General features: G+C 38.4%; 1 protein-coding gene across 1 annotated transcript; it reads left to right on the forward strand.

Annotated features, from left to right (window-relative positions):
* Positions 1–36,244: 36,244 nt before the first annotated feature.
* LHX8 (LIM homeobox 8) lies at positions 36,245–58,905 on the forward strand. Its single transcript, XM_039219400.1, has 8 exons — positions 36,245–36,328; positions 36,742–36,903; positions 40,793–40,914; positions 42,991–43,211; positions 43,724–43,827; positions 48,582–48,677; positions 54,828–55,011; positions 58,829–58,905. The coding sequence occupies exons 1-8, from the start codon at positions 36,254–36,256 to the stop codon at positions 58,903–58,905; spliced, it is 1,041 nt and encodes a 346-aa protein (XP_039075331.1). The 5' UTR covers positions 36,245–36,253.
* The last annotated feature ends 13,184 nt before the right edge of the window (positions 58,906–72,089 follow it).

A 72,089-nucleotide genomic window follows, 5' to 3' on the forward strand; every position in this document is an offset into this window, starting at 1 on the left:
GCCTCACCTGGGAGCAAAGTTTCTTTGGTTGATCCAGACTTGGAGTTTTTGCATGCTGGTTTGATGTGAATATATTTAAATAGTGTTCTTACACCAATTTCATGTTTAATAGGTATATGTGATGCCTAATTTAAGAAGTTCTAGAGGTAAAAGACTCCAATTCAATTACTATTCTATAAGCTTTGGGTTGTCTGTAATATTTATGGATGGTTATAAGCACAGTGCTTAGGGGTAGGAAAGCTCTGGAGTAATCCATATTGTTATAATTCTCAAAAAAAAAAAAAAAAGTAGGCCCTCCTGAAAAGGTCACGTCTTCAAGGGAATAGGGATTTTTAAATCAATTAACTTATATGTTAAAACTCATACGTGCAAGACTCTAACTTAGGCACCATGGGTAATGCAAAGCAATAAAAGGCAAATCCTTGCTTAAATGAATATTTAAAAAATAATAATCAGAAATATCTGATGAGTCTTAAAGATTGCCACATAACTTTATAAAGCATTTTGTTGATATAACAATCAAATTTAGCAACTTCTTTTTCTTCTTAAATAATAGAACTAAGGCACCCATGACAGATGGTCTTTGCTACAGAAAACATGCTGGCCCCATAGGTTGTGGTGGCTGTAATAATGGTACCAACTCTTGGTACAGCAGAGGGATTCTTGAGTTGTCCTTTATTTCCTTTTCCTTTCCTCACAGTGGGCCATTAGCACTTTTGTCTTTCCTGTAGCTCAGAAGCAGCAATCCTGAGCTATAGATTTGGCTTCAGTAGGACAGTGGCGAAGAAATCCAGCCTAGTAAACTTAAGCACACCAACTTCCAGCTTCAAGTCTCTTCATTTACCCCAAACCATGTGCCAACTTATCTCAAGATGACTAAAGTCAACATAATATGATCAAAAAACAATACTAGAAGAAATTGACATCAGAAATGAAGCATAAGGAGTTTATACATTTTTTTATAATAAAATGTTAGGAATTTAAAAACTTAGAAGAAAGTAATATAACAATGGTGGCCACCATTTATTGAACTGCATGTATCATTTATCATTCTAGGCACTATAACTATGTTATCAGAAAGAACTCTATTAGGAAGATATTACTATTACGACCCCTGTCCCCTTTATATATAAGGAGTCTGTTTAAATGACTTGCCCAAAGTCATCCAGGTTATTAGTGGTACAGTTGGGATTCCAGCCCAGGTCTGCCTGATGCTTAATCAGGACTCTTTCCACTTATGCTATATAATACCTTCTTAATTTAAATAAATAATTCTCTCAAAAAGCAACCCATTGGATGCAAAAACTACTATTTTAGACATATGAATTAATCTGACATTCTAAATTATTCTACTGTTTTCTTGGGCATATAAATTGTCATCATCATCCTGAAAAGTTCTCTACATTTCAGATAGATTACAACATAAATAAGTTGGCTAAATGTTTTTTATCTATTATTTCTTGTTCATCATCAATACTGTTTTTTACCTGCTCCCATAAAACAAAAGGAATCAACTGAAATCTATTGATTGAATGCATAAATTCTTTCTTCAGCTTTTTAGCAAATAGTATCAACTTAGAGTATCCATTAAATATTAGTGATTATTATAATTACTTCAATTAAAGAATGCCAAACTAATGAGGTTTGGTGAGCACCTAAAGGACTTTTTTCAAGTCTAAAGAAAGGGTTTTGAACTTTAAACTCAAGTCTGTTACAAATATTTTTTAGTTGCATAGCTGAGATTTATCTGTATGTTATCTTTCTATCTTTATTCAGAATCTTTTTACTAAAACTATAGGACTCAAGTATATTTGTCCTCCAAGCACACTTGATAAATTTTTAGCCCATAATCTTTTCTTATTAAATTTAAACTATGTATTTTTCTTAAACTTCTTTACATTATAGATTTACATATTTTACTGACTAAATCTGAGGAATAGTGAGCTCAAAAGTTAAACTTGCTAGAAATTACATTTAAAACCAGCAAAACAATGGTGAAAGAGTAACTTCAAGAGCAAATTTCCAGGTCATAGAATTGATTTGACCAAAATGTTAGAGGAAATCTATTCCTAGTTGTCCAACTAATAGAATATATTTAAAGACTAGTACTTGATATGTCAAGGGCAGGCGGGGGGGGGGGGGGGGGGGGGGGAGGGGGGGGGAAGAAAACTAGCCTAAAGGGATTGAGTCCTCTTCTTTCTCTAGCCTTCTTTAAGTTATTTCTGAGAGTCCATTACATCCTAGATTTTGTTTGAGTATCTCAGTTTGCTTCATTGATTATATTTCCAAGTCTTTTCTTGATAATAATTTTATTCCCCTGTCTGCCTTCTCTTGGCAACAGCTGACCTGGCTACAAGCCCAAAACATGGTAAATGACAAATCACTACCAGATGAATCTGCAAGTTTTACATAGAGTGCTTCCTTCAGGCTCAGAACATTTTGAGGCCCAATAAAATTACTGGAATGATACAGAATCACAGTGAGATCCATTTTTTTGTGGAAATCCTCTAGTTCTACTAGACAATAAAGCGCTAATGAAGAGTCCCATTAATTTTCAAAATCAGAATATAGAAAATAAGTTATGACAGGCAAAGAAAATTTGTAATGGTGACTAGAAAGTTACTAAACAAACGATATCATGATAAATTCTCAGCTTTTAAATTATGTTCCTAAGTAGCAATTTTTAATAAAAAATTACTATAAAAATTATGCATGATAATTTTTATTTAACAGTAGAAATAAACTCCTCAAAAATTAAAAAATCACACAATCTGACCATTAAAATGTTTGACTATATATATTATACATATAATGTACTCTTTAAATATGTATGATGATACAGTTTTGGTATATGATACTACTTTTATTTTGTTTTTTTATGATACAACTTTTTAAAGTTTTACTTTTTAAGGCTTCATTATTGGCTTTATGGATGAGTTTTTAAGGATAATTCTTCTAGGAGCTAATGAATTAAAAATAAACTAAAATACAAAATTCAAGTCTACAACAAATCCACAATAAAAATAAACCTACCCATTTGAAACAAAAGTAATTCTTCTGGATATTTATAATACGTAATTTTTCATCCCCTAGGTAGAGTCTTAAGAATCTACCTTTCTCAGTCCCTAACCATAAATATCAGATTTAAAAATCTTACTTTATCCCCCATGCCACAAAACTTGTTCTGAAAAATAGTTGGAAACCACTTCCTAAATATATGTGGTATAGTTTGGGGGAAATGTTTATGACATATTGATGCTCTATGTATATAAGTAAAAATGTGCAAGGTCTATCGATAAAAACTGAACATCTGTAAAATGCTTTGTAAAAGAATGTAAAAGAAAAAGTTATAAATCAATTTGTGGGTGTTTAAAACAATGCATATTTGTCCTGCACTTTGCAGATTTGATTTATTCTCAGACTGAATGATGCTTACAACAGGTTTAGCCTTGGGCAAATCTCAAGAAACCAAATTTATCAATAATTCCCTTCTCACTGAGGTAGCCTCATTAAGTTTTGGTTTCTGAGCAAGCTCTTGCAATCAGAGGTCTAGGTTTTAATCCTTTGCCCTTCACTAACTATACACATTTAAAATACCATTAAGGAGAGGTGCCTGGGTGGCTCAGTTGGTTAAGTGGCCAACTTTGACTCAGGTCATAATCTCACAACTTGTGAGTTTGAGCCCCAAATTGGGCTCTGTGCTGACAGCTCAGAGCATGGAACCTGCTTCAAGGATTCTGTCTCCCTTTCTCTCTGCCCCTCCCCCGCTTGTGCGTGCTCTCGCGCGCGCGCGCGCGCGCTCTCTCTCTCTCTCTCAAAAATAAAAAATAAACATTAAAAGAAATTTAAAAAAAAGAATGTCATTAAGTGGAGCCTCAGCTTCTATACCTTGAAAAACAGAAATTTGGTAATGGCTACTTACGATGGCCAATTTAAGAAGGATTATTTTTAGGATCAAAATTGAAGTGAGGTTATACATAGTCAAAATGCTGTTTGAAAGTATGCAGCCCTCCATATGATAAGAAGTTCTATTCCTAGGGCGGTTTTCTATGCCCTAGCAATATTTATGCTGCACCGTCTCTTCTATTTTCACTCCCCTTTGATAAGAGTTCATCCAAAATATCACCCACCCAAATCTTAGGACTCAGTTCAATTATGTGATCATAAAAGACCTGGAACACTACCTAAGAAAATATAAGTGTAGTTCTTGGGGCTTTCTAAAAGCCCTCTTCTCACCATATTGCCTAACTGATTAGAAAGTTTACCCCTTAGAATTAAGGCCTTGCCAGAAGCACTGTAAAGAACTACTTACAAAGCACTTTTGCAAACTACTCACTTCCATCTTTTCCCTGAAACTATAACCCAAACAAGGCAGATGTGAATTTGAAGTGAATAGACCTCATTCCTACAGTAGGTGGAAGACATACAGGGGAGTTACTGACATTAAAACAACAAAATGGGCATATAAAATGAAACACTGAAGTTTATTCTATTATCAGTAAAAGAACAAATCTAGAATCAGTATGCCACTCCCACTCTACCCCCATTTTCCCCCATCCCTCTCAAAAAGTACAGTTTGGCTATGAGACCAACTCCTGAAAGTTGTCTTTTTTTCCTAGGTGAAAGTCCAAAGGAGTTTCAGGGTTTATTCAGGTTATCATGTTTTTTAATGTTGCACTCACAATGAAGAAACCAAAGACTATACTAAACACAGCCATAGCAACCCCTTATCCATTGGAAGGAGAGGGGTACATTATGGGGGATGAGTGTTTTTCCTAAAATGATAATCTTTTTTGAAACTTTGCCCAAAGTACTAATACCAAGAGAATTTAACTGTATTGTTTTATGAGGGTAATGTAAAAAGAATAAACCAAAACAATGCAAGCTTTTTAGATTAGTTAAGAAACTGGCTGGAGCATCATCCTTTTCTGTCATTGATTATTACCAGTTTTAAACTGCAAATTTGTAATGAACACTCTATTTCTCAGGAAAAACAAAACAAAACAAAAAATTACTATTGTATGAGCAAGATAAACTCCCTTGGACCTTCCCAATTTGCAAAGTTCTCTTCCCAGCTTCTCCCTGTCTTCCTGGCCTGAAGCCATTGCCTGGGTAGGGGCCACCCAAGGCTGACACCGAATGAATTCCAGGCAAATTCCATAGGCCTGCCTGACTTTTCCTCTAGTACTAAAGTAAATGGCTATAACAACTAAAGCAGCATTGTCCATGGGCTCTGAGTGTTGAAGGTTGATGACCCTCCAAAATGAAATTTCAGTGAGCTGAAGATGGAAGTAAAAGAAACTTCAAAGGGTCAAGTCTAGACGACACCTTCCTGTCTCAGGGAATTGCCTGCAACCTCCACTCAGATGCAGATGAGAGAGAAGGAAAGCCTGTCAAACCTCATTGACCATAGGTAATGGTACAGGGTAATTTCTTCTGATAATGTCACCCAAAAAGGAAATCCTACAGACTAAACCGATTAAGACCTCAAGGGAAATATCATATGAACAAAATTGTTTTTTGTTTTTCTCTTTTGGGGGATTGTGGGGAGGCAAAAGGGGTTGTGGATGGGGTTTTTTGAAGTTGATTCAGGTCTTTTTGTGCTAACAGAAAGAAAATGGAACTAAATTTGAAAAAAAAAATTGTGATATGTAACAACAAATATGTCTTTTACAACTTACCCCATTAGATATTTATGAACTCTTAGATCTTGGTTCTGTGATAGAACTGATTATATGTAAATATATATTTAATATGAACACATTTATAGCACACATGTATTCATCTATAAAGAGTGACTAAAGAAATAAGTAGGAACATTTAATTCTAGTATTTTCAAATTAAGATAATCTTATATGAGCAGATGTCTCAGCTTGTTATGTTACTATATATTTTTACTTGAAATTGATCTTTTTAATTTTTTTAAATTTTTTAGTTTTTTTAAATTTATGTTTTTATGTTTTTTTTTAATTTATTTATGAGAGAGAGAGAGAGAGAGAGCAGGGGAGGGTCAGAGAGAGAGGGAGATACAGAATCTGAAACAGGCTCCAGACTCTAAGCTAGCTGTCAGCACTGAGCCTGACTCGGGGCTTGAAACCACGAACCCCGAGATCATGACCTGAGCCAAAGTCGGACGCTTAACCAACTAAGCCCCCCAGGCGCCCCAAAATTGATTTTTTAAAATAAGACATGAGGCATCTGGGCGGCTCAGTCAGTTAAGCATCTGACTTCGGCTCAGGTCAGAATCTCACAGTTTGTGAGTTTGAGTCCTGCATTGGGCTCTGTGCTGACAGCTCAGACCCTGGAGCTTGCTTCAGATTCTGTCTCCCTCTCTCTCTTTCTCTCCTTGCTTGTGCTCTCTCTCTCTCTCAAAAATGAATAACCATTTAAAAATGTTAAATAAGACAAAAACTTTGTTTTAAATTGTTTTATTTTCTCCTTTTATCCAAATATCCCTTTTAAATCACCTTTTGAAAAGAACAAGTGTTTTAGTTCTTTATTATGACCACTGATGTATTTTGAAATGCATGTATATGTTAATGAATGTGCTTGACAGTCCAAGATATTACTTGTGATGAATCTATAGTTATATGAATGTAAACAGACTGTGAAAGGCTGATCTTGCCAGCCATCTCTGGCCTGTTATATGTGTGGAAATAACTATTTTTGTTAAGAACATCTACATCTTTCAAACACTGTAGCTAGTTAAAACCATAGTAGCTAGTCAAGTGGATCTATCTTCTTATTTACTAGGGTGGGCCCCACACTATACTGCATTGTTTGAAAATAGGCTTTGGTGTACTTTTCTTCTCACTCAGTTTGTCATCGTACATAGTAGGTACCATCTGTATGTCACCCTAGGAAAAATAGCCCCCTCTACACTTTTCCCCATGAGACTGCATTTTTCTGCAAAATAAGACTTAGATACGATAGTCACAACTCCTTTTAAAAGTTACTCATGATATTCTGGAACTTTGATTTAGTGAGAAGCATGAAACCATACTATCTGGCACATTTGCTAGCCTTTTCTATTTGGTTTTCTGCTTTTCTTTGAGTATGTTTTTAAACAGTGTGACTCAGGGGTGCCTGGGTGGCTCAGTTAGTTCAGTGTCCAACTTCAGCTCAGGTCATGATTTCATGGTTTGTGAATCTAAGCCCCACATTGGGCTCTGTGCTGACAGCTTAGGGCCTGGAGCCTGCTTCAGATTCTGTGTCTCCTTCTCTCTCCATCCCTCTCCCACTCATGCTCTGTTTCTCTGTCTCATAAAAAAAATTTGTAAACTAATTATAGAAAATAAACAGTGTGATTCAGGTATCAACATTCTAAGAGACTATCACTTATTTGTCACTAATGAAATTATATGCTTAACCTGAAGAGAAAAGAATTCTCTCCACTAGTAAAAGTCAGATTGGAAACTTCAAAGCTTGTATTATTTTTAAGTTACTACTTTTCAAGTTATTAACTTATAAGTAGAATATGTTATTAAGTAATTACTTCATGGTTAGTGAATTTTACCCAGGGGATATCTTCTAAAAACTTGCTTATTAAAAATTCCTATTGGTGCACCTGGGTGGCTCAGTTGGTTAAGCACTGGACACCCAACCAACTGAGCCACCCAGGTACTCCTATTCCCTGAAATATTTTAAGTATTACTAAAATAATATTGTATAAATTATTCATGAGTATTCTCTCTTAAGAAGGCTAACTTCCATTTATATGAATATCAACTCTAAATTAGGAGTGTTTAAATAAATAAGGCTTTTCTGAAAGTAGGTTAAGTGTACTACCTATCTTTTGTCAATTTAAAGACTAGAGATGACTATAAAATAATGATAATTTTACTTCTTTAAAAGTTTATTTATTTATTTTTGGGAGTGAGAGAGTGCAGGCAAGCAGAGAGGCAGGGGGAAAGAGAATCCCAAGCAGGTTCCACACTGTCAGCATGGAGCCTGATGCAGGGTTCAAACTCAGGAACCATGAGATCATGACCTGAGCTAAATCAAGAGTTGCGTACTTAACTGTCTGAGCCACCCTGGTGCCCACTCAGTTTTTGTTTTTGTTTTTAAGTTTACTTTACTTATTTTGAAAGAGAGAGAGCACGGGAGGGACAGAGAGAAGGAGAGAGAGAGAATTCCAAGCAGGCTTTACACCATCAGCAGGAAGCCCAATGTGGGGCTCAAACTCACAGATAGCAAAATCACGACCTGACCTGAAGTAAAGAGTTGGTTCCTTAACCAACTGAGCCACCCAGGAGCATCTCTCTCTCTCTCTCTCTCTCTCTCTCTCTCTCTCTCTCTCTCTCTTTAACATAGAAAAGCCTGAGAATGTACAGAGATGCTAGGAGATCCAAACACTCTTATAGGGATTTCTTTTACAGATATTCCTTTACCTTTTCTTTTTCTTTTCCTTCTTTCTTTCTTTTCTTTCCTTTTTTTTTTTTTCCTTCTATTTAAAGAAATTTCAGACTTGGGTATATCAAATAAAACCAATCTCTGAGGGAAAAAATAAAAATCCACAATGGGGGTGGAGGGTAAATTAACAGTATATAGGCCATAACAGAACCCAGAGACTATGTTGTTTAAATTGAAAATTTTGAAGTGCTTCATAATTGACCTTTTGATAGAAAATGACTTATTAAATTTGCAATTTATGGTTTGGGGTGTTAAGGTCTATAGGACAAGCTAGGGAGGAGTATAAAAGTATTTCCAGAAGGTAATAAACAATGTATAGCATCAGCTTCAGGACCTCTACAGAATTCTTAATTATGAAAGAGTAAAATAAGCAAACAAGTTTTCATATAATGATATTTTCAAGTGGAGGAAAAATCTAAAAAATTTGGCAAAACACTTCCTTTCATTACATTATTAGTAGAATATAAATTTCACAAAAATATTATTTAATCCACTTGAGATTATAAAGTGTTTTAATCATAAATGTAGATATAAGGTCATTATAGGCATTTATCATGATTTGACAAAATTCTCAAGTGACAGATTATTTTTCTAGCTTCACAAAGTCTTTTTAAATAATTCTATTTAATTATATTATAGATTTTGAAAATAACTTTATAAATTCTAGAGAGCTAATCAAATTATTATTCATGCTTCTTATTTTGATGTTGTTTGGGGGGTTAGCAAATTTTGAGTAAAAAATTACATTTTAAGATCTACTTGGGTAAGGAGTTGAGTCATTCATTTTATAAGTAGAATATATTTATTTCAAATTATTAGGAACCAAGCTGGCCAATGAATAATAATAATTTCTACATTAGCATCACATTGCCCATAAATGATTCACTCTTATAAAAATTTAACCATGCATATATATTAGAATGCATCAGGTAAAACCTTGCCAAAATAAACCAGATTATTTTCAGAAATAAGGCAATTCCAAATTGATTTACATCCTTTTCTTGACTGAAAAAAATATGATGCAAATTAAAGCTAATTCAGATATTCTCTATCAGTAATAAATTGGAGGAAGGTGAATGGTAAAAGGTCAGCATACACATAATCTAATTTCAAGATATGGGTCTCCCTAATTTCTTTATAAAAGATTGGAAAACGTCCATGTTTTTCCCTCACAAATATGCTCATATATTAACATTTCATTGACTGAAAGCACAGCCATTTTTCTCATTAACAATGAAGTCAACAATATGCATTTTAAGAATCTGTACTTTTTCTACAGGATCCAACAAAGGAAACAATCTTTTATCATTTAAGAGATTGTATCATTTAAAAGACATGTAACCCAGTCTGCATATGAGATATTGTGTGGTTTTTTTTAATTTTACAATAAGTATATATATAATACTTGTAGTTAGAAAAATAATAATAAAGTTTAATGAGTCCCAAAACATTTTTTTCTGATTTACTTTCATGGAAAAAAAAAGAAAAGGGTTTCTCCACACAGTAATACATGTTTATATATATTAGGGGAGAAACTATTAGTAGTCCTAAAAAATGAAGCCATGAAGTTATCATACCTACTGTTATAATTAATCAAATCAAATAGTTCACAAATAATCTGGCTCAAAATTATACATCCTTTAAACAATTACTATAACTAGGGATCCATGTATGGCTTTCTCTTCGAGCATTTCTAAATCATCTAAGTACCTCACAATCATTGCTGTTCTTTCCTCCAAAGTAAGTCAAACATAAAACAAATCTATCTTGATTCACATACATACAAGAGCTGTGTGTCTAATGATTCAGATATCATGAAACTGCTGGAGCCATGCCTTTGACAAAACAGATGGAATGCAGCTAAGAAAATAAAAAAGTAGTTTCTAACTCTAAATGCAGTGTTACTTTGTCTAAACATAACTCATTATTTCAAATTATAAAATGTAAAAATATATCTAGTGCTGGCATACTTTATGAAATGCAAAAGCAAACAAAATAACCTAAGCTCTTCATTGCAGTGTCTTTATAGTTTGATTGAATACCTCAATTATTTCAAAATGCCTTTTTCAAGGTTTTTGGCTTTTTGGTTTTTTTCCCTTGACAGTGGCTTTGAACATTTTGAAGCAGATTAATTTCTTATTTGTGGTCACACAGAGAAATTCATATAAAAGTAATGCCTAAATTGTGACCCAAAATTTTAATGCCAAGATATTTGTAATGATCTATAATCTTCATTAATGAATATGTATTATATTATTCTATTAACCATATATAAATATAATCAACAAAAGATTACAGATGTTAACTATCTTTATAATTCCACCTACATTAAGTATTATGTAATATTATACAACTTAATTATAATTAATTAAGTATACTGATTATGAAGAATGAAACTGCATTGTTAATAGTTTTCAATATATATAAAGAACTATTTTAATTTTTATTGTTACTTAAGAAAAGCTTAAAGATAGGAGCATTATTTCCTTGACTGTTTAATATGTTTATCAGGAGAGAAATAAACTATTATAATTTCTACAAAGTCTTTATTTCTTTTTATTGTTTTGTAACTTCATTTTAGTAATGACTTCAACAGTCTATACAAAATATCCAAAGAAATATATAACTATTTTCTAAACAGTTGTTTTAATATCATTTTTCCCAGAAAATATGTTACTTCACCAGCTCAGTAACAAAGTTAATCCTTAAGGCTTTAATATTGTTATTTTCTTTCACTATACTAACAGCTTAACAGAGAATAAAGATGTCAGGGGGGAAAATACTGAAAGCCCTCTATTTTACTTTGAATAAAGGCTCACTTTCAAAATTCTTTTTTTTATATTTTTTATTATTTCTAGGAGAGAGAGAGAGAGAGAGAGAGAGACAGCATGAGCAGGGAAGGTCAGAGAGAGAGGGAGACACAGACTCTGAAACAGGCTCCAGGCTCTGAACTGGCAGTCAGCACAGAGCCCGACGTGGGGCTCGAACCCACGAACCGCGAGATCATGACCTAAGCAAAAGTCAGACGCTTAACCGACTAAGCCACCCAGGTGCCCCTCAAAATTCTTTATCAAAAACAAATAAGGGGCAGATGGGTGGCTCAGTTGGTTGAGCGCTCGACTCTTGATTTTGGCTCAGGTCATGATTCCAGGGTCATGGGATCCAACCCCACATTGGGTTCTGCACTGAGCATGGAGCCTGCTTGGGATTCTCTCTCTCTTTCTCTCTCTATCCCTCTACCCTTCCCCTGTGTGTGGATGTTTGTAAACACATGTCCACACTCTCTCTAAAATGAAAGGAAGGAAGGAAGGAAGGAAGGAAGGAAGGAAGGAAGGAAGGAAGGAAGGAAGGATGGACAAACAAACTTGGAACAAAGAGTCTATTAAAATTCACCTTATTTATACTCTAATTTTGATCAATTACCATTATACACTCATAGATAATAAATTCAAGAAATTACTAACCAACATCTTAAAAACATTATAATAACATATTTTCTACAATGTGGTTATTTTAAAAACTTTTTCCAATTAGAATATCAACTCTTCATTTAGGTAATTTAAATGAAATTTTTGTTCTCTTATATCATTTTAGTCACTTCATAAATCTCTACTTAGCATTTTTCTATGATAATTTAGTATGTTTTCTGAACAGTATTATTTGAAACACTTTTTTTGTTTTCTAAGGAGAAGAGTTTTGTTTTTTTTTTAATGTTTTATTTATTTCTGAGAGAGAGAGGCAGCGTGAGCAGAGGAAGGTCAGAGAGAAAGGGAGACAAAGAATCTGAAGCAGGCTCCAGGCTCTGAGCTAGCTGTCAGCACAGAGCCCAACGCAAGGCTCAAACCCACGACCCTGAGATCATGACCTGAGCTGAAGTCGGAGGCTTAACCGACTGAGCCACCCAGGAGCCCTCCCCACCCCGTTTTTTAAAGAGAAGAGTTTTTAACAAATGCCCTAAAATTAAAAATGTTTTACTTGTAATTTAAATTTTTCTGAGACTCTGGACCTAGTGTTCTTTTAAAAGCAAAACAAAACAGAACAAAAAAACAAAAACATAAAACAAATCAGCCACATTTACCGATACATACAATAGCAAGGCAACCAAAGTAACTTATACATGAGTATTAAGAGTGTTTTTTTAATTTCCCCATTCTCCCAGATATTTAAAATCCTTTCTAAAGACAAAATGCTGACTAAACTATAATATCCTAGGTGGATCTAACAGTAGCATTGGCTGAAAGACAAGTAATGGCACTTTATCCATTATATATTTATTGAACATAAAATATATAAACTAAGTCCTTGTGAACACTGTAAACACATCAAATATAATATTTACTTATAAACTTCATTTGTAATGAAGCATTTTCTTATACTTACAGATTTACTAGGAGGAAAATGAAAAGATACTACAGCCCTAACTTGAAGAGATCAGCAGTGAAGATGTTTAAAACTGCATGTACTATACATTAATAGCTACATTAAAACTACCAATATCCTGGAAAGTCTCTATTACTAATTACTAATACATAAGCCTTTTGTCAATTACCTATTGCCACCATGACCGCTGACCATCAGAGAGACTAAGAGGTTGTCAGTTGGTAAGACTTAGATGCCTTGGATGAGCAAAATGTGGAAAGAACCTGAGCCAAAAAAAAAAAGTCATATAAGTCCTCTACCCTAATTGTGTTCTCTAATACTCAGTTCCCATGCCAGAAAACTATAGACTTTCCCACTTAACCTTACCATTAAAGTTTTTTTCAAAACCAGAGTTCAAGCCAAATAGGAGCAAACACCTGAAGATAGAGACATTTATTGTAAAGTTTTTAAAATACATTTTCCCCAGCAATTAAAATAGTGAGATAGTGAGGAAGGTCTATATGAATGGTAGATATAACTGCTAGAAAGCTTCAACTATCAGAGCTAAAACATAACTCTAAATTTTTGGCTGGCAAATATCAGTAACATGTATTTACTCCCTGGATTTCATTATTTCCAAAAATGCTCAAGTGGAGTTTTTAATTTCCTATTGGTTCTATTTAGGGCAGATGTACATGTTAAGAGACATCTACAAAATTAAGAAAATATGATGCTTTACCTTAAAATACAAATTCCCATAACTTTTCTCTCTCTACAGCATCAAAATTCATGAACACCTTAAAACTTATTTTAATATATCCTTTATTTCTTGAAAATCAGGAAAAAAGTATTCAATGAGGAGTATTCATCCCATGTAAATCCACAAATTGGAAAATATAAGCAAAACAAGTGACCAGTAATTCAATATAGAGAGAAGAGGCAACACCCCAAAGCAAACTCTTAAAAGCATTCCAGACACAGTTTAAAGTTTAGCAAAAAAGAAAGTCTAAATCAGTTATCAGACACTGAATAATGACTGAGTTATATATCAAACAGCTTAAAACCGTTTTGTAAAGTAAAAAATGGAGAAATTGACTTGATGGTTACTTAGACATGTAAAATACTTTCTTAAAAATGGAAGCTTCAGCTGCATCATGATAAACAAGCCAGTTGAACTATGATTTTTCTCTGAGCTAAACTACTAGATTAGCTAGCAGCTAGAAATAATTGAGAGATGTAGAAAATCTCTTTGCAAAACAGCTTTGTAAATAGCATGTTTGTGCTGAAAGTGAGATAAGTAGTAAATACTTAAGCTTAAGCATTCTGAGATATACAACTGACTCTCAAGCCAGCAACTTTTAAATAGTGTTTCTTTGCCTTCAAGGGTTTTTTTGTTTTTTTGTCTTTTAAATCTTCCTGTCCTGTAGACAATACGTTTTTTATATTATTGGCTGTTTATTTTTTTATTTTTTAAAATTTCAATGTTTATTTATTTTTGAGAGAGAGAAAGAGACAGAGAGAGAGAGGGAGAGAAGGTGTAAGTGGGGTAGGGACAGAGAGAAACAGAGACACAGAATCTGAAGCAGGCTCCAGGCTCTGAGCTGTCAGTACAGAGCCTGACGTGGGGCTTGAACCCACAGGCCCTGAGATCATGACCTGAGCCGAACGTGGACACTTAACCTACTGAGCAACCCAGGTGTCCCTGATATTGTTGCCTGTTTTTTTAAACTATATTCATCAGCTTCATAGGGTCATGGCCTGTAGGAGGGAAGTAAAATTTCATTTTTTCCCACTGTATTTCCACATCCTTGAGGATCTGGCCATGAACTTATCATTTATACAATAAATACTTATTGAGTATCTACTACCAATGCGATAAATAAGAAATAAATAATAAGAAATATGTTTTACTGGACTTTTTACCTTTAAAAAATTCACCAAGATTTATTTAAATTAAAAAATTTGCAAGATTGCTTATAGTTAAACTATAATAGATATATCTATATCTATATATCTATATAATATCTATATAATAGATATAAACTTTTATAATCTATAAACTTATAAACTATTTATCATAACTTGGTTTTGTTATTAATTCTTTTGCTTTTTAATTATTTGTTTTATTTACTCTGAAATTTTAGAGAATTTGCCTATATCTACTTTCAAGGTTGAAGTAAATTGTAATCTTTAAACAATCAGACTTAGCAGTAACCTTGAAGAAGAGAAACAAAGAAGGACTTTTAACTTTATTTTGAAGGATGTAACAAAATTCATTTGGAGATAAAAGATTGAAAGAACTATAATACACTACTTTAGAAAACAGGCTCATAAATATTTTTGAATTATCATCTATTCCCATGTATGGGAAATTAGAGTAAATTGTTTAATGTCTATGTCAGCCATTAGGCATGAAGGGATCAGGAAGGACTATGTTCTGTCATCAGTATGTCCCCAGTGTCTGTCACAGTGCTTGGTACATAGCAAGTACTCAATAAATATGTCGAGAGAATATCTTTAGGTCATTTTTTCCATTATCTTGCTTCCAGAAGACAAGGTCTACTGATATTCTGTACATCACTTAGGTTATCTATATGTGTTTTCAAAAACAAGTTCTAGGGGCGCCTGGGTGGCTTGGTTGGTTAAGTATCTGACTTTGGCTCAGGTAATAATCTAACATCTCATGGGTTCGAGCCCAGCATCGGGCTCTGTGCTGACAGCTCAGAGCCTGGAGCCTGCTTCAGATTCTGTGTCTCCTTTTCTCTCCGCTCGTGCCCTGTCTCTCTGTCTCAAAAATAAATAATAAACATTAAAAAAATAAAAAATAAACAAAAAAAAGTTCAGTCTATCTACTCTCCCCCTTGAGGGAAGAAGAATCTTAGTGCCACAGCTTTTTCCTTCCCCAAAGAAGGGTTAAGGGGCTAGCTCTGAAGGGAAGACTAACAATCAACACAGACTGGAGGAAGAAATGTAGTTAATCCTTACATATGTAACTTTCTAATTCAAGCTGTGTCTGAATCTATTTGCTATTCCATTAGGACTTCCCAATGAGTTTTCTCTTGTTTTTTTTTTTAATTTTTTTTTTTTATTTATTTCTGAATGAGAGAGAGAGAGACAGCGTGAGCAGGGGAGGGCCAGAGGGAGAGGAAGACACAGAATCTGAAACAGGCTCCAGGCTCTGAGCTGTCAGCACAGAGCCCGACACGGGGCTCGAACCCACTAACTGCGAGATCATGACCTGAGCCGAAGCCGGACGCCCAACCAACTGAGCCACCCAGGCACCCCCTAATGAGTTTTCTCTTAATATAAGGAAGTCTTTTTTTGGATCTCATCATATAAGCTCTTCAGAAAATTCCAAGCAGTTCCAAATCCCTAGGTTGCATACTATCTACCAAAATCAAGTCATTTTAATTAAATATGAAATACAATAAAAACCACTGTCAAAATTCTTTATGTTCCTTAAGTGCTAATGAGACCTTAACACTGTGACCCTTTTTGTTTGTTTGCATTTAGAATGTCCCCCATAATTTATGCTTTTAGAAATTTATGGATACCTAACCATTATTTATTGCTATTTTTTTTAAATCTCTGATACATTATCTCATTTGATCATCACAATGATCCATTAAGATGGTCAAACAAGTTATTATTATCTTCATTTTCTAAATAAAAAACAGACATAGAAAGGTCACAAGGCTAGTAAGTAGCAGAGCTAAGTCTTTTAACTCCAGGTTCAGATTGTTTAAAGAAGACCTAATGCAGGATTCTCAAACTAGCAATCTTCATAAGTATCCTGACATTCAATTTTTTTAAAACCAATTTTAATTTTGAATGTACATAAGCAAGGTATGTCACAGACCTGCCACTCCTTATATTTTATTGAGCCCCTTCCCACATTCGTGTTACTATCCAATCACTGAAGTTATCTGCATTGAGATCACATCAAAAAGAACAACCATTCGTTTATTCAATGATCCAACCATTTGTTCATCACAGTACAGCTACTATTTGAAACACCAAGAATCTCTAGTTTCATAAGACATGGTCTTCCAACACTTTTGCCTTCCAAAAGTTTTCAAGCTAGTAAAGGATTCAGATAAATCCACCTGGATGACTGAGTAGCATGTAGTAGAATGTACAAAGTGCCAGACAGGCAGAAAGATCAGGTATTTAAATTAGAATGTGGGGATCAGATAGTAGAAGGCAATCATTGCATACCTAATTTAAGTTTCCATTATCTTTATCATTTTGGTTTTCAAATGGCATTCCAGAGAGCAGCTTTCAAAGTTTAAATTCTGAGTCTTTATTACCCATTCTGTTATATAGAATGAAAACTACAGATACAACCTCAGTTAAGCTCAAATTGTTACAGATTTGTGGTAAATTTTGGTAAGTATGTTTTGGAGGAGAGTCTAAGGCTACAATTCTACAACAGATTTACATTGATCTTCAATGTATAATGGAAAGGCAGATAAAAGACAGACATGCCTTATTTCTGATCAGTAAAGGAAATTATATTCAAAATTGTAGGTAGATTAAAGCCACCTCAAATGTTTTATTTAGCACTATGTATACCATTGTGTTCCAAGTACACATGATCTTATGCCAAATTTAGGGTAAAAAGCCACATAACCAAAATTTACCTTCAGGGAACTTATCCAGTTTCCTATGTGTTGCCTAAAACTCACTAAGCTTCTAGATGTAGAAAAACTTATATTTTTTAAACTATTCATTGATTTGTTAAAGATACTCTAAACATGAAAACTGTTTAGATTTCACATGTCTTGGAATTTTTACCAAAAGCCCTAATTCAGTCAAAGATTGTCATGTGACAGTTTTGTATTCAAGTCTTTAAACTCTTAACTTTAAGGATTAGTATGTATAGAAAGAGTGCTATGAATGTGCTGTTTTTTGTTATACACCTTGAACCATTCTCAATAAATCATTTTGGACGCTGCTCTTGGTTGAACCAAAAATATATAATTCAAAATAAACTACAGGGGTAATGTTATCAGGGAAATACAAATCAAAACCACAATGAGATACCACTTCACACTTGTCAGAATGACTAAAATTATCAACTCAGGCGACAACAGATGTCAGCGAGGATGCAGAGAAAGGGGGACACTTTTACACTGCTGGTGGGAATGCAAACTGGTGTGGCCACTCTGGAAAACAGTATGGAGGTTCCACAAAAATTAAAACTAGGGCTACCCTACACCCCAGCAATTGCATTACTAAGTATTTATCCAAAGGATACAAGAGTGCTGTTTCGAAGGGGCACATGTACCCCAATGTTTATAGCAGTGTTATCAACACTGACAATGTAAGGAAAGAGCCCAAATGTCCATCAACTGATGAATGGATAAAGAAGACATAGTATATATATACAATGGAATATCAGTCAGCAATCAAAAAGAAACAATATAAAAGCAGGGAAGGGGACAAACCACAAGGGACTCTTAAATACAGAGAACAAACTGAGGGTTGCTGGATGATTTTGAGTACGGAGAAAGACTAACTGGTGAAGAGGCATTAAGGAGGACACTTGCTGGGATGAGCACTGGGTGTTATATGTAGGTGATGAATCCCTGGGTTCTACTCCTGAAATCATTATTGCACTATGTGCTAATTAACTTGGATGTAAATTTTTAAAAATTAATTAATTAAAAATAAATAAATAAACTATAGGAGTAATGTAGAAGTACCTGTTGACACAGAGGCTCTGTTTCTCGTTCATTCTTTCTCACTTCCCTGTGTCAGTTTCATCCTCAGGCATTTCCTTCATGGTCTCAAAATGAATATATTTGCAACATGCTTCCTTGTTTATTTTTATGGTAAATAGGGACATTCCAATATCCTGGGGATCAAACAAAACTCCCAAGGATCATTTTGATCAGACAATCTTGTTTCTTTCAACAAATAGTTATTGATCACCTACTGTACTATAAGTACTATTTTTGGTACTAGGAATATAGCAATGAACAAAACATATTCCTTATTTTTGTGTAGCTTAAGTTCCTTTAACCATCCCTGAATCAATCAGTGAGGGCTAGTTTACCCCCATTAGTTTGGAACTAGTGGACTTAGGGTTAGGATAAGTCCTAATCAAACCATATGGATACTACACAATGCTGTAAGGAATAGATAAATCCAATATTTATCACTCTGACCTGGTAATATTTTGGTAATGGATATCAATAATTACATCAATTAATATAAAATTCTATATGAGTTGAAAAATATACAGAATTATTTTATATGGAAATAACTTATACCTTGAGGATAATGGAAGTACTCTCCTAGAGGTGTGAAATGAACTGCAAATCCCAACCAAACAGGATGATAAGACTTCTGTTCTACTCAGCTACTACTGAGATGTTGACAACATAAAACAAAAACAAAACTTTAGCCATTTCTGTGCTTTTACCACTATAATTAATGTCAGGAAATGTGACAGTTTTAAAGTATATTTTTAAAATATAAAAAATATATAAAATGTATATTTTTAGAATGTAAAATATCAGGGTGCGTGGGTGGTTCAGTCAGTTAAGCATCCAACTCTTGATCTCAGCTGAGGTCTTGATCTCAGGATTGTGAGTTCAAGCCCCGCTTTGGGCTCAACACTGGGCATGAAGCCTACCTTAAGAAAAGAAAAAAAGAAAAGAAAATTAAAACATCTTCATGCTCCAGACAAAGCCTACAGTGTTCTAGTTCTCCCTTCAGTTTCTTCCATGGCCAGTCTTCAACCTTGACTTTACTCCACATCCCTCCAAATATCCACTAAGGAGACACGTATAGAGGATGGTCAAATTCATTATAATTACCAGAAAACAAAAAATGCTTGCCATACTCATGATGGGTGGGAAGTCTTCTTGAAAAAAAGGACACAAAGAATATGTTGAGCTTATTAACAAATGATCTATCAGATCATGTTACCAATTTCTAGCTCTGCCTCATCTGCATCATTAGTAGGGTTTATTTACACCAAACTTTAAGGCTGAATTACCAAAAATGCCAGAGCTATAGCCTTAGGAGGATCACATTCAGCTTTGCCTTCAGTGGACATTAATTAAAAACCCACCAACTGCCCAACTCGATGAATATGACTGCTGAAAGAAAAATCACCTCCAGTTTTAGTGGAAATGCTCAAGAAGGCAGCATTTAAGCTAGGCTTTAAAGATTGAAGGAAGAGCACTGAAAAAAAGGAGAAGCCTGTTTAGGCATCTCTCATTTTGTTAGACTTGAATTCATACTCCCGGCTGGAGTCAGTTAACTTTTAAGGTAATTCTGCCTAGCTTTGAGAAAGAACTGCTGCTGCTTAGGTATGAAAGTTCAGTCTCAACTTTTGGATTCAGTAAATAAACTATGACTATAACTGTCATACTCTTTATTACATTTTTTAGTGTTTATTTTTATTTATTGTTTCTTTTTGAGAGAGGGAGAGAGCACAGTGGGGGAGGGGCAAAGAGAGAGGGGGACAAAGGATCCAAAGCAGGCCCCAAGCTGACAGCAGACCATGAGATCATGACTTGAGCCAAAGTCAGAGCTTAACTGAGTCCCCCCAACACCACAATTTTTTAAATATTTATTTATTTTGAGAGAGAGACAGTGCAAGCAGGGGACAGATAGAAAGAGAGAGAGAGAATCTCTCAAGCAGCCTCCATGCTTATATCAGCTTAACAAACTAAGACACCCAGGCACCCCAACATGATTGTACTCCTAAAAAGGTATAAGCTGAAGAAAAATTTCCCTCTAGGGGACAGTCATAACTAAGATTTCAAAGGTGGTTTCAGGAAAGCTCTTGAAAATCTGTGAACAGTGATTCATCATTAAAAACAAGAAATTTTCAATGATAACTTACTCTAATGACCCTTATTTGGCCTCTCCCAAAACTGGAGAAACTGGGGCTCAGAAAGTTAAGTGATTTGCCCAAGGTCATCACACAGCTAAATATCAAAGGGGCTGAAACTGGGCTACAGGTCAGCAGACTACAAATTCAAGAGCTTTCATTCCATCTGGAGTGGAAGCAAGGGGTTGAGGAAAATGGAGAGGATCAGAAATGAAATATGTGACAACACCCAGTAGGCATCAACTGATCACATAAACAAATCTGTGATTATGGTGAGACAAAATGAGATGTAATGTCCTCTAAAAGGAAAGCATAATACAGACTTACTCCAAAAACCATGATTAAACAGAAGACAAAATACAATGTCTCCTCAAGGGTAAAAGGCATTCAATTAATTCAATCAAATGATTGCTCCTTTCTCTCCTGGTATTTTTCATCATTGTATATAAAAGATGAAAATTATGCTCTAAAACTACACTCTAAAAATTAATCTCTATAAGTATTAGAAAGAGTAATTAAACTTAACTTGACTTTAATTCTTGTAAGTGCTAAAGAAACTTAACATCTACAACTTTTACTCTAAATTCCCAACAAAGCTTTTTATAAATAAAACTTTTTTAAAAGTCTGCTAAACAGTTAATCACCAATTTGTTTGTATGAAAAATAAACTCAGCCTTGTAGCTTTGAGATAATTAATTCCAAAAGCTAGCAAATATATGCTGGAAAAAATAGCAAATTGACTTAAATGATAATCTTTGTAGAAGCCTCCTCTCCTTTACTAATCACCTATAAAAGTTTACAGTGATGAAAGTATAAAATTATTTTGTAGGATAGAGGGAAGTGGTAAGAGGAAAATATTAGAATTTTATTAGAATCTATTTCCAATATTAGAATTAAACAAACCTAAACAATTTTTCTAGCTCAATTCAGTGTCCCAGCACTATTCTTTCAACAGATTCTACATCAGATGGAAGAATTAATTGTGATGCAAGGCTCAAAATAATTGAGCAGATGTGTCAGGAACAGGAAGTTAATACTGTTCTCTTTTGACACCTGAAAAATTACAGAAAATATAAGTTATCTCAGAAGCCATACAGCTTTCTGGGGACAGTTCACTTTTGTTCACTTTGTCCCACACAAATGAAAGCCTTTAAAAATTTTAAAATATATACAAAGTATTGTCATGAGATCATCTGATACTTTACCAGTTCAAAGCCCAAGGAGTAGATAGAGATCATTATAGATTGCAGAGATGAGCTAGCTGTATTCCTGTCAGTCTCCTTAATGGACTGAGAATTTTCTGAAAGCAAGGACCACCCATGTCTTACTCTTCTTTATATTCCCAGCATGGGTACATTATAGGTGTTTGACAAATTGAACTCACGAATATGTATATAGTGTTCTCTCAATGATTATTGACATTCATTTTTAGATCTCTGTTTCATACTGATTGTAACTGCAAAAAATATTTTAAGAAAATACATCCAGTTAATTATTCTTCTAATCCTAGGTTTTACTTGAGTAAAACTGTGAACTAAGTATGTGTAGGAAAAGGCATTAGACCTTAAAAAGGCACATAGAAAATTGGTGCAAACTCCAGATTGACTAAGTCAGGTTTGTTATTTTATCCATTAAATAGTCTAAGCAGATTAATTGGAACCAGACATGAAGAATCATAAAGTTTGCTTCTTTTGGTAACATCTGTTATTAAAAACAAAACTTATAGGTTACATTTCAGCACATCTAAATTAACAGTTTAAGGAAAATACAGATCTTGATAAATAATTTTTTAGAAGTGTGTATAGGCAAAATGTTATGAGATGGGTTCCCTTTCTATAACCAGATTTATCTCACAGTAACAAGGTAGTGAATTCCAAACAGTCTTGCATAAATAATACCAATTACCTACGTCACCACAGATCTATTTTATGTAGAAATTACACCAAAACAAGACTTGTTTTCTTAAAGTAACAAATAGAAAGAGACTATACACCTCTAAGCAATTATCTAATGTCACACCTTTAATCATAGCATCTGCAATAAAAGCCGTCTGTCCAGGTTACAACTGAAAGAATGTGACAACCTATTTTGGGCAGATTTCAATCAAAGGAAACTTCTTTGTCAATTGAAGAATACTGATTGCCCAGAATGAATGTCAGCAGCATATTAACTCAAATATCAAGGCGTATATTTCTGGGCTTATAACTAAACTATCAAGTGAAATCATTTTTAAGGCTTTACACTGGGATATACACATGGGCTATAAACAAAATAGGTAATGTATCAACAGGAGTGTTGCATTTTAGAAAAGATTTTGAAAACATGCACCATGTTTTCACTTTTTCACAATTCACTTTTTCAAGCCAAATTCCAGTCTTACAGTTGCACCACTATTAGCTCTATATGCTTAGCCACTAAATACAGATACTTGAATAGTTTTCAAATTATCACAAATAGCTCTACTTTTAAAAAGTTCAGAAGTGGGTATCATTGTCTGTTAACTTTTGATAATAGTATCTAAAACCTTTATGAATGGTCATAGGATAAAAAGAAAAAAAAATCACTTTACCTAGGCTCAATGATTAAGTTTATCTGAATGTGTTACACTTAATATATATTTGATACAGTCATGTTACAATGTTATTCTACTTTATTAAACTATATTATTTTGTACCTTTGGGCACAGGGTCAAGAATGCAAATTCCTAAATTTAATATATATAATGAAGAAGTACATAAATCATCAGACAGACCTATACATTAACTCCCACAGCCACTGCATTCAAATTTGTGTGTGTGTGTGTGTGTGTGTGTGTAGCAGTTGTTTATGTGGGTGATTAGTTGATTTTAATTTAATAGTTTTGTTTCCAAATATTTTTATTTTTAACATCTTTGCTATTTTAATATTGTTCTTCCTATCCAACATTTAGCTAAACTTCTGTTGACCTGCACAAATGTGTTTCTGATGTCTGTCAGCAAGTATAAAAGCATAATTTCATTAAAGTGTATTATATATGCTTGGGACTGAGAGAACATTATAAAATGAAGAAGTTTGGCTAAAGTTCAACTGGGCATCAAATAGCACTGGCAAGAACTTTCTTAAACAGATGGTGTAAAATCTTGCTAACACAATAGTGTGTGCTTAACACAGGAACAATATCAGAAACAGATGTGCCACAAATGACCAAAGTACCAAACAGAAACAATAAACATGGATATATATTAAAAATGATGCCCTTGCCAACTGGAAAAAAAAAAAAGGAAAATAGAAAAAGAAAAACACTGAACAAATGCATTTCGTTGTCAAATAAGAAATGCTACCGATATTTTTCCACACCAAGTTTGGCACACACATATTTTTCCCTTTGGCTTCCTCTTATGCATTGATATTATACCTCTGTCAGGGTGGCCAAGATGAAGAACATAATTTTGTTAGACATGTTTTAAAAAACTAATCATATTAAAAGAAAATAAGAAAAATTTAGCAGATCTGTGGGCTCTTAGCCATCATTTGAAACCGAAAATATTTTCATCAGCCCAGAAAATTCTCTCTCTCTCTCTCTCTCTCTGTTACACACACACACACCTTTGAGCAGCTTGTATGCAAGTTCCTTGTCAGTTAAAAGGATTTGCCCAAGCATTACACAGCAGTATTAAAGTACAGAGGGACTATGGCTGGCACTGAAACTAAAGCCAAGTAGAAGAAACAGACCCTCTGAGGCTATAATCCTCTTCCCTCCCTGCATTCAGGTCAGGCCTGCTGCCCCTAAGACCTGACTCTCCAGGGCCTGGCCTGCCTGTATAGACACAGGCGCCTGGGTCCACAGGTAACTTGGACGCTGCAGCGGGTCTCGCATCTGTAGTCTCGCGCTCCAGCCTTCTTCATTCCTGGCTCAGGGATCATGGGCCTGTCCACTTTACTGAACAGCTCAGACACACGTTGTTCTGGCCTGGTCAGGCTTTGCTCCATTACCTTGTTTGTGGTTGGCTTGGATTTGGGGTTTTACCTTTTCGTTTAACAGCTTTCTCTGGGGACCTAGGACGTGCACTCTGGGGCCTTTGAAGAGTTGAGCAACAGTTACCTACCTACTAAAGGGCAGATACAGCTGAGGGGAAGAAGGGCTTGCTTGGGTCTTGGGGCTCCTCCAGGTGCTGACTTTCTCAGCAAAGTCTTAACATCCTCTGGAAGCCAGATCTGATTCCCGGAGACGAATGTTTCGCATTTGAAAGTCTAGCTTCCGCCCTAGGGTCACCCACAGAAAAGGGCGCCAGGAGGGCAGTGGTCAAACCCACCGGAACGCTGAACCTGACTCAGAGCCTGGCCGGGAGTAGGCAGGGGAGCTCAGAGCCGCCGCGGCCGCCCTCTTCCTGGCGTTTGGATTAGTGTTGCGGGGGGTTCACGCAGGGTCCCCCGCCGGCCTTGCGGCCCAGAGCACGTTTCTGGGCTTTCTCCCTTTGCTGTGCGCCGCGCGCGGCCTTGTTCCCGGATAGTCCTGGGCTGCAGCCTGGCTGGGACTGAGACCCAGGGGCCTGAACGCCGCAAGTAACTGCGTGGGGAGGTCTCCTCCAGAGGCCGCCACTGGCGGGGAAGGGCCTCAGCCCCCACAGGAGGCGGCCTGGGCCTCCGCCTCAGGCTGGGGGGTTACCAAGGAAATACAACAATATTTATGACCAGCAGGCGATGAGAAAGTGTTCTCGCAGCACGCGATCTACCCCTATCCTCCGTCAACTCCTCATCCCTCCAGTCCATTTTCCCCGCGGGTTGCACACGTGCATCTGAGCTTTACATAACTGACCATGGACCAAGGGCAGAGGTCAGGTCCCTGCAGCCTCTTCCCCCCCCCCCCCCCCCCCCCCCCCCCCCCCCCCCCCCCCAGCCCAGCTTCTGAGAGAATTCCGGCTTCCAGGACTCCAGGAGGAAGGGAGGAGCCACACGTCCTACTAGCCATGAATGGGGACTTCGTTTTACACTCTGCCAGGCTCCCACAATATTCTTTACATTAAAAGCACAGTGGTACAGTGGTTGAGACCTTGGAATAAGTTTGCATCCATACTCTGCCCGCTAATTTGCCATGACAACTTGGCCCTTCTCTCGGAGCTCTAGGTTTCCCATCTGTGAATTGGGCATCCTAATATATACCTCATACATTATAACATATTTGAAATCTGGGCGATGTGAAACAATATATGGTATTTCTTATCATAAAAGGATAGCTAAATACATGTACACATTCATCTCTAAAAATTCAAAGCCTTTTTAGGAAAAAAAAAATATCTCAGCCTGGAGGGGGGCAGTATAAAAAATTAGATATTACGGCTTCCACCCACCCAGATCTTTAAAAAACAGATTTACATGGATTGATGCAAATATTTCTTTGATATCAGAAGTTGTCCCGTCACAATATCCCTAAAATTAATTATTGAGGCAGGGCAGAAATATTCTGAAAGGAAGAGGAGGAAGAAACCTTGAAAAGACACCTGTGTACTAAAAGCCTCCAAGAAACTGTTGCCCATTGTTTCCGATGACTTTGAAATTCAATAGTAAATGCAAACTATAAAGCACAGAGGCAGGTCAAGGCATTATTCCTGAAAGACAATGCAACTTGAAGGCACCCTTTTTAAAAATGTCCCTCTGAGGCCTCCAGAGGAAGGGGTGGCTACTCAAAGGAAATTGGTGGGATCACATTCTTTTAAAACAATTTTTGCCACATTGCTATGTTTGCAGCAGCTGTGACTCTGTTGTGCAAACTTTCTTGGTTGGTCTGGCTTCAAGATACTCAGGTCTTCAGGATAAAGCCTGAGTGTTTTCCTCCTTTAGAGTCAGCATAAACTCAACACCAAGGGAGCTGGTGCAACCATCCTGGATCTGGAGACCTCTTCCAGCCCTTTTCCAGGACTCCTGGCTCGTCTCTGAGTCCTGCAGCTACTGTTCCTGCTTGGGACCTGTTCCTGGGGGAGACCAGATGGGTCTGGGGAGACATTCAGCCAAATCACCCAGGCACCCAGGACATGCAGTTATGCCCTGGCACAGAGACTGGATTCATCCTGTTTAAGACTCCATCTATTGCCACGCATCTCCTCCATGTTTTTCTGCTATTCTGCAGACTGAAAACAGGGGTGAGTCTTCTTTCCAGGCCAGAGAAAACTGGAGCACCAGTATTTGGCTCCACATGACCCTGGCTCCCATCCTGACCATCCACCCCAGGCCCCCTTCTTGTTCTGGGGCAAGCCAAAACTTATGCTGACTTATGTCTGGCCAACACCACACAGCATTTCCATGTACGTAATCAGAAAGGGGCCATGGAAGCTTACCTGGCCACTTGTACAATATTCAGAAGTTTGTAAAAATTGAAAGTACTCAGGGTGTTATGGAGATTTCTGATGTCCAACACATTCCTACTCCAACTCCCAACAGCCTCCCCCTCTACAACTGAGACTCAGACCCTGATGGCCTCTTAGAAACCCAGAATAGGTTTCCAATTAAATTGCAAATATTGAAGCCTGAAGGACTCTCAAGAAGGGTGGAAATGGACCATTATGCCAGAAGACCCAATGAAGGTTGCAAGTCCCTTGCCCGAAAAGAAAAGGAAGCCCAAGAATTCCCTTAATTTAAACTGTCAGAATCTCCATGCCCTTCCTTGTCTCACTCTTCTAAGGGACTAAAAGATTTGAGTTCTGGACAAGAAGGTGCAAATGTAAAGAAGTAGCAAGCTAGAACTAAAATCACACAGGCTGTACCTGCCAGCACATACTTTCCTTCATTCAAAAAGCCATCCTTTATTGCCTGGTGCCAGGCACTAAACTGGCATCAGAGAGTCAGGAACATAAGGTTCCTGCTTTCAGGGTGCTTGCAGCCTGCCGGAAGATCTGGTGGGGTCAACTTTATTCACCCGTTTTGTCCGGAAAACTATTTCTGAAGAGTCTCTGAAGTGGAGAGAGAAGGTGCCGGGAGATGACCTGCACACAGCCAGAATGGGGCACCATGGCCTCTGCTGGACTCCATGCACCGGAACTTTGGTCCAAGCCAAAGGAAAGGTCCAGAAGGGAGCACGGTCTTTGCAACACAGGAGGTACAGAGAGCTGAGTTCACTTGTTCAGTCCAGGCTTTGATCCACTTGCTGATGATTAGTCATTGGGTTCTATAATTTGTGAAGAAGAGAGAAATTATTACCACCTCAGTAAAGGCTCGACTCCTTTCCCCACTTTGTGGCTGGTTTGACATTCCAAATCTTTCCCTGCAATTTAACCTTGGCACAGTGAAAACGGAGGTAGGAAGGGGGCGCTCTTGCCCACAGGATACCAGGTGCCCTGCATCTGGGGGCAGCCTGAAGCCACAGCTGGTTGCTTGACCAACTGTGCCCTAGCTGCAACCCAGGCCAGTTGGACTATGTAAAGAACCTTCTCGGGCTGGGTGAATGAATCTATTAATTGAAGGTGTCTGTTAAAAGGCAGTACTCGAGGCTGGCCTCTGGGTTCGAATTTCAACCCAGCCTGGTACAATGGCCTTAATGGAAGTTACTGAAGTAGGGTTCAGTAACTCAGCACCCGTGGGGTGTTTGACAAGTAATGAACAACAACTATGATTACTGCCACTTTCACAATAATCAGAAGTTTGCACAGACTGACAGGAGTGTGCCAGATTAACCCCCAAATAAAAAAGTGAAAAAAGAGGAGGAAAAGTTTTTCATTGCGCCTTCTTGGGCCAAAATGCCATGGTAGAGTGGTTCCCAGCTGCCAGTCACTGAAGCTCTGAGAGGCTTGTTTGGTATCGGCAACCGATCTGCTGAACTCCTAGGAATAGACACCTGGAAGCCAGGTGGGTGCTGAGGAGCATTGGCCTCCGTCCTCTTCAGCTGGGTAATGGGGCCTTTGGTGACGCCTCTGTATCCAGAGCTCTCTTAGGGTTGCGAAGCAGGACACAGGAGGAACCTAGGAAGATTGAGAATGTACTGCGCGTTTGGTGAACACATTTCAACCTCATTAGTGCTGTCATCTCCATTTTCCGGATGAGAAAACGGAGGTGTTAAGTTATTAAGTTGCTCTGAAATCCATTACAGGTTCGACTAATTTCAAATCTCATACTCTTAGAGATGCCTAACTCTTAGAGATTGCCTAGCTTCTTAAACCTTGAGCTCCCATAAATGCGTGCAAGCAATCAGGCAAGTAGGGAAGTAGGAAAGGAGGAAGGGAGAGGGGGAGGAGAGGAAGGAAAGAAAAAAAAAAAAAAAACCACTGCCACGGTTATAAGACCCAGTCTCCAGAAGCAGAAATCCATATAAAAGGTTATTTAACTTTTTAAAAAATTGTGTTCAAGATTATTCCGCAGGTTTTTTTTTTTTTTTTTTAGCATCATTTTACAGGAAACATCGGAAAGCAGCGACGGGGTGTGGCAGTGTTGTGGGGAAGATGTCGCCGAGATTGTGGGCGGGACAGCAGGGCTTGCGTGGGGCACATTCACACTGGCTAACGTCAGGAGCTGTGCGTTCCGTTATCAAAACCGGATCGAATCCTGTGAATAGGAGGTTCATACGCCCCCACTCAGCCCGAGAAACATTTCCAGGCGTGCATGTTTTTGCCCTCAAACTTTGCCTTCCTTGCTTCCTGGCCAGGTTTTAGCGCGACTCTCAGAGATCCTTGTGGAGGAAGAGAAGCCTGAGGGGCTAGGCTTTCCGTCCTTTCTAGATTAGTGAGCTCCAGGCTAGATCCGCCCTGTGAGCCTAGTAGGGCGTGTAGAAAAACACAGGGCGGGAAAATAGGGGGAGTTTAAAGAACTGTTGGGCTTTGGGTTGTTGCGGGGTTTTTTTGTTTTTGTTCAGTGTTTTTTTTGTTTGTTTGTTTGTTTTTGCCCTTCTCCACCTCCTAGTTTGGTTCTTAGAGAGTTGTGTGGACAGAGGTCTGTAGAAACAGGTTAGAATCAGATTTCCCCTAGTCCTGCCACGATACTTATTCTGAACATTAAGATGCATATAAAAGCTGCTCTAAACCACAAGTGTGCTTAAGGCGAGATTGTGGGCTTGAAAATATCACAATGGGTAAATAGTGAGTAGTGGACTTTCGCGCTTTGCGCAGGAGCATTTACTCTGAAGCGTCCCAGACTGCGTCTTGACAAATTTCAGGCTCCACAGGGCTCCTAACCCTATCACTGGGATCACGGGTCCTATCAGGCGAGGAACGCTTCCCCCACCTCCGCCCCCACCCCCACCCTTCTTCCGCAGAGGACTGGCGAGTTTACTCTCGCTCTGCGGGTACGTGCGCACCGGCTGAAAAGAAACATCGAATCCACGCGTACTACCCTCTCGGGCGCAGAACTTGGTTTTCAGTTGTTGGGTCTCTAGAAACGCAGGAGACCACTGGCCCCAGCGGGCGACTGCAGTTAGCGAAACGGACGCCCGGCCGGGCCGCAAAGCCCAGGAGGGGTCTGCGCGCCAGTGCGTTCCCGGCGGTCCCGCGCCGAGCACGCTACCCGCGCCCGGAAGCCCGGGAGCCTCGGCTCGGCCCACCGTGGGGCAGGGACCTAGGGGTCCCAGACCGAGGCCCTCGCCGCGTGTGGGCGTCCTCCACTGGCGTGAATAAACACGCCCCTCTCCCCCTCAGAAACTGGGTGACAAGGTCTGAGAAGGAGCCTGGGACCGGTAAGTCCCAAGGTGAGCGCGCTGCGCGATCTCCGAGGGGTGACGCGGTTCTGAGCCGCGCAAGTCTGGGAGAAAGCCTCTGGAAGCTCTCTCCTTCGGTCTCTTTCCAAATTAGTATATTAATAATGGTGAGACGGGGTGGGAAAAACCCAAGGACACACTCCTAACCTGAACCAACTGTGACCTTCGCAGTTTCGGAGCTCTCTAGGCTGAATTTTTACCTCCGTGGGTAAAGAGGTCGCCACAAGAATCAGCCATAGCTATGCCTTCTTGCGGGCGTGGAGGTCTCCCCTGCCTCACCGTCCCACAGCGCTCTGGCCTTCCCCAGGCGCGGGAAGCCTGGGGGCCGCCCCCGAGGGTCGCCGGCCAAGACGTGGGGTGCGACGGCTTGCGCTGGCCCTGAGCCTGCGGGCCCAGGAGTCCCAGACGGGTGGGGTTGCACCGCGCTTTCGCCCCGGCCCCAGCTGTGTGGGTCGCCCAGGTCTCCGCAGGTCTGACCCGAGCGGGTCCTCGGAAGCCGGTGAGAGGGCTGGGAGCCTGGGCGCGCCGCGGATTCAGGAAGCCAGATGGCCGGAGGTTGCTCGAGCACGGCGGAAACTCCAGGTTAAGATCCCTCAAACGTGTGGTTACTCACCGCGAGGAGCTCAGAGGGAAAAGGTTCAAGAGTCAAGTTGGTGGAGACTTTCTCTACTTAAAGTAATAATTTGCTAATTCGGATCTATTGCTTTTAAATATCGAGTTCCAGAGACCTTTGTCAATGCAGGCTTAATTTCATCCTACTGATGAAGGATGTTTATAAACGGCTCCTGTGGAGGAAGCCGAGTGTGAAAATATCAGTTTTATGCCTTTTGATAAGAATTACCGAGGTGGAAGGCTTATTAGGCGATTACAAATTTCGCAGCTGCTCGCAGCCCAATTAGGCAGCTCTTCGCGGTGAGTGGAAACTGTGGGGGTCAGAGCGGGTTTGTGTTCCCGCTCTCCATTCCCGGACCTCCAATCAAGGCCTGGCTCCAGGGGACCCAGACCCCTTCCCTGACCCCCCTCCGGCTTTAGGAAGACACACCCTGCGCCTCCCGGCTCGCCAGGGCGTCCTCCCAAGCCTCTCTGGGGTTTTTACCACGGGCCTTGCAAAAAGCCCTGCAATCCGCCGGTTTTGGTTCGTCCTCTGGGTGGGATTGCGGTCTCTGATTTTCATTTAAGGATTTTCATTTAAGGCCATCTAGGAATTTCAAGTTAGTAGGTAGGAGTCGCCCCAACGCAGGCGATTCCTCTCCCACCTGCAGAAACACAAGATGCTGTTTTTTGGTGCGTCTTCCTTCGACCAAAATTGGTTCCATTGGAGTTTGGGCTAAAAGCCCTTCTTACAAATACAAAAATAGCCCTGATTTTTAGCACAGGAACTTAACTTTGCAAAGCAGCGGGCGAACTTTCCCTTTGCCCCAACGGAGGAGGAGCGTGGCTGAGAAGTGTGACGCGAGCGCCAAGAAGCCGCGCCACGTTCAGGAGCGACCCCTCGGTGTCCTCACTCCTGACGAAAGGTCAGGAGGTGCTTGGGCCCAGCACCAATGGGACGCCCAGCCCGGGTATTCCCGGCAAGTACCTGCACACCCCCTCCTCCCACCTCCGCACGCGATCCCAGCCAAAGGCTTACAGAGCCGAGCACACGTTTGAAATAGACTCACCGCCGGGAGGCCTACAGAGAGAGGCTGTGGGCGCACAATCCCGTCGCGGGAAAAGTCCGCGTCCGGCAGTGCGTCAGCAGATAAGCGAACGCCAGACCACTCTTGTAGGTCTTCTTATGTCTAAGGGCCATTCCTCTTCCCCATGCCCAGAAGCTTCTAAAAGTGAATCATTTCCTCCACTGGTGCAGAGATAGGGGCTCTTAGATCAAGATTAGTATTTTGAAAACTTGATTGAGAGCCGAGCCGACTGATTAGGCAAGGGTGGGTGGAAAGACCGCATAAACGCCCGCGCCCCCGCCCTACTTCCCCAAACAGCTCAAAAGCGCTCTCGGGATCTCCAAATGACCCGCGCGATTAATTCCCCCGGATAGTAGCCAAACAGTACCCCAGATTCACTTTGCAGACCCTAATAAATCGAAACTGTAACTAAATCTCTGAACTGGATCTTTAAATTTTTCAATCCTCTCTATGCAAGGCCTGATAGAGCCAATGTTCCGACAGCTCTCTTTCCATTCGGAAGAGCCATCTCGAGATGATGCTATTTCATGGAAAACGCATTATGTGGATTTCCCCCCGAATACTAATTTTTGCACTTGATGAAAAACACAAGACTTTCTGTTCTCCACGCACAGATTAGCTTTTTGAGAAGAAGGCAGTGCACCCCAAGCCTTCAATTCTGTAAGAGGGCACAGATCACTGTGTCCTGTATCCCCCCTCTCCTTCATAAATTTAAGTGAGATCTCCCAAAAAGGACCGGAAGGGGGATGGCTAATATTAACGTGTGCGCAGCTGCACGAAAAGGAAAACAATGGCAATAGGAAAATGCTCTAGGGACCCTCGTGTTTATGGGAGAAAAATGTACTTAAGGGAAAACTAAATTTTCAGTGGTTGTTTTGTCCCAGACTGTTATACAGACTCACTGCATTACAGGAGAGGCTACCTATCTCTGCCTACTGCCCTCTTGTAACCTGCTGTCGATCTGTCTAGGCAAGAGCCCTTCCATCTTACTCTTTTAGACAAATGAAGCAAGGAGATAAGAATCTATAATATTACTATATATATGTATGTATATATATATATATCTCTGTGTGTGTGTGTCCATCTAATTGAAGCAACACCACAGGATTTTACTAAAGCCCTTTAGGAAACAGAGACTCCCAGTTATTCTTATATTACTTATGTTTCACTTTGTTTTGTTTCTTATAAAGGGAAAATCGGATATAAAAATCACTGTTAAATAGTCTCTTACCAAATTCCCCTTTATATACTACATAGTGAAGTAAAATTTATACCATAAAGAAGCTATTTAAGCAAACATAACCTCCAATCCTAATCAAAATTACGGTATTCTGAGAACACCGCCCCCATTCGCAAACGCTCAGCCAAAATTTGAGCCAGGAGCTGGTCCCTTCTAGAGCTTAAATTTTGTCTAGGACGAGATGAAAGAGCAATACTATTAGCAACATACTTTTGTCTTTCTTGTAGCCTTGATTTCAAATCAAGTCGCAAATCATAAGCTTTTGTGCTGCTCAGATGTTCCTTCTTTATCTTAATGAGAAAACTTTTCGCAAAGGGAGCGCCAACCGCTGGATAAGTCAGCCCCCAGGCTGCCAGGGAGCGGTCGAGTTCCCCGGCTACACAAGAGAGCTAGCTGCATGTTTCAGAAGAATGACTAAAAAGTTTAAGTCACTCAGACCTCCGCTTCCCCTTCTGCTTGCTGCAGAAAGAGATGTAACCTGAATCTTTGTTTAGGTTTTGGTTGGGGAGCGAGAATTAAAAAGCCACGGCAAATGCAGAGAGCAGATTTTTTTTTAAAGTCAAAAGTTAACAGGCCATTCCCAATGTTTTTTTTTTTTTCTTTAATACTAAATCTGGAGTAAGTTGGCTTGCCCTGATAAAGATCTTAACATGTACAGAAGGCGGGTTTTCCTTAAGGAGGTGAGGCTATTCCTTCAGGAAAAGACTCCCCCCATACACACACACCCCCTTCCCTCCCTTTATGTAAGGTTCCACCCTCTGGAAAACAAAACTTTTTTTTTTTTTTTTTTTTCCTTTCCTGGAGGGACAGAGCTTAGTGAAGTTGGGATAGGAATCTTAGGAACAGTCCGTCAGTGAGTGGTAACGGCCACAGCGGCCTCTTTGGACGAAGACTTGCTTGTAGCTTTCTTACTCTTCTCGGAGTCGGCTTTCATTAGCGCGTTTCGGCGGGGGAGAGGGGGCAGATCGGCAGGCATGGACGGCCGCTGACCCTCTGGAGTGGGTCTGTGATAAGCAGCCCTAGCAGTGCCATGTATTGGAAAAGCGATCAGATGTTTGTTTGTAAACTAGAAGAACAGTACGTGCCGGAGCTGGCAGTTCCCCCTGAGAAGGTGAGCGAGCCGACGTCTGGCCAGACCAGCTGAATTGCAGTTTCCTTACAACGCGAGCTGTTGGGGCTCCTAAACGAGGTTCAGAAATTACCTGTAACGGCCTCGACTCCAGAGCTGGCTTTTTTTTTTTTTTTTATTACGTAGTAGCGTTAGTCAGTAATCATTGCCTCCCCTCCCCACAAACTCACTTAACCTGAGGCATGGAGACTGTAATTTGGGAGATGAAGCCTCGAGCCTAAGGCGTTCTCGGGTACATGTGAGTCGTGCTTTTGTTCTATTTGCCGTGGCGATCTCAGCGGTGGGGAAGAGCGAGTCGGGAGGTCCGGGCGGCCGCCGGGTGGGACCCGAGGCTTGGCTGCTTGCGTCCAGCCGCGCGCGCGGGCCCGGGCCCTCGCCAGAACACAGGGGTTCGTGGCCACTGGACGGCTCTGGGGCATCCCAGGGCGGGCCAGGAGGGCCATTTTACTTAAAATACAAAAAAAAAAAAAAAAGCAAACCCCAGGGTACTCAAGTCACACCTTTCGTCTAGTCTAGTAGAGGGGGAAACTGACAAGCTCTCACGTCACTCTGGAGGCAGGACCCGTGGGTGTCTCGCGTTTTAAGTTTGAAAATCATCCGCAGCCTGTTCGAGCGCGTCAGAGGGTCCCGCACCGGGTCCCACAGACTGGATCCTGCTGGGACACTGGCGGGGAACACCCGGCGAGCGCGGGGCTTCGTTGCGTAAACTCTCTTTCTGTCTGCGGGAATGCGGCCTCCGTGGGGCGGCGCGGGGTCCAGCCCCGGGAGCGCACCGGAGGCTCCCCGCTGAGGGAGGGGACTCCCAGGCTCGGACGGTGTCTCGCCTGGTGCAGCCAGAAGGAGGACGAGGAGGCGAAGAGTCAGAAACGCAGGTGTGGGCCGCTCGGGTTCGGCACCCCCTCCCCGCCAACAGGAGTTTTCGTAAACGAAGGCAGAAAAGCCTAGGAGAGGTTGCGTTTTCGTTTAAGAACAAAACTCCAGCAAAGGCTTGGAAACACTTGAGTAATGCGCGCTGTTGCTTTAAAACATTTTGACCGAGGTTGGGTGAGTTTTAATGGCACAAATTAAATTCAGCTGGATATTTTCCATTATTCGACCCGCTTTTTGCGCCGGTTAAAAATAATTCTTTAGTAGCTCAAATGTTGACTTACTGAGCAATAAGTGGCAATTTACACCTTAAAGAAACGAGTGTAAATCACTCGCAGCTCTAATTGCTGTAAGTTTACAAAGAGCTGCTGGCTCGGTTTAATCTGAAGCATTTTCATTCAAATTGTCATCGGAACAAACACCAGGCTTCTTAAATCCCGCTGTAATTAGCTTTCAAGTATCCTATTAAACCTCTTCACCTTTCGGGCTATCCAATTCAAAAAGCTCCCTTTTAAAAATATATGTGTGTCTTGCTCTTTTAATTGAGGTTATTAAAGAAATCAAGTTTCTTCCCCCACCCCCCTCCTCAATCCTCTTTTCTTCTCTCCCACTCCCACCCCCCCCCCCGCCCCTTGCACCCGCTTTAGTCTGGTGATCCCCGCTCCGCCGTGATTGACGTCTAGAAAGAAAATGCTTTGTGCTGGGATGATTGTTATTAACTTGTTACCCGCGGTCGGGGGGCGGGGAACCGACTGGCTCCGGCGCGCGCTGGGGACCCTCAGCCCGAGGGCGCCGCGGCGCGCGGGGCCGGCCCTGAGCGCCGGGGTGGCCGCCTCGCCGCGCGCGGCGCACTCGGCCAGGCTGCGCTCCCGCGGGTGTGCCCGCCGCGCCGGGGCGCAGGAGCCCTGACGGCCGCACGCGCGGCCCGGCGCGCCGCGGGCCTTCATTAGCCGGCTCCGCGTGCCCAGAGGCCGAGGCTCCGGGCTGTGCCGGCCGGCTCTGAACTTTTGCTCTCCTTTCTTCCTCGTTTTCCCCTCCGCCCATCCCACAGTGCCCGGGGCTCATGTCGGAGGAGTGCGGGCGGATTGCAGCCCTGGCGGCCGGGCGGACTCGGAAAGGCGCCGGGGAAGAGGGACTGGTGAGCGGGGAGCGGCGCGGGTGTTGGAGGCTGGACGGGTGGAGGCGGCCCATGAAGAAGAGCCGCTGTCCGCGCGCCCCTCCGTGGGCCCGGCTGGCCGGCCGCTCGGGGAGCGGGGGCAAGGACGGCCTGGGCCAGGGCGGGCTGGAACGCTGGGCGGGCTAGACGGGTTTGCGCACCGAAGTAAGGAACCCTTGGGCCCTTGAGGCCAGGGTCGACAGCCGTGGCGGGTGCGTGGCGGGAGCTTGGACTCGTGTGGGTGGGGGGGCGGAGCGCGAAAAGGGAGACCTCAAGAACTGGGGGTGGCGTGGGGGAAAGGGGAGGAAGGAGTAGGGAGCCCCGGTGGGCCGCTGGGATGAGGAGAGGAGGGGGTTCTAGAACCGCCTGCAGCTGCGTCTCACGGCTTCCTTCAGGTGAGCCCCGAGGGAGCGGGGGACGAGGACTCGTGCTCTTCCTCGGCGCCGCTGTCCCCGTCGTCCTCGCCCCGGTCCATGGCCTCGGGCTCCGTCTGTCCCCCTGGCAAGTGTGTGTGCAACAGCTGCGGCCTGGAGATCGTGGACAAGTACCTTCTCAAGGTAGGGTGGAGCCGCGAGGCCCCAGGGAACGGGGTTACCCTGGAGACTGCGGGAAAAGAAGAGTTTTTTCCCCTCTCTTCCTTTCAAGTTCTCGCTGCAGGTTGTAGGCCTTCTCAGCAGAACAGGCCGGTCCAGGGCAAAGAAATCTTAGAATCTCACATGTTGTTGTAAATAACAGCTTGTGTATGACAGGCCGTGATCTACAAGTGACAATACACCGAGTGGGTAGATGTACTGGAGTCAGCCACATACTTGTAGAAAAACAAAAGTGGGTTAATCCTTTTACTGATTTTGAAACAGGGTCCTGCCTGATGATGGTGATGATTTTACTGAGTCTCGACTATGGTCCCTCCACCCCCAATAACACCCACACACCTGCCTACTTCTAAGAGTTCCTGGTCCATATATGTTGGCTGATTCCTCCTTGCAGGGTCTCTTTTGGTGAGGACCACTGTGAAGTGCTTTTAAAGGGCCTTTTCTGGACAGAATTTTTACATAGTTTTATTTTTAGTAAGGCTTTTTTAAAGAAAAAACTTGTTGGAGCATTTAAAGAAAAACCATTTTCAGTACCACTCTCCTCTTATTAATGGCCATCCAATGCTTTTTTTTTTATGTTACCTCCAGTCCTTGGGGGCAGGGGGAGAATATTGATGTAAAGTTAGCCCCAAGAGAGAGAGACAGAGAAGGAAGGCAAGAATGAAACAGAACAGAAAGGAAAACAAAATGAAAGAAGGGAGATGGATAGATGGATGCCTGGGATGAAGTGCTTCAAAGTGGTAGTTTGAGAGTTGACTGTCCTAATTTCTTTCACTTCTTAAAATATTGTGCGGGAGTTTTAGAGTAGAAATTCTGGTAGGCCACAATTAACCATGCCATTGAATGAAGAGTCATGGTCCCATGTGTCTTAATCCTAATGCCATGTGTTTGCAACTTCAATAGCTCTTTAAAACCACTATTTAAAATAATGATCTCTCCTACACTGAATTAGTAGCAAACCAATTCACTTTCTATTCCCTCCTCACCAGTCTCTTCCCACCCAGCATCCCCATTTTTTTTTTTAAAAGGATTAATTCTATAGAGAGTGTGAGTTCAAAAAGCTAGTTATTGGGCTTCTTTAAATTTCTACCTCAGTGTATAAAGCTGCTTAATCTGTAAAGTGGGAATAATACTACATAGCTACAACCTAGGGAAAGCACCAACAGAAGTTTTGGTGAAAATTTTAAAAGTAACTAAATTAATCTTAATTGGTGATCAATTTTCAAAGCTGACAAATTAACATGGCTTTCTCTTTAAATCTGCATTCCTAAGATACCCTTTTCACTGTTTCTAGACGTGAGCCTTTTTGGATATCTCAGAGTCATTTTTTGGATCAAAACTAGTTTGTTATTGTCAATGAAACCTGTTAATAATTAGCATAATCTTTAAGAATGTTTCTGGATCTATTAAGTCTTTAACATTTCATACCAGAGTGGATCTAGAAAAAAAGGGGGGGAGGTATTATAACACCTCTGAAATAGATAAGTTGTTTCTAGTGCTCACTTTTACATGTTAAAAATATACTTGTATCTCATATTTATTTGTATTATATAAAAATCTAAGATCTAAATGAGTTATATAAAGCTTTTCTTTGTAGGAATTTAGTCCTCCCAGTGATGTCTTCTATGCACACCCTTATTCTATCCCTTTTTCTATGTATTAGGATATTAGCTCTAACTAAAGTTTGACACTGTATGATTATATAAAAACTCTGAGTTGGGTTTTTTTTTTTTTTTTCATTTGAGTACTTATTCTAAAAGAGAAATTTAAATTCATTTGGGTCACTGGTGAAGATTGTTGGACCTACACCTGGTAGAGTCTTTGAAAATACAGCTGTTTAATAGAAAACATTTTATATAGAAAAACATCAATCACCTCGTGAGCAAGTAAAATGGACCTAAAACAAAAATGTAGGAGAGGAATTAGATGGGTCTTTGGCTTCACCTAATATTTGCTTTAGCCTGTCCTTTGGGTGTTTTTTCTGGCTTGGTCCTATATACATATACATTTATATATTGGATCAATAGCAGCCATCAGGAAAGGTCTGTACTCTCCAGGATTTTCCCTCTTTATCTGACTTTCGCCTCTGGAAAGTAAATGGAAGATGAGCATTTGTTTTGTTTTTTTTTAAGTAAACTTTAAGGAAAGGTGGCAATCCAAGCATTAGATTTGGCTTTAGGAAGTTAGAGGGTGGCCATGACTCTGCCCTGAAGCCTGAATCTACACTTGCTTGGGGGACAGGAGGGGGGAAAAAAAAAAAAAAAAAAAAAAAAAAGCCTGGATAAGATCAAAATGTAGAAGTCCCTAAGCATTGGAATACTAAAGGAAACCTATATTTTTAAACTTTAATTAGCTCATTTTAGGAAAAAATAGGAAAATACATATTTAATTCTAGGATATTAACCACTGTATTTTTTTATTCTGACTTCCTCAAATTCTTTCTTTCTCTTTCTTTAATTCATTCTTCTATTTTCCGAGTTTCCTCACGTAGGAACTCACGTTTGAACTATGTAAACATGTAGTTCAAAACCAAAACTTAAAATTTTTAAATTTTTACCAAAATGAAACTCTCATTGATGCTTTGGAAGGAGATCTATAACTGTAATTAGAAGCAAGTGAAACTTTTTCCTTCTGCCTCAAAGTACCTTTTATATATTATATCACAGGAAAACATTTTGAAGATTAGTGCTAATCTGATAGAGTCATTGGACAAATAGGGCTTTTACTATACTTTTGTGATAAAGGCTATTTCACAATTTCCCATTTTCACAATTTCCTAAATATTATTTGAGACATTAGATAGAATTGTAGGGTATAACTGGTATTTTTGCATCATTGCCATTTTTTCATGTGTAATGAAATTATACTTAATTAGTGAAGCATAAACTCAGTTCCTGAGTCCATTTAACAAGAGCAAACTTTGGGAGCCTGTGTTACATACAGGCAACTTCATTCCAGTACCTGTTTTCATTCTTGAAGGCTGAAGTTGTAGTGCTTATAGTATGATGGCAACAGTTTAAGGTGAGGATTATGATTTATTGTCTGATTTGATACTATTTCACATGCCTATTTAAAAAATATAAAGTGGTGTGATTTATTAGACACTGTCTTATGCCTTACTACTGGAAGTACAAATGGCAAACAGTGCTTGGGTGCCTTCTTAGAACCACTTACACTCAGATTAATTTTTTCTCCAGTAACCAGATCGTTAGGTAGGGTTACCGATACTTTACTCCTTGATTCTATTATTTAATATTAGAAGGTAGCCAGGACTTCTGCTATATCAACATTTAAATCTACCTTAGCCATTCCTGTTTAGTAAGGGAAATTGATTGCCTGCCTTCCTTATAAGGGTAAGTATCTTACAACCCTTCTTTTTCACCTTCTTTCTCTCTCCCTTTAACCAGTACACCATTTATAATTGGCCAAAAAGTAGATTGAAAAGGTGTGTCGCTTGACTTCTTTAGCTACCAGGTTTCATGGTGGGAAGAATTTGGTAAATAAAAAAGAATAAAACAAGCCTGTATGTGGGACTTCAGAATGACCAAAATTTTCCATGTTCATAGAGGTTTGATTTCAAAAAGAAAAAAAAGCACACTCTGAATTCTTCGGAGAAATAAAAAAATAAACACAAAATATAAAATATACGATTGTGATTTTCTGGTTGGCATCTAAAAGAGAATATACCTAGACCCATATTTGTATAAATGACCCCACTTAGAAACATTCAGAGCATATGTTAAAATATTAAGGATCCAAGTTTTAAAATTGCTCAATGCATAAAACCAGTGGATGATACTCTGTAAGTACGGCATTAAAATGATTTCTTATCCTGCTCCGTTTTCCTTTACAGGTGAATGACTTGTGCTGGCATGTTCGATGTCTCTCCTGCAGTGTCTGCAGGACCTCCTTAGGAAGGCATACCAGCTGTTATATTAAAGACAAAGACATTTTCTGCAAACTTGATTATTTCAGGTACACTGTGGAAAAGTTTTTAGTAGACACTCCAAGAAATTGTTTTGCAAAGAAAATTTTGTAAATAACCTTTCTTGTCCAGTTTTACATATTTAAATGTATATGTGTGTGTATATATATATATACACACTAGTTTTTCTTATATAATGGATTTCAGAATGAGAATGCTTCACATTTTTAAGGTATAGCTTCTACTAAAACAGATAAAATAAGCATGTTTATATGTTTTAGGAATTCAATATACAAAAACTAATTTAAAATAATTATTTACACTTTGAGGAATGAAAGTTTGAGATATTTAAAAAAAGGGGGAGGGAACTTCTCCTTGTTATGCATAGGTAAAGTATAAAATATAAGATGACTTATTGTGACAGAAACCCTCGTTTGCAGGGCATGCTAAGATGAAATGAAATAATTATGGGGTGGGAGGAATCAAGGTTTTATTTTTACTATAGAATAATCCCTAGCTATACCCTACAAAATGTCAGCAGTTTGGAGACTGATAAATCATATGATTTCAAGGAACCAATCATTCCAATATCAAATACACCAAGTTTGATTATTCTGTGTAAAAATCCTATTTCTTTATGTCTCTTTGATCTTTGTTTTGTGACATTGTGTTTGCCTAAGATCTTAACATTTTCTTTATGATCTCTTTATAAATGTTTTAAATGTATAGTTTCTTCTAGGATATAATTCAGTTTTTAATGGATCGCTGTCTAGAAATTGAAATTATCCCTATTTATCCTAGAATTATCCTAGAATATTAAAATTATATTTTTCTTTATTTGCATTTCCAAATGAAGAAAAATGTTCATCGTGAAATTGGAAAATTGATACTATATAAGGAAGTTTGTAATACTAATTATGTTGTTTATACTCAGTTTCAAAAACTGGTTTCAGAGAGTTTAGTGATTGATTTGAATAAAATTGCTAATTTAAAGCAATTCATAAAACATAGAGTCCTTTATTTTATAAAGTCACAGAATTTTATAATTACCAAAAACATACTTCTCATCAGGTTTACTCTCCACTTCCTCAAAAATAGTAGCAATTTGCCTCCTCTTTGACTTAAGATATGCAAATCTTAATTTTTTAAATCATAATTTAAAGCTTTTTGAAAGGTTTGGTTTCAGAGACTTATTGAAAATGTAGTTCTTCAGGATTTTTTTATACTTCATATTTTATTACATTTTGAAATTTAGTTTTAGGATTCTGTTTTTCAGATTAACTTAAAAAAAAAAAAACCTGGCAATCTCTCTAAGTATATATTAATGAATAGAAACAGACACCTATCTAGTTTGATGTGAATATGCCAGGCCATGACTATGATTATGATAGGAGACATAACAAAGAATGTCCAATTACTTAGACCAGGAGAAAAAAGAAATACTTACATCTGGCATTTTATTACAGTTAACATGAATTTAATGTCCAGCAAGTTCTCTTAAAGTTTTAGACAATATTTCTCCCCTTCCTGTGGCAAGTGATATAATAGCTTATTCACCAATGGAAACATACCTGAGTTTTCCTTTCTCACCCTCAGGGTGAACAGGTTCTGTTCTACCCATTATTTGATAATATCGATTTTAAATGTTTAAATATTTTAACTTAAAAAATGATATTTAAAACATTTTTAAATTATCTCAATTTGGTTTTAAGAAGTCATTGTATCTTCAATGGTATGCTTTTACACTTTTAGGTTTCAATCTGCAGTATATGTGTGTTTGTATATTGAGTTCCTAGGTAATTAATAAATATGTTGATATTTGTCACAAAAGCAATATTGAAACTCATATGCATTTATTTTAAAAGAAAAAACTCCAGAAAAAAATCTTTTAAAGTAACAATGAGGAGTTTTTGTTTTATAAACAGGTGTGAATTATGACCCTATCTCAAGTCTTGATTTCTTACCATATTAACTTTTAGAAAAGTAATTGATTCCTTTTTCCCTTTCCAAAGATTTAAATACCTAGGTTAATTCAAGGAGTATTATAATGTATTCGTTTACTCTCAGGTTGATCAATATCTTATCAAACATTAAAATCTTCACCTCCTGCTCTTCTATTTATGTAGAAGGTATGGAACTCGCTGCTCTCGTTGTGGGAGGCACATCCACTCTACTGACTGGGTCCGGAGGGCCAAGGGGAATGTCTATCACTTGGCATGCTTTGCCTGCTTTTCTTGCAAAAGGCAGCTTTCCACAGGAGAGGAGTTTGCTTTGGTGGAAGAGAAAGTCCTCTGCAGAGTGCATTATGACTGTATGCTGGATAATTTGAAAAGAGAAGTGGAAAATGGTAAATATATACTTAAAATGCTTTGGAGTCTTTGGGGATGGTGAATACAGGGAATAAAAATGATTTTTCCTAAGGTCATTTTAATGCATTATTTTGTGCAGTGTAATTGTGGTAAAACTCATTAAGCACTCTAATGTTAGTGATGATCTCCATCTGTGTGTTTGCAGGGAAAACCATGGCATGTGTATGAGCCTTGTACCATATTTTCAGGCAGCAGCCTTGGATTTAGGGTCTGTTTTGCTTTTCATAACCAGTTTTCCTGTGTTTGCCTCTTAAGGATGAACCTTAGATATGTGCTATTCTAACTTTTTGCACTTTTGACTAAAATATACAAGCATATAAGTGGAATATTGTTTCCACAGAATATTTCTAGTGTGTTTTAAAACTTACCTCCCAGATTTGGGTAATTCACAATTTTGTAATGAGCCAAGAGATGCAAGAAACATATTATTGCTTGATCGGTAGAGTCATTTGAGTTACCAAATATATATGCTGTTGTTTTTTAAATGCAGGTAATGGCATTAGTGTTGAAGGTGCCCTTCTCACAGAGCAAGATGTTAATCATCCAAAACCAGCAAAAAGAGCTCGGACCAGCTTTACAGCAGATCAGCTCCAGGTAGACATGACAATGAATTCATGATTTTTGAATTCCCTCCTGATGAAAACAGACAAACAAAAAAGTACCAAAAAAGCCTGCAAACCCTCCTCTCCCTCCAAAAAAATGCCAAAACAATCTCCATGCTGCCTAAAAACATTTTTGTGTTTTCAAAAAGGTTGGCCTATGCTTTTAACGAAAGCTAACTTGGTGAATGTATGAAAACATACTTATTGCTCTAAAATGTTTATCAATATTCCCAGAGTCATGATCTGGTATGAACTAGTCATTCAAGCTTTATTTTCCTGGGTTCTATTGGTATTGGTGTCAAAGTGCAAACAAAATGTTGATCTGTCCTGACTTCCTGATAAAATCAGTTTAACCCAGGCATTTATTTACATTACTACATATAATTGTGATAGAAGACAAACTATTTTAGGACTGTTAACAGAAAGAGACATACAGTGTGTGGGTCTGTGGGACACTAATGTGCTCACCTTTTTAACAAATTACAATGAGGCTTTTTATGGCTAAGATTGTATGTTTTCTGAATAGGAAAGAATTGAATATGCCTTACCATAAACAAACAACAGGAATCTAGTAATTGACTCCAATCAAGTAGACATTTTCTTTTTAAAAGGGATAAAGGGAGGTAATTCTATATGATGCTAATGGTTGATGATGTCTCCTAAAAAAGGAGGGATTATTTTCTGTTCTGTTTCCCTAAAGTATAATTGTTATAAATTCAATCCATGTCAATTGTCAAGAAAATAATTAAATAATTACTCTGGTTTATCTTTAAGCCTACACATATGATGATTCTTTCTGGCATTATTTCAGATAAATCATGTTTTCTAAAAGATTAATGTGGATGAGGTATTTGTTTTATGTTAAGCTAAAGTAACATTTATTGAGCACCTACCTTGTACTGCTGGGCGCTTTACACATAGTATCGGTCTTAGCTCAAACTTTAAAGGATATTTATATAACATTAACAAATGAGTAAAAGTAATACTCAGAAAAAACCACGAATAGTATTCAAAGAGTTGCCAGTATTTAAGATGAATACAGTAAAAGGGTTTCAAGAGAGAATTTTTTATTTGGAGAATGATCAAGAAAGAAACCTTGGTGTGATACAAATATTCCAAGGGAACTTGGATTACATAAAGCCCTAAATTAGGAGATAAGAGTACTTGTGAGAGACCTGGAAGCAAAATATCCAGAAGCTACAAAATATCTGAGTTAAAATAGAATTTCTAATATAAATATATTGTTTTTAAAATGGGCTGTTTCCATGAAGGGCTGGCTATAATTTTAATAATTATAAGTCTGACAAGTAAAATTTTATATGAAATTAAAGTTATCAAAATTGAAAATTTGAAACAACTTTAGATATACCATTTCATACAGGAAGATAATCACACGTACTAACTAAATAAGGAGGGAATAACATTTGTGAAGGTCTTTGTGTATCGATTCCTACATTAGGCATCCATCTACATTCTCTCCTTTAATTCTTAACAATAACTCCTTGATGTAGGTAACCTCATCGAAGAGGTATAGGAACTCCCCTCAAATCAGACTATCAAGGGAATGTCAGAGAAGAGCTCTGAAAACTTCTCCAACCCTCTGATCTTTTGCTTGGCCTCCAGAATATGAGTGAAATAAAAGTTCCACTTAATGGCAGCAGCCACTAAAACAAGAGTGAGATTCTGAATCTTGTAGATAGCCTCATAGTTTTAAGTTGCAAACATGCATAAGCTATTTGTATCATCATATGCATTATTATATAAAAATGTGATCTGACTCTTGCGTTTTTAAAGATGCATATAGGAATCATAGGTTTTAAAATATGAAAATAGAAATGACATGCTTTCAAAGCATATACTCATTCTTTTCAGTATTTATTAGTACCTATTTTATTCCAGGAATGGCTGAAACAAATGAGACACAATCTTTGTCCTCAAGTGGTTCTTCATACCTTAGAAATCTGGTATACATAGCTGTAAAATTTTAAGTGTGTGTTTACTTTGAGAGAGAGAGAACATGCGTGAGGGCGGGGGAGGCAGGCAGAGAGAGAAGAGAGAGAATCCCAAGCAGACTTTACATTGTCAGTGAGAGCCCAATGCAGGGCTCCATCTCAGGAACCATGAGATCATGACCTGAGCTGAAATCAAGAGTCAGGTGCTTAACAGATTGAGCCACCTAGATGCCCCATAGCTGTAAATTTTTGAAAGATTTAAATCACTGTATTTTGCCAGAACCTCTAATAAATCAGGCAGTGTACCCTCTATGTCAAATTGCCCTTTCAGTAAGCTGAATATATTCTAGTAGTGCTTGAATTCAGCAAAATAATAATATAGGTGATCAGTAAGTCAAGACTATTAATGAAATGAAGTACTGCTTTGGACCGAGGAGAGTTAAATTGAGAAGCATAAACAAGATAATTTCCCAAAATTATTTAGAAATTTATGGGAAGAAAAAAAGAGTTTAAGACTCACAAAACAGAACAACATTTTGTGTTGGCAAGAATATTTCAAATATTGTCCCATGTGTAGAATGGCCCTTAAGAAATTCCTGCCAATATTATGGTTTGCTTATTGTAGTTGGAAGCACTTGCTCAATGATTATTAATATTAAACATGCCAAGGTTAGCAACTACATTAATCTTTCAGATTGAGTTGGTCAGCTGCTACTATGCAGATGCTTGTTATTTCTGGGATTTCCTGGCCTTATAATGATGAGTGTCTACAAAGTTTCACTCCTTGACCAGGTTAAAAAAAGGCTCAGAAGAGGAGTGGTATGGGTTTCAACAATATTAGTGACTGGAGAACAATGAAATAAAATAGAAATGAAAACTTTTATTTTGTGAGATTAAACATTGATAAGCATGTATTACTTTCCCTTTAGAATATACCAACATCAGTGTTCATTTAAGTTTTTTATTCCTTGATAAGAAATTGCTTTATTAAATATAACTTGGTTCCATTATTAAACTTGTGAATTTGAAATGCATTTATGAAAAGCATGCTGTCTTGTTTTATAAATTATCAATAATGGTCTAACAAGCAAATCCTTAAATATATGTTTAGCTTTTCTTCTTAAAAAATTAAAATATAAAGACAATTAACTTGCTCATTCATTTTTCTCTTTGAGATGTTATATATAAACACAAATACATATAAACAACTATTTGTACACGACAGTATTGAAATAACACATTTGGAATAAGGAAGAATGAGATGAACTGAGTGAGATTATAAACATTTAAGCCAGTTCTGCCCATTTCTTAAAGTAAAAATACATGTGCTATTTACAGACAGTGTGTGAACAAATATGGTTGGACAGGAAGTCAGAAATACCTTATTCTAGAAGAGTCACTTATCGGAACTTAACTGAGAAAAATTTATAATTTTCAAACCTCATAACCTCATAAGGTTTCCTGGAACAACATTGGTCTTTTTCTCTACACTATCTTCAGATTTTTCTCATGTTGTCAGGGTTCATTATGTTACAAACCCTTAAATACATATATGTGATAGGAAAGGGTATTAGCTCCTGGGGAAATGAAGAGTAAGGCACTTCCTTTGCCCTCAAAATGATTACTTTCTGCTGTAGAGAGCTAGACTTGCTGCTGAGTTATTTAGCTACCTTGTGACATGTGTAGTGGCAGAAGACTATATTATATGAGAAGCATAGTGGAGCATGCAATTAATTTTGCCTATTAGAAATGATGCTGAGGCCACTAGTGCTTAAGGTCTTTAGGAAGGTTGGTTACCCCCATCCTACACCTATTGACATACCTAATCATGTTGGATGACAGACTCCCCTCTCTCATTATTTTTTACAATACTTTATATTTTATACTACTCCCCTCAGTTGATTGGCTTTAAAGTAATAAAGTTCAAATATCCCTGTTGATTTCCACGATTTCCTCTTCAGAAAGAATCCAAAGTCCTTGACTTGTGCATTATTCTGATGTTCCCTCCTGCTCCATGTTTCTCCTTTTACTTTATATTATTGGTAGTTATTGAGATGTCCATGTCTTTGTCTCAAAAAGTTGAGACAAGGGACAATTTTTTCATGTATCATTGTCTCATGGCCCTTGGTGCAGTGGTTCTAATCCAAAGGTTCATACTGAATCATCTGGGAGTTTTCCAATATACAGATGGTTAGATCCCAGGAAGTCCTTATTGTGAATGATGGGTGTCATTTTTTAAGATCCCAGATATTTTACATAGAGCAAGCATTCAAAACCATTAATGTTGGCCTTATTACAATTAAATAGTATCCATCTTTTGCACTGTATACTATTGATGACTGATAAAAATTATAGTATGGGCCTGTTTAGCTCTGTAGCAGTTGGAGATAAATGTGATAGGATTTTTATATTTATACAAGTTTTCTAATACAAGACATTTTTAACAAAATGGAAAAAAATAGTAAATAGGTTTATACCATTTATTCATTTCGTTTGCATTTTGTAAGAATGGAAGAAGAGCAAAAGTGAGCTCATTTTTAACAGCATAGTTGAAAGAAAAGTTTTACGTTGAAATGGATTATTTTTTAAAAGGTCTCAACGTAGCAACTTGTTTGTAAATTTACAAGATATGCTTTCTTTTCATTTATACTTATTTCCCCTTACTGATTTTCGATTAATAAGATACCAGAATCCTATCTTCTTGTTCATGTCTTATCTCTCCTGTCATCAAAATGCAGAAGATTGAGCTTCTTATATATAGCTACTTCCTATATATATATATTTTTTTAAACAGGTAATGCAAGCGCAGTTTGCTCAGGACAACAACCCAGATGCACAGACTCTCCAGAAACTGGCAGAAAGGACAGGCTTGAGCAGACGTGTGATACAGGTGATTATTTTAAAGGTTAATCAAGATATCCTAAAAGTTCTATGCTAGGTCTTTATAAGTGTGCATTAGTTTTTTTTGTGTGTGAAGAAATGTCAAAAAATATTTGCTTTCTATTTTAGGTCTCTTTACACTCTACATCAACTTTTTAAATCTGTTAAATGGCTTGCTAGGGCTAGGCTACCAATTATTAATAACTTTGTGCACAAGTTACTTCATTCAGTGTTCACAGCACCCTCAGATCCCCAAGCTGTAAAAAGCAGTTATGGTTCCAACCTAGATCTTGTTCTGAAGCCAGTCATTTTTTCCCCAGCTTTTCTGTGATTGTATATGTGAGTATGTGTGTGTGTCCAGGGGTGGGGTTGATGGCCTTTATTAAAGGTCCAGGGAGAGATGGTGGTGTGAATAAAACCAGAGAAGGATGAATTAGAGCAAATTCATTGAAACATATGATTTATATTTGCACATTGTGAGAGATGAAATTGTTGGAACTGCACTAGGAGGGGCCTGCGAGTATAGAGTTCTCTCCTGAGCATCAGGAGAAAGCCATGATATGTGATTTCAGGAAGAAAGGCCTAGTGGCAATACATGGGAAGAATTAGGGTTGGAAGAGGCTAGAGATAATATAGGTTAGTTGGGACATCCAGCAAAGTAGTATTTTTTTGAAGAGAGACTTAAATAAGATAGTGACCTAGAATTCATTGAGAAACATTTTATTGCCTGCACAGATGGAAGAAAGACAAGAAAAGGACCTGGACACTCTAATGGGACACTAGCTCTGCTAGTCATGGAGTGATGGTGGCAGTTGGGCATATAAACAGGTATTTTAAAAGATGAGTAGGACTCAAGCAAATAGATCCAATGCCATGAAATTGGGTAAAACCCTTTAGCACTAGATCATAAACAGTAAAAAGAGAATTTTGGACTTTAGGGAGAGAGCAGGGTAAGAGATACTATTTGAAAAGGATGTAGTAACAGCTAGGATCAAGGAATGAGTCTGGTATGGAGGCATCATGGAAGCCAGAGGAGTGTGTTCAAGGTGGAGGTGATCAGCTGTGTCAAGACCTTATAGAGAAATTGGGGAAATGGAAAATAATTTTAAATAGCATTAAAGGTTCAAAAAGTTTAAGGAATTAAAAAAAAAGTTTAAGGAATTAATGCAAGTAACCATAACCAGCAAGATGAAATTCAGTTGCTGGGAGCTTGAGGAGGTAAAGTCCAACATTATCCATGTGTTTCATTTCCTCAATTGAGTGGTTGATAAATAGGTGCTCATTCTTCAGTTTATTCTTCTTAAGGCTGAGCTGTTTCATAATTAATAAATCATCTGTATAGAGAAGCTGATGGGGAAAGACCTGATGATACTGCAGCTCCTCTAAAGACTTAGATTCCCAGTGGGTTGGGCTGACTGAACTGTAATGAGGTTCTCCAAGGAAGTGAGCCACACAACCTCAATGCTTTTCCGATATCCAGGGTATTGTGTTTATTTCAGAGTGCCAGATTTCAAAAAGGGGTCTAATAAGGAACCAATCTAAACAAACTGCTTCCTTTAGAGGCAAGCTAACAAGGTCATTACAGAACTAGAAATCATGTGCTAATATTAACGGTAACAAGAATACTTATCTGGAGATGAGATGAGATGATAAGGGAAGGAATAGTATTAAAAAACTAAGTAACTTTAAGTGTATGTGGAAGGCTGTCTGCAGACAAGCAAAATCAGGCCTTTATAAGGGAATATAGGAAAAGTGAATTTTACTCATGATAAAGAACTTTTTCAGGATGAAAGTCTGCAAAATTAAAATAGGCTGCCTTTGGAGATCATGACTTTCCTGTGCCTGAAAATGAAGCTTTCTTTGCTGAGGTAGTACAGACTCAATGGGCTGAGTCTTCTTCTAATGTGAGAATCTATACAGTCAATGACGATGGTTGCTCCAGCTAAGTCAATTCATGACTATTATGTTGTAGATTATTTTGAAGTTGGAAGCAAAGGAAAATGAAAGATTTTTCTGAGCAGCTTTCTTATTATTTCAATAAATAAGGATCCCAGACAGTGTCCTATGATTTCCAAGTATTTAGGTCACCAGTATTATGTGCAAGTTATCTTGGATCCAAGTACTAGAACTTGGAGAATATATTGTTGGGTGGTGGCTTCTAATATGTAAGGATTGAATTTAAATATTTTTGATAGGATGTCAAAAGAAGGAGTACTAGCATGCAAATATATAAATTATTTGTATGTATGCATACAGTCCTTCATGGTAATTTTGAAGAGTCAATTTCTGTGATCTCAGGTAGTAATGATAGCCTCTATGTCCAGTCTGCTTCCTAGCATTGGGCATATTTTAGAAAAATTAAAGTTTTGATTACTAGGCCTTGATTCTTTTTTTTTTTTAATGTTTTATTTATTTCTAGGAGAGAGAGAGAGACCGCACGAGCAGGGGAGGGTCAGAGAGAGAGGGAGTCACAGACTCTGAAACAGGCTCCAGGCTCTGAGCTGGCAGTCAGCACAGAGCCCGACACGGGGCTCGAACCCACGAACCGGGAGATCATGATCTAAGCGAAAATCGGACGCTTAACCGACTAAGCCACCCAGGCGCCCCTACTGGGCCTTGATTCTAATGTGCATTGCAAACTAGGTTACCTAACAATTAGGTAAAACAATGGTCTGATACACAGAGACCATCTCACCTTCACTAGCTAAAGTCTGCTTAGCAAGATATTAGTAACAGAGCAGATCTTTGTTGTACTGAAATGTACTGAAATCACAAAATAAATATAGATGATTTTACTTTTAACACTGCATACAGTTTCAATCACTGTTCACATACCCTTTCTAGTAGGTGAATCATGAATTGTGCATCTTACAGAAACAGGATAAGGCATTGCTATTTCTTCCAATCAGTGTCTTGGGAGTACATATTAGTACATTTAGGGCCTTTCACTGATTAATTAATAGTACAAAAATCAGCTTCCAGAAAGTTTATACAAGTTTATTCTGCCAGGAGCTATGTATGCAAATTCCCTTTCACCAATTTACACAAATCCTGAATACTGTCATTCTTTTACATTCTTTCCAATTCTGGTAGAAAAATCTCATTGTTTTTATTTATGTTTCTTTTATTATCAATAACTTTAACATGTTTGCTTATTTTGTAATTTTAGAAATTGTATGCAAACATGTTAAAGTTATTGATAATAAAAGAAACATAAAAGTCCACTTTTCTACTGGATGATTACTTTTCTATCTTACTGATTTTTATTCTGTTTATCATATTAATCTTCCACAGTTTCTTTTTCATTTATTTTCTCCCCATAGAACTTTTATATTTATAGGTATTCAAATCTCTTAATATTTTTTCTTATAGCTTTGCCCCTTTTTATACTTCTTCACCTAGAGAGTTTATCAATATCAACTTTTGTTTTCTCTTAAACATTTATAGTTCCAGTTACTTCGTCTAAATCTTTAATTTATCAGGAATTAACTTTTGGTTACTAGTGAGGTAGGGAGTTTACCATTTTTTTCCTCTTAAATGATTAGCCAGGTTTCTCTAAATCAGTATTATCCCATGGTTTCTCGATAATTTAAAATTCCATTTTTTTCATACACCTGATTCTTCTATTTGGCAATTTGGGCTTTCTTGGAGATCCATCTTATGGATTAGTCTTTTCTTTCATAGGATATCTACATAGCCTGCTCTTGGCTTTGTTTACAGTTTGGAACTCAAAAAATTTTAAAGTATGTTGCTCAGAAGAAATTTTAACTCTTTTTAGAGGTTTGCAAAGTAGAAGGAAGAAATTTTGAATCGGCAAGGAAGGTCAAAAGTACTTGTAGTTAAATTCTGAAGCTGGGGAGCCCTCATGTCAGAAGTTATTTTCTGATGTCTGGAATTGTCAACTATATTTTCCTGTGCAAGTTACAGGATGTTTTGTGTTTACAAACCTCTCTGTTTGATTACCTATTGATGATCTTTCCAAAGAGCTATTTGAATCCATATTAAGGTGGCTTTTCTGCTGTTTATGTCATACCCTTTTCATATTATTTCCAAAGTTTGGATTTTTTTAAAACTACTGAGTAAGTTCCATCCAGTATGTAATTTATTGGAGACCTAAGATACTTTGGAAGAACTCTAGAAACCATAGTACCATGTGTATTAGGTTATATGTAGTCCACTGCAGTAAATGTCTTCTGGGTACTGTTGAGGAAAAGACTAGTGACAGTCATTTTCTCTTACAAATTAGAAAAAATTGTGAGTATATCTTCTTGACTGGGTAGATGACAGTAGTGACACTTATTATTAAGGAGCCTTTGGAGGGAACTGTGACTGAAGACTTTGGGTCTCTCTGTAAGTAGCTAAGAGTCTAATACTCCAGAAAATGGGGGAAAAGGCTGTGACTTCCCACTCCTTTTTCTTGATATATGCCTATGTCTTTTCCCTGAAACCTTCCTTAGGTGCTACCTTTCACCATCTGGCCAGGGATGCATACCCCATTATTTTTTTTTTTTTTAAAAAACACTTTTTAACATTTATTCATTTTTGAGAGATGGCGGGGGGCGGGCAGAGAGAGGGAGACGCAGAATCTGAAGCAGGCTTCAGGCTCTGAGCTGTCAGCACAGAGCCCACGCAGGGCTGGAACCCATGAACCACGAGATATTGAGCTGAGCTGAAGTCGGACGCTTAACCAACTGAGCCACCCAGGTGCCCCTACCCCACGGCATTATTAATTTTTATTACTTTAGTTTTAACCCATTGAGTTTACACTTTGCCAGCCCTCAATTTTGAGTACCAAGGGCAGGACATGTCTTTGAAATCAGGTCAGTTTTTTTATATAAATCTTTTTGCACATCCCTTCTGTTTGACATTATTCAGCCCCAATTCCCTTGTGCCATCAGCTCACTACCTACCGGCCCAGGGCAGAAGCTTATGCCCCTGATCTCTCCCTGGTCCTCCCTCCTGATACTAAAATGTTCTTATCCTAATTTCCTAAAAGTTTTTATTCCTCCACTTCTTTTTCTCCTCATGACGGAAGTGTTTGAAGTGACAGCAAATAAGTGCTATAATATTTTAACATTTTAATAGAGTAACACTCCATAGTAGAGTTTTATCTAATGACAGAGAGTTCAAACACAGGCAGATTAATTACTGGGAAGCGTTCTGGGCAGCCTAGCTTCCCTCACCCAGACCTGGAAGCAAAACTGTGCTTGCCCTGAATTTGCTTCCTTTATTTCTATGATAGAGTAGACCACAGGATGATTAACTTTTTACATTTTGTGAACTATTTTTATCAGTGGATATGTTTGTATTTTATTTTGCTTAAATATTACTCATTTTTTCTTGTTATAAGCCTGACCTTAACATACTCCTTAGGGAATAGTCTATTCACTAAGAAAACTTGAACTCAGCAGGTAAAATGTGATTGGAATAACTGAATCAAGAGATTTGTAGAAAGCTTTAAGTTCTCAGTAGGGATTTTAGTCATTTGAAAAAGGATTTTGAAATAAGTCCAGCAGGTGTCTAAGAATACATTTAGTAGGATTTTTTTTTTTTTTTTTTTAGTTCTGATTAAAAGGGCTTGTTTGTTTGTTTGTCCCAAATGCCAGCAGTTAAAGACAAGTAGACTTTTCTGGAATTCTCAAAACTTCCTCCCTCCCTTTTTATTTTCAAAGATGCCCGTGTAGTATAGAATCGACCTTTAAATAAATCACCAGATAGTTTATTATTTGAGCAAAGAAAATGATCATTGATATTTGTGCAAATGTTTCTCTTCAGTCTATAAAACTGTTTTAAAAAACTTAGACTTTTTTTAAATGTTTATTTATTTTGAGAGAGCACATGCTCATGCACTCGAGCTGGGTAAGGACAGAGAGAGAGGGAGACAGAGAATCCTAAGCAGGCTCAATATCACCATGAGATCATGACCTGAGCTGAAATCAAGAGCCGGCCCCCCGACCAACTGAATCACCCAGGTGCCCAAAAAGCTTATTTCAATTTATATTGTGCTTATATGGTAGAGAAATTGAGGATACATTTCTTTTTCTTTCTTAGTCTTAATGGTGAGCAGTTTGACAGAGGATGCATTTCTTTTTAAGCTTAGCTGATTATGTACTCAGAAACTGAGATGTGACGTACCTACGTTGCTTTTCTCCTCCCTCAGGTGTGGTTTCAGAATTGTAGAGCACGCCACAAGAAACACGTCAGTCCTAATCACTCTTCCTCGGCCCCAGTCACAGCAGTCCCACCCTCCAGGCTGTCTCCACCCATGTTAGAAGAAATGGCTTATTCTGCCTACGTGCCCCAAGATGGGACGATGCTAACTGCTCTGCATAGTTACATGGATGGTAGGTATCCCAGCCTTTAACAGCTGTTTCCCAAGCAACCAATAAGTGATCATTTCTAGTATTAGATTGTTGATAGGACCCATATTTTGAAATATTACCTCAGTAGTAGATGAAAAATATTGTGGGGAAGTGCAAGTAGGGAGCAGAACCATCCAAACATTCTTATTTCTGTTAACAGTTTAAGGGACAAGTTTAACACCCACTTTACAGCTAAAACACAAATATTAATAATGCCTATTAGTGCTTGATTTTTTACTTAGGACATTTTTAAAACTTTGTTTTGCTTTTCACCTGGTATTTAAATAATTTATTTTCTTACAGTCAGAGAAAGTATTCACACTCAGAGTTTTAGATTGAAATTTACCGAGTTTTGTTAAAGAAACTTTTATATTGAAGCAAAACATACACATAGAAAAGTGTACATGTAACAAGTATCCAGCTTGATGAATTATTATTACAGTGAACACATCCACATAAATACTGACCAGATGAAGTAGTAGGACATAATTAACACCCCAGAAACCTCTCTTATGTGCCCTTCCAATCATTATCCTCCTCTTTCAGAGTAGCATTGCTTTGACTTCCAAAATCCTGTTTTAGTTTTGCTTCTTCTTGAGCTTTATATAAACTACACCATATGGAATGTATTCTTGTGCATCTCACTTCTTCCAACAACATTGTTCGTGAGATTCACCTGTATTGTTGCAAGGATTAGTGATTTGTTTTATTGTTCCATAGAATTCCACCGTAGGTGTATACTGCAGTTTAACCATTTTATGGATGATAAACATTTGTGTTTGAGCGGGTTTAGGCTTTTATGAATATGCTGCTATGGACTTTATTGTACATGCCTTTTGGTGCACATGAATTCACACTTCTGTTTGGAATGCACCTGGGAGTGGAACTTAGGGTCACAGGCTACACATACATTCAACTTCAGCAAATTCTGCCAGTTTCTAATAGTGCTTGAACCAGTTTACACTCGGAACAGCACTAGGTGAGACTTCAAGGTGCTCCATATCCTTGCCAACAAGGTGTGATTTCTTAATTTTAGCCAATTTGATGGTTGTGTAGTGCCTATCTCCTTATTTTAATTTGCTTTTCCTTCATGACTAGTGACATTGAACATGTTTTCACTGGATGTTTGTATATCCTTTTTTTGTGAAGAGCTTATTTATGTCTTTTGCCTGTTTGTTGGTTTGTCTGTTTTGGTTTTTTTCCTTGATTTATCTTAGTTCTTACTATATTCTGCATATAAGTTTTTTTATGATTATATGTATTGCAGATATCTCCTTCTTTTCAGTGGCTTGCCTTTTTCTATTCTCTTAAGGGTACGTTTTGTTGAGCACAAGTTCCTAATTTTAATATAGTTCATTTCATTAGGTTTTTTTTCATTCATGGACAGTGCTTTTTTTGGTGACCTGTTCAAGTAACTGTTTCTCCTCAAAGATAATGAATATGTTCTTCTTATGTTATCTTCTAGAAATTTTTCTTCCATTTGACATTTAGATTTATAGCCCATCTGGAATTGAATTTTGTATGTGGTATGAGATAGGAAACAAAGCTCTTGTTATATTGATTAAAATGCCAATGTCTCAGCTCTTTTATAGTGCTACATTTCTCATAAATCAACTGCTCATATAATGTAAGTGTCAATTTTTGTGCACTCTATTTTATTGGTCTTTATTTTCATAATAATACCTAATTGTTTTAATTACGCAAGGCCCTCAATTCTTTATATCCACTAGAAAAGTCTTTCTACTTCCTTGTTATTCAAGTTTATATTGCCTATTCTTGACCCTTTGCATTTCCATAAATGTTACCAGCTTGTCTATTTCCATCACAAAACTCATAAACAATTGAAATTTTGATATAATCTATTAGATCAATTTGTAAGAAACTGTCATCTTAATATCACCTTCCATACTATGAACTTTGTCTTCCTATTTATTTAGACCATCTTCAAGTATCTTTTTATATTCCAGAGTTTTTGGTTTAGCAATATTGCACATCTAAAGTTCATTCATAAGTATTTGTTTTGATGCAGTTGTTAATGGTGTTTCCTCTGTGTGTAAATCTAGATTGGCAGCTTTTTTTTCCCCCAGCACTTTAAAGATAACATTGGCTTCCGGTTTGCATTGTTTCTGTTGTTTAGAATATGGATAGTTAATCTGATGCTACTTATTGTTGAAATCAGCTGTTGATCTACTTCTTGCTCTTTTGAAAGTGAATGTCATTTTACTATAGCTTTTCTCTTTGTGTTTGTTTTTCAGTTTTATTATAATGTGCCTAGATATACTTCTTGAATATGTAGTTTGATGTATTCCATTATGGAAAAGTCTGTTTTTGTCTCTTTAAATATTGTTTCTGCCCCTTATGAAAATATCCTATATTTTCCACCCTTTTGACCTCCCATGCATTAATCAAGGTATTTTCTTCTGACTTCTTTCCAGTTCACTAATTCTCTAATACGCGGTACAATTCACCTACTGAGTTCTTAATTTCAGTTATTGTATCTTCAGTTTTAGAATTTCATTCTTTTATAGTTTCCACTTCTATACTAGAATCCTCTATTTTTGCCACTTTATTCTTTAACAAAATTATTGTTATATTAATTATAGTTATACTAAATTTGTGTCTGATAACTGCAATATCTGGATCTCTTTGTTTCAGTCAAGTCATGTCTTATTTGCCTTTTTATTTTTTATTGCACTTCAGATGTTGTGTATGAAAAATTAGAAGTAATTTGAGACTTCGGATGATCTATTCCACCAGAGAGGATTTGGTTTCACCTCTAGCAGAAAGTTAGGCTAGGGTAAGATCAACTTAATCCAGTGAGGCATCACTCCTTACAAAGGCTGGTATGCTTCTGAGTCACTATTTGTATTGAGTCTTTTGGAATCCCGGACAGAGCCTGTGTTTTGTTGTGTTTTGTTTCTGTTGTTTAAATGAGGGCTTCTCTTCAGTGGTCCCTAATCTTTCGTGTTTTGTTCCCCAACACCTAGCCAAAGTCTAACTCCTGAAAGTCTGCTCAAATTCTCAGCCTCTCAGACATTCCTTTCTTTTAAAATTGTCACTAAACTTGGAGGGGGTAGAGGGTAGTAGACTCAGTTCATTTCCCTTCTCTTCTGGGACTTGCTTTGCAAGTTCTCACTATCTCGGTATCTTTCAGATGCCTTCCAACAGATTTTTTAAAATTTAGTCCAGCTTTCCTAGTAGTTCTCAGAGGGAGGTTTGGTTTGAAGCATCATAGCCCTTGCTGAGAATGGAAACCTCATTTTAAGTTTGGGTTAAATAAAAAATCAGAGCCTGTACCATGGTTACTATTATACTAGTATTAAAATTGTGTGTGTTCACATGAATGACTATAGTGTTGCCTGAGTCAAATGTGCTTTGATGTATGTTTAGGGAAGAGGTGGTTAAGCATTCATAAGTGAGAAATTGGTGTGCAGAGGGGTCATCCTACAGACACCTTTATATTAGAAGCTAGCAGCATCTCTGCAGACAAAGCTGATGTTTTCTAGTTGCAGGGTAAAGTGCAGTGAATGGGGTATGGATGGAGGACATTAAAGCGTCAAAAGCTTGTGGCCCCAAAAGAGGCTTTGGGGGTAATCTATTCCTGGATTCTCATTTAATACTATATTCATTGTGCTGAACAAGTTAATGTTTCTGCTGAGGTTAGTGGAAAGAGCATAGCTTGGTGCCCTCAGCTATAAAGAGTAACGAAAGCTCATTGCCTTGGATTGTTTTTGTTTGTTTTTAAATCAGTTTTATTCACCCTACAAAACTGATCCACAAATTTCTTTCTATTTTATAGCTCATTCACCAACAACTCTTGGACTCCAGCCCTTGTTACCCCATTCAATGACACAACTGCCAATAAGTCATACCTAATTCTTTTTTTCAGGGATAGTAATGATTAAGGATATAATCTTGTCATTTATTATGTATAAAATACCATTGAAAAGATATTAATGTTAATTTTTTATTTAACACTCAAAGCATTTTCAACATCACTTTGCTGCCCAGGTATGTATCTATAGTTGGCCTGCAAGACACTTTTATCGATTCTTCATTTTTTGTAAAATTTATGTTTACAAGAAGAAAACAAATCAACTTTTTTTTGTATTGTCTGGAAATAGTTCACTCTAGTGTGTATCTGTTAATTTATTTGTCATCAAAAGAGCACTTTGCCTAAAAAACAAAAGGACTGACAAGTGTGCAACATGTTTACAATCCTTTGTGAAATTGTAGTTTATCATTAGTTTGTATCTGTAAGTTATTGTTATAAATATTACCTGTATTTTTTGTTATATACAACTTTATACTTTGAAGCTTGTATCTGTGAATTTGCAACTGAAATTTATTTTGCCATTGTTTTCTGAATGAACTGAATAAAGCTTCTGTTGTAGCATGCCATGCAAACACATTATTGTGTTTGTGGTTGATGAATTATGGCTGTAAATAACACTATAGTTTAATAAGCCCACCACTCCAAGTTTATTAAACATTTTCCATTCTTGTGAAAGTTTCAACCAATTTGTCCTTTTTTGTGTGTGTTTTCAACATTAAATCAATGTTAGTCTCTTTCAAATATAACAACTCTTAATTTTAAAAAGTCATTTTGTTTTGAGCTGTGTTTTGAGTACCTTTTAATAGGAAACTTATTTGTAGATGATTGTACTTACTCAACAAAAGAACACGTGAAAACATCTAATTTGGCAAATTATCCCTTTTAAACTAGCTAATAAAATTAATGTGAAAGAAAAGGCAGAGCACTTTTCAAAAACAACCTTTTTGGGTAACCCACGTCAGAAATGAAATATGGGCCATGAGGATATATTTCTTCAGGGGTGAAAAAGGAGAACTAAAAGTATTTGGAGTTTATGAGCAATGTTTCTAGAGCAGACTCTTTACTTTTTCTTCCTAGTGAACACTCTTTAGGGATTGTGATTCTGAGAGCTGAAATCTAAACCCCAGGACTTTATCCTATGTAGCAGTGGACGCTTGTCTTGGAATTACAAAAGTAAGTGGTGCCACCCTCACTAATTTTTGGATTTAAAGAACTTAAATCAGTACTCACTTCTTGTTTTTTCATTTACCAGTAAAAGGTAATGGGAAAAAAATAATTCTTAAGAATCTTAAGTTTAAGTCTTTGTTTAACCTGGTAGATTCACATCTGGCTGAGGACTGGAAGTAATAGTGGAGTACTTGTAATTCTATTCTAGTAATCATAAATGCAACCAGAGAGCAATCACATGGGTGTAAGTAACTCGCTATCTGCCTCAAACCAGAAGTAACAAGCCTAAGTTTCACTATGGGAGAAAGGAGGAAAAAAGCTTTTATTTTGTTTTGTTTTTAAGCTGCTACTCCAGTTACATTTTTTTTTTTTTTGACCAAAAACAAAGAATGTAGCCAATAGTCACTCTAACTGATCGTATGAGATTGATGCTAATCTCCATGGGCTTTTGTCTACCTGTCCCAGGCACGAAGTGGTGAGGTCAGCTTTACCTCTACCAGATGTCGAGGCAAGCTCTTCTGGTCTAGCCAAACTCTGCACTGTTAGCAGCTTATAGCATTTCCCAGCTGGATATAATTGGCATCATTTAGCTTGGGAGGTGCTTGATTGTGAGTGTTAGTTCTTTCTCTTTCTCCCTCCCTGTCTCTCTCTCTCTCTCTCTCTCTCTCTCTCTCTCGTCATTTTCCTGTGCTCACCACCCTCTGACTGTTCAGAGAGTTTTTACAAACCACATCACTACACTTTTTAGTTCTGAAGATGAATGTCCAAAGTTGTTAAGTAAAACTTCCATAACATAGAAGTTCAAAGCTGTCAAGGTGAATGAGATTTATATATTCTGCATATAAAGTTGTTAATAATGAAATGAGATAGATAAGAAAGTACTAAAACATTTACACATAATACAAACATATGACTGTTTTCATTTCTATTGGAAATCAGAGATCCTAATTTTATAATATTAGCAAAGAATTGGAATATTTCCATATTAGTGTAAGCATGTAGGCACAGTACTTATTTACTTGAAATTGGGGCTGAGATGGGATACCTGGGTGGCTCAGTTAAGTGAAATTGGGGGTGAAGATTGAAGGAAGACTTTTTATCATTGGATTAGCAAAGACCTGCATAACAAATAGTTATCTTTTAGGGATTCAGAGATTCATATTCTACGAGAGAGTAAGTATAACTTTTCGCTATGTAAATCAATTGAATCACCAATTAAAACACTGAAACTAAAGTCACATTAAGTCAATATCCTGAAGTGGTTCTTATTAGTTGGACAAGGTAGCATTAACATTCAGCAGTACTTTTATATTGTGCAAATGTCATTCTTAAAATCCCACATTATTTTAAATTAGAAGTACATTTGTTTTGAGTATCATAATAAACATTATTAGAATCATATATGTTTTTAAAAATTATAGGAACTTTAACACTGGTAGCTATAGTATTTCTTGGTTAATTATGTATACAATTACTCTAGTAGCATTATGACACTGGATAGTAGCTTGGGACTTTGGTATGACATGAAGGACTTTACCTGTTAGTAAAGAAAAGTTTCTATCTTATTATTAGAAGATTGCATTTGGATTGCAATGCAGTAAGCACCAAAAGCATATTAGCCCAGGAAAAAAAATCTTATTGACTCCCACCCCAGGAAACAAAGGAACTGAAATTAACACTATTTGATTTTGCCCTTGTGAAATACAGCTAAATTTTTAGAGATAAATGTATTTGAATTCAAAACAAGTTCAAGTATATAAGATAGTGTCTAGTAAACATCTGCACATAGTAAATGCTATTTTATAGCCCTCTTTTTCCCTTTAATATGCTAATCATCTAAGTCAAATATTCACCTACAGCATCATTTTAATTGATATATGGCACTACATTGCTGGGATGAAACAAATTTATTAGATATGTAGATTGTCTCTAATTGTTCATTATAATGAACATATCTAACATCATGAGTACTTTTAGTATGCTCTGAATGCCTTAGATGTATCTTGTTAAATATTCATAGCCACATCTGTTATTAACAGCCTTATTTTACAAGTGTGGAAATTAAAAAGTAGTATGTCCAATATCACAGTAAGAAGTAGCAAAGCCAGGATTTGAACCTAGCAGCTCAGTGATACTAGATACCATATTCTTATTTTTTCTTAAGTTTGTTTATTTTCTTTGAAAGAGAGAGCCCATGTGTGAGGGTAGGAGTAGAGAGAGCGGGAGAGAGAGAATCCCAAGCAGACTCCATGCCATCAGTGCAGAGCCTGATGCGGGACTAGAATCCATAAACTATAAAATCATGACCTCAGCCAAGATCAAGAGTTGGACCTTTAACCTACTGAGCCAGCTAGGTGTCCTGTAGATACATTCTTAACTTCTGTACTTCAACCACTATTTAAATAATATCATGATACACATGTCATAGCTACCTTTTTATTCACATCTATATTTCCGAAGTATAAATTCTTAGAAGTGGAATAGATGTGCATGCAGTTTAAAGGCTCTTGAAAGTCATTAATTGTCCCCGTAATGCTGCACTAATTTACATTTTCACCAGCAGTGTTTAAGGTATTTTCCAGAGCATATGTCTCTCCTGCCTCCAGTGGAATTAATATCTTAATTATTTTTCCAATTTGGTAGTCAAAAATAATTTTTAAAGCCTTATATTTCATTTATTGCCTGATATGAAATTCTAATTTACATTTCAGAAAACTAGTTCCTTGTAAAAGGGGTAAAGTTAAACACAAGCCTCCACTTTTATGACCTTTCTTCCTTTAGTTATTCCACATATATGGCTAAATGAACATCCTTTAGGATTTGTTCAGCTGAGGTTTCATTCACTTGCAATCAAATATTTTTCTTTAGTACCTGGCTCTTTTTATACCATCATATTTTACTAGCTTTATTGATGATGACATTGGCACCTTTATTTACATGGTCCTTCACATCTTTCTAATGCTTTTTTCTACATTATCATGTAGAGAAAATTTAAGGAACATTGACTAATATAATTAGGCTTTTGGTTTTAATATGCAAGAGCCCTCCAGAGCACCATATTATTTAAAGAAATCTGTAGAGACCTCAGGAGAATAAATTCATAAGTGCTTCCCAGTTTCTTGGGTTTCAAAGCAACTCCAAAGAGAATAGACCTCCATAGTCTCAGAGGATGTGAAGCCCCCCTGCACAAGAAATGCTCTTCTCCCTTTCTCAGTTGTGTCCATATTTACAGTACTTACCACAGATCTGTGGCTGGTGGGAGCTGAGAGCAGAATTTAGGAGTGGAGGTGTGTGTGTGTGTGTGTGTGCATGTGCGCGCGCACGCTTGCACACGCGTGTGTACTAAGAATATCACAGCAAGAGAAATAGATGTTAAAAAATAAAGGAGAGTGAGTCCCGGGAGGGACTTGCTTTCCATTACATTCCAGGGTGTAATACGGTGAACACTAGATAAATACTCAGTTAAGTGAATAAGGTTGAAAGGAGAATAATACTTAACACTTGAGCCTCCTAGGAAAACTTCAAATTCTAAAGGAGATCTCTTTAATTTCTCAAAATATCCTTCCTTCTTTCAACAAATATCTTATATATACCTATGGCATTTTATATATTTATATACCATTTGCTACATGAGATACAGGGCACCTGGAATTTAGCATATTTCTCTGACACCAATAAATACATAAAAAGGATCTGCTTTACCTCTCAGGAAGCTAGTTTCCTCAACAGTAGAAAGAAGATTTTTATGAGGCAAAAGTGACATGATGAATGAGAAACACATAGTAAAAACATGATCTATCAATTTAGGTGGGTGGGGCTGGTGGCAGAAGATGAGGCAAGCCCAGACTGGATTGTTGGAGCATGAAAAGTCTGGCAAGCGTGGCCCCTACCCCCAGCAACACCAGAAGGACAGTGCTCTGTCCGTTTCTTTAAATAGAGGAGGAGTATCTATGCTGGTAATGAGTTCCATGTTCTCATATGAAGTTCTTCTCTTATCCCAACCTCAGCACAAATGGAAAACAGCTATTGGCTTTCCACATAAACTCACTCCTTGATCTTAAAGGGTTTTTCAGACTCATAGAGGTGTTCCCTTCAACAATTTGGGTGTAGAAAATCTCTATATAATTCACATTACAGAGGTGATGTGAACGTTTGCAAAGACATTTTTTTTAATCCAAAGGAATTATGATGCTTTGTTACAAATTCAGTTTCAAAATATTTACTTCCTGGAACTAGGGTGAAGTCTCTAGAGAAACACTACTAGTTATTAGCTCATTTCTTTTAGATGCACTGGAATGAGTCTTCTTTGCCAGCATGGTTCTAAACCACAAAATTTCATCTTTGGTTGAAACTCCTCCAAGTGTGAGACCGTGTGCAATTCTCCTGGTTCATCATTTATCTTTTAGAACATGGTCTGCTGCGTTTTATGACAATTGTGAAAACATTATCTTAGGAGTCTTCGTGGGCAAAGCTAGCTTCACAGGCTCGTCAGCAGAGCCTGGCACTTGCAGGAGATCAGTAATGGAAGGAAGGTGGGAGAAGGATCAAAAAAATTCTGACAAAGACATGGATCCCACCCTGTGACAGACTTGCATTCCTGTTAGGATGGAAGGAGGGAGACTGTAGTGAAACTAAGCAGAAGCAGTCATTCTGCAGGGAATTCATGGGTTCTGAAGAGCTCACTGAGCTCATATACAACTGGAACAAGGTGAAACGTACCAAAGAAGGCAGAATCTAGGTAGTGCTGAGCTGATTCAGGAGCAGGCAGGCCATTTGGCTGCTAGAGTTCTACTCTAAGAGCAGATATCTGGCCTCTGTTAAGCATGCGTTGATTCTGATCTGTCATGGACGTGTGTGGAAACTGCATGGTGGTACCCAGGGCTACAGAAGCTGCATTACAGGCAAAACCAAAATTGCAAAGACTGAAGTCATCTAGTCTCAATTGAGCATCTAGTCATTGTTCAGTCTTGGTTTTGCCACACTCCACTGCTGTAACTGTGGGCAAATTATTGAACTGTGCCTCAATTTTTTCATAAAGTGGAATAATAATAGTCCCATTTCCAAATGGTTATTGTGAAGATACAATAATACAATGCCTATAAAGTGCTTAGTAAGATGTCAGGGGCATAATAAAGAGGGGAAAATGCCACAAGCCTTCCTTCTCCTTTCCCCATCTCTCTCTTTCTGGCTAATAACTACTCATCTTCTAGGACTCATCTCAGGCATCATCTCCAAGAAGACTTCCCTGGCTCTTCCCCACTCTCTACCCCATCCCAATGTGGGTCAGTTGCCAGCTTTGTGTTCCCATCATTTCTTCAAAGGATATCTGTATATTTCACACTTTTTTTTTTTTTTTTTTTTAATAACCCTCTTCTTTCAACTTTGTCTCAAGACTAGACTTTGGGAAACATCAGAATGAGGATCGTTCATCTTAGGGTCTCTAGAACCCAGCAGAGGTCACTGACTGAAGCAGTCTCTTTACCAGGGCTGACGGCTTCATGCCAGCTTGAAGACAAGCTCCTGGGGCAGCCCTTTCCCCTGCTGGCTTCTCAGCCTGTGCTGCACCATGGCCCATGGAAGATCTCCAACTCAGATGGACCTGTTTCTTGTTCTCTTCAGCTAAGCAAAACAGACAGTTGGGCCATTATCGAGTAATTCAGGCAAGAGAAGCAGCCAAAGCACATGTTTTTATCTGACTTACCCAAATTGGCTGACTCCCCAGCCTGCAGTTACTAGGTAATTGCTCAATCTTCCACTTGGCTTTTGCTGTGTAAATGTGGCCACAGAATCTTTTCATTTATTGAGTGGCTCCTCCCATCCTGTACCAAATACAGCTTAAAACATAAAATTTACCTTTCACCATGCCTATGCTAGCTGTTCAAAGTTGCAGCTGACCTCCCTCCATTAATCTTATAGGCTGAAATGTTTGGATCTGTAGTTGCTAATTGTCTCTTATCTGTGTTTTGGATAATCTGCTGTCAACTCTCCTCTTTTTGGTATGAAGAGAGAAGAGCCATGGACATACAGTATACATACACATACACAAACACAAACAACTCAGTTATGTTACACATTGGAAACTTTCTATATTTTGGCCTCAGGTTCAGGAAATCCCTTTCTCAGTAACCCATGGCCATGGTTCACTCTAGTCAGGGAAAGATCACAGGGCTTGGTTTCAGATAGAGCCTTGTTCCAACCCCAGCCTAGTCCAACCTTATTACCTGTGTGACCTTGGACATATCATTTACCAAGTCATCATAGGCTGTTTGTTTTACCCTTAAAGTGTTTTCTAGAATCTACCTACTTCTCTACATCTTTACTACTAACAGTGCAAACCACCATCCTTCATCAGGGCTATTAAAATAGCTACACAATTATTTTCCTGGCTTCTACCTCTTCGCTAAAATATGTTCACACAGATCTATTTAAAACCTAGGTTACCATGTTTCTGCTCAAAACACCCCAGTGGCTTCCCTTCATATTCAGAAGAAAATCCACCCTCCTCCATAGCGTTATCACGAGGTGATAAAGGCACTTATCACCAGGTGGCTGTCCCCAGCTCCAGTCTGTTTTTTTTTGTTTTTTGTTTTTACCTTGTCTCTTGTCCTTGTCCCCACTCACTCACCCTTCTGCTCCCTTGCTTCAAGCACACTGGCCTCCTGAGCTTCAGGCAAGTGGACAGGATAAAATAAAATCATGGAGATTTAGAAGACACATCCGGTCTGCCACTTTCTGACTCTGTAACCCTGGGAAAGTTGCTTAAGCTCATGGACTCTGTTTTCTCTTCTATAAACAAGCATACCATTATCCACATTGCAGAGCTGCCAGGAAGATTAAATGAGAAACGAAAGATAAAGCAGTTAGCCCAGTATCTGGCATATTGTCAACCCTAAATCAGGAGCTAGTGGCTACTAAGAGTAGGGGAGGCAGGGGAGAGGGGAAGAGGGTGCTCTGAAGCAGGAAAGCAGCACTAGAGCTTTCCCTAAAACACTAAAAACAGAGTAACACTCTCTCTTCCAACCAAGTCTTCAATTTCAAGCCCAATTTCTGCTGAAGTTCAGCCTAAGCTGCTCCTTTTGATGTTGTTAGTAGAAATATTTACACTCCTAACTATCAGTTACCCATCTAAATGCACTGTTAATCTCCTCTGTGCAGCCACCCTCCCAGCGCACAACTCATTGGTCTAAAGGAAGCCAATCCCTCCAAGAATGTATTCCTCTGAAGCCAGATTGATCTTGATTGCCTTTCATGGCCCCTCTCCAAGTTCTTCATATCTCTCTTCAGCTCTGGGTCCTATTCAATACAGGCTTCACTAATGCTGAGGAGGAACTCCCAGTCTTTGCCAGTGAAATTGGCTCATATTTCAGGCTTCATGGGGCTTCCCTGGTTTCACTGCTGCATGAACACTGGTAATCTGACACCTCTGCCAACTTCATTTTTGCTCTTTTCAGCAGATACCCTAGGGCCACACTTCTCCATTGCCAAAGGAGTGGCCATGGTTTGCCATTCAGGCTCTTAACCTTTGTGTATCCACCCTAGCCTAATGTCTCTTGCCTGCTGAATAATTTTCTCTATTGAACTGTAAGTTCAAGACTTCAGTGCTCCTGGGTCAAGAATTTCTTTTGGGCTGTGGAGTCTAAGAATAAGTGGATTCGAGACCAAGTATCTTCTACAGCAGTTGGAGTTTTATTAAGCTAAATGAGCAAACAATATAAAACTGTGTTTAATAACCTAGGGAATTGGGTAAGTGCTGTCCCTTTGGCCTAAATAATAACACAGAATTACTCAATTGGCCAACGAATCAAGGAAAAATAAAAAAGCTTTCCTACAAACTACCTTGACATTTCAAACTTCCCCAAATTGACCATATCATCTAATCTTTCAAAGGCCCTGTGGACCTCAGGAGAGTGCTTTTAAATCGTTGAAACATAAGACCCATCTATGTCTTTTTATGGCTAAAAAGAGTAATATGTTTTAGCTAGTGCTCTAATTCAGCGTTCCGCAAATTTTAAGGTACTCAAGAATCATCTGGAAACTGGGGACATGTTAGAAATGGTTATACCCAGAAATTCTGATTTGCCGTATCTGGGATGGGGATCAGAAATATCTGTCTCTTACAAGTACCATGAGGGTACCTGCAGCAAATGGTGAGAGATCGCACTTTTGAGAAAACCTGAGGCAGTAGGAGGGGATTTAAACACCAGTTTCTTGATGAACAATTCTTTCCTGTGCAGGTGCTAATTCACACTCTTTGCCCTTATTAAGATGCTGTTTAACTACCAAGAGTGTGTTGTAAGCTGGAGGCTTACAGTACCTTATGTTTTCTCACAAAAATATCACAGCATAAATTATTCTCATTCCCACTTTATAGGTGATACAACTGGGGTTCATGGTAGCCAAAATGTTCCTAGTAAGCTGGAATTTGAACCCAGGTCTTTGTTTGTTTGTTTGTTTTTCACTATATATGTCACAATGAAGGTTGATAAAGAGTGAGACAGGTGGCCTGGGAGCAAACCAACCGAGGCACACTCAGAGCTAAATCAACCCTGGGGGTTCAAAAAATTATACTGAACATTGAGTCTATTTTGTGTACACCAAGTATTCCTTTTGCTGATTTTTTTTTAATTCCATGAAATCTTTGACCGAGATACTATTTGGCATTACACAGTTGCCAAAAATGAGTCAGTCCTCTGGATGAGTGCTTGTTGGTACCCTACATCCACATATTTTCAAATATTCAGATGTTTTGGCTAGTCACACCGACACTGGCTTTAGACTAGTTTTCTAACTTTCAGGTAGGAAATCTGAGTCACTAAGTGACTAAGAGATGGGGTCTTTTATTGGTCTCTTTTTTGTTTGTTTTTTGTACATTTTATTTCCTGGTATGCATGAATATAGCCACTTCTTCCAAAAACTGTTAGGACCCAATATGTGTGATGTTGTTGGAGGTCATTCTCATGTGAGAATCCTTTTCCCAAAGAGGCTGACTGCTGGAGATAAAGGGAATTAGTATTAACAGGCATGTCTTCTGTGCATCAAGAAAAGTTTGTCCAAGGTGAAGCCATAACATTAACGGTTTGCTTTGCTTTATAGAATTTTGCTATGCTTTTAAGATGGTGAAACATGGTGTGAGCAGGAAGACAGCACTAGGAGAAGACTGCTGCCTCATCTCAGATTTCAGTTGACGCTGTTTAACTATTGCTCTCTTCTCTTCCCTTCTGTCCTCCAAAGAAAGAATGGTAAGCAGGTGACAAAGGCTACATTAGAGACTGGCTAAGAGAGAAGGAGCCTGGTGAGTCTGAGGCTTTGCTGATGAACTGAATAGAGGGGCTTTAGCTCATACACTGAATGTTGAGTCAACATCTTGGCTGAATGATTGGTGTTTGTGTAGGTCAAGAGATCATGGACTGGAAACTTCAGAGATGCTCTGGTAAAATAATAGCATAGAGATTTGTACAGCAGCTGCTTGTCTCATCCCTGGACTTGCCAAAGCTTCCCCCATCTTTCATCTCTTGAAGCACAAGAATTCCTCTCGTGCAACAATACTTTAATTCCATTTTAATATCCTTATCCATCAAATGGTGTTTTACAGTCTAATTTCATGACCTTATAGCACACAAACTATACTGCATATCACAACTATTTGGACCACTTCATAGAGACATATGAGATCATTACATTAGCCCTGAGGATCTTCTGACAGTCACACTTGAATATAATTTGCAAATTATTTTACCCTTGTAAGTCTGGGCCTAATAACCGATCTTAAAAGAGAATAGGGATAATTTGATTGTAGCCACTGTTGAACTTGTCCATCCAAATCCTTTTAAAGCTTTCTTTGACAAAACATAACTTCTAGCCATGGTGAAATGAGACTGGCTGGAAAAGAGGCTCACCGCTCTGCCAGTGTACGACTTTCCCCCAACCTTTCGTGCTTCATTTTATTTTCCGTGACTCCGAATGAAACACATCATTTCCTTTATGTGATATTCTGAGGCTCAGCAGGAATTTGGTTGGGACATATTTTTCCTGAGCATCTGCCTGAATTCTCCTGTGTTGAATATTTTTTAATCCCCCTTCTTTTAGTCATGCTCAGAGACTCCTTGGAGAATCCTGGAACAGTCTTTAGAGATCATCTCATCCAATACCCTCAATTTATTCTCTCTGAATCCAAATGCCCCTCCCTTTTAGCTTGTCTTTAGAAATGGAAACAAAAAGGGGCGCCTGGGTGGCTTAGTTGGTTAAGCGTCCGACTTTCGCTTGGGTCATGATCTCGCGGTTCGTGGGTTCGAGCCCCGCGTCGGGCTCTGTGCTGACTGCCAGCTCAGAGCCTGGAGCCTGTTTCAGTCTGTGACTCCCCCTCTCTCTGACCCTCCCCTGCTCACGCTGTCTCTCTCTCTCTCTCCTAGAAATAAATAAAACATTAAAAAAAAAAAAAAAGAAATGGAAACAAAAATAACCCAGTTCAGGCCCCCTGCCTGAATCTCCGAGGAACACCCTGGGCTCTGCTAAATGATTTGCTTGCCAGTGGCATCTCTGTGGGATCACTGAGCTGCTCCCAAGTCTTCGTGACACTACCTATTTGTACCTTAAATAACTCTTAGCTGGAAACCCTCACATCAAACTCCAAGTTTTGTCCTTCTAACTGTTTTCAGCACAGTCTCTTTCTTCTGAAGAAGGGCTCTATCATTAAGAGTTGATCGTGAGCATATTCAGCCTTTTCTGGGAAGCTTTTGGGAGCCTCCATTTCCACAAGGGAAGGGAAGATCTCTAGGGGAAAAATAAAACAAGGCTATATTACTACCTGACATTTAGTAAGCATTTATTATGTGCCAGGCACTGTGCCAAATACCCAATTATCTTTTTTTTTCTTTTTCTTTTTTGAGAGGTAGGGGAGGGGCAGGGGAAGAGGTGGAGAGAGAATCTGAAGCAGGCTTCATGCACAGCATTGAGCCCAATGTGGGGCTCGATCCTATTGCTACCACGAGATCATGACCTGAGCCAAAATCAAGAGTTAGACACTCAACCAACTGAGCCACCCAGGTGCCCCTGTGTTAACTTTCAATAATCCTACCCATTTCCCATGAGTTAGTTATTAGGGTCCCTATTTCACATTTGACCATAGGTCACAAAGTTTGTAAGTGGCAGATCCAGGATTTAAAAGCAGGCAGTTTAACTCCACAATATATGTTCTTAATCATTATACTGTTCTGTCTCCAAAAAAACTAAGACAGAAATAGGAAACCATTTTAAGTTACCTACTCAGGGAATTAACAAAAGGATCTGATCTTTCAAATATTTTAGTGAAATAACTCTAAGACCTTCTGGTATCAGCAAGTGTGTCTTTCTTCCTTTCTATTGTAGTAGCTTTTAGACTCCCAACTATAGTTCCTCAGTCCTAGAAGGTCTCTACATTAGTATGGTCCTAAATGGGAACACTTTGTTCTGTTGAAGACTCCCTTCTTCATATGGTGTCACTGAAACATAGGTAGCCTGGTGACTTAGTCATGATCCCTCACACCTCAGCCTGGCAGTCCTGTAGCCCAGTATAACCCCTGTCCACTGAAGCAGAGCAATGACAATAAGCCTGTCCTGTCCCTGGTGTAGCTAGGTATTCTCCGGGTACAGAGAAGAGGATGTCTTTTTTCCGATTTCTCGCCCTACGTATAATCACCTATAGAATCTCCCTATTCCCATAAACCCAAGTTCTCAGTCATTCTATATGCTTGGTTCTATAGATTTTCTATTTTACACACACACACATGCACACATCCATGTATGCGCACACTCATGCAGCCCACACTCTGCAGCCATTTTTCCCAAGATAGGTCTAGAAGAGCTTAGAGCCTAGGACCAACTCCTTCTTCTAATTATGTACTCAGGTCCTGAACTCCAGCCTCAAAATCCATCTTATTTCCTTTTTCAGGATAAGTGACATTTTCTCTAGAGAAATCCCCTCAATCTCACCCCAACAACTTTGTATTCAAGGTAGGACATGATAAAGTGTTACAGTGCATGGTAGCAGATGGAATATGTCTTCACCACTCCTGGTCTTCAT

The sequence above is a fragment of the Hyaena hyaena genome, unplaced genomic scaffold (assembly GCF_003009895.1).
Source record: "Hyaena hyaena isolate Hyena2069 unplaced genomic scaffold, ASM300989v1 scaffold_826, whole genome shotgun sequence".
Classification (NCBI taxonomy): domain Eukaryota; kingdom Metazoa; phylum Chordata; class Mammalia; order Carnivora; family Hyaenidae; genus Hyaena; species Hyaena hyaena.

Bases quoted from the DNA above. Each gene is read 5' to 3' on its own strand.
- LHX8 (XM_039219400.1), top strand. From the start codon at position 36,254: ATGTCGGAGGAGTGCGGGCGGATTGCAGCCCTGGCGGCCGGGCGGACT. The intron at 36,904-40,792 runs GTAGGGTGGAGC...TTTCCTTTACAG, and splicing joins TGGACAAGTACCTTCTCAAG to GTGAATGACTTGTGCTGGCA. The intron at 55,012-58,828 runs GTAGGTATCCCA...TCTATTTTATAG, and splicing joins TCTGCATAGTTACATGGATG to CTCATTCACCAACAACTCTT.